The sequence below is a fragment of the Glycine soja genome, chromosome 2 (genome assembly GCF_004193775.1).
Source record: "Glycine soja cultivar W05 chromosome 2, ASM419377v2, whole genome shotgun sequence".
Lineage (NCBI taxonomy): Eukaryota > Viridiplantae > Streptophyta > Magnoliopsida > Fabales > Fabaceae > Glycine > Glycine soja.
This window is the reverse complement of record NC_041003.1, coordinates 42,839,058-42,909,498: the sequence shown is the minus strand read 5'-3', so window position 1 is coordinate 42,909,498 and position 70,441 is coordinate 42,839,058. Positions and strand designations below refer to the sequence as shown.

At 34.3% G+C, this 70,441-nt stretch overlaps 8 protein-coding genes and 1 pseudogene across 19 annotated transcripts in view; 3 read left to right on the top strand and 6 right to left on the bottom strand.

Moving 5' to 3' along the window:
* The first annotated feature begins 864 nt into the window (after positions 1–864).
* On the top strand, positions 865–6,557 carry LOC114395985. 6 transcript variants are annotated; one of them, XM_028357875.1, is made up of 4 exons: positions 865–1,339; positions 1,686–1,719; positions 2,412–2,678; positions 3,115–6,557. In XM_028357875.1, exons 3-4 carry the CDS (start codon positions 2,552–2,554, stop codon positions 6,153–6,155), a joined length of 3,168 nt encoding a protein of 1,055 aa, XP_028213676.1. In that variant the 5' UTR covers positions 865–1,339; positions 1,686–1,719; positions 2,412–2,551; the 3' UTR covers positions 6,156–6,557. The 6 variants fall into 6 exon arrangements, with proteins under 6 accessions (XP_028213676.1, XP_028213685.1, XP_028213694.1 ...); XM_028357884.1 differs by having other exon boundaries at positions 1,686–1,724; XM_028357893.1 differs by lacking the exon at positions 1,686–1,719 and having other exon boundaries at positions 865–1,317.
* Positions 6,558–11,900: 5,343 nt separating this feature from the next.
* On the bottom strand, positions 11,901–21,021 carry LOC114376544 (annotated as a pseudogene). The gene is made up of 12 exons (XR_003658989.1): positions 20,925–21,021; positions 20,685–20,827; positions 19,321–19,434; positions 15,476–15,508; positions 15,083–15,196; positions 14,739–14,996; positions 14,328–14,607; positions 13,623–13,756; positions 13,375–13,530; positions 12,810–13,075; positions 12,625–12,722; positions 11,901–12,524 (listed from the first exon to the last, which is right to left on the bottom strand). The product of XR_003658989.1 is annotated as an uncharacterized aarF domain-containing protein kinase At5g05200, chloroplastic-like (transcript).
* A 2,437-nt stretch (positions 21,022–23,458) lies between these two features.
* On the top strand, positions 23,459–37,797 carry LOC114395956 (E3 ubiquitin-protein ligase SHPRH). 5 transcript variants are annotated; one of them, XM_028357825.1, is made up of 20 exons: positions 23,459–23,713; positions 24,478–25,315; positions 25,493–25,708; positions 25,856–25,917; positions 26,373–26,829; positions 27,111–27,311; positions 27,604–27,859; positions 28,251–28,491; positions 28,589–28,758; positions 28,847–29,416; positions 30,297–30,466; positions 31,081–31,297; positions 31,382–31,582; positions 31,990–32,106; positions 32,318–32,560; positions 33,368–33,572; positions 34,224–34,435; positions 34,901–35,052; positions 35,638–35,887; positions 37,104–37,797. In XM_028357825.1, exons 2-20 carry the CDS (start codon positions 24,498–24,500, stop codon positions 37,359–37,361), a joined length of 5,016 nt encoding a protein of 1,671 aa, XP_028213626.1. In that variant the 5' UTR covers positions 23,459–23,713; positions 24,478–24,497; the 3' UTR covers positions 37,362–37,797. The 5 variants fall into 5 exon arrangements, with proteins under 5 accessions (XP_028213626.1, XP_028213652.1, XP_028213644.1 ...); XM_028357851.1 differs by having other exon boundaries at positions 24,462–25,315; XM_028357843.1 differs by having other exon boundaries at positions 24,457–25,315.
* Positions 37,798–38,436: 639 nt separating this feature from the next.
* On the top strand, positions 38,437–39,209 carry LOC114395945. The gene has a single exon (XM_028357817.1). It carries the CDS (start codon positions 38,472–38,474, stop codon positions 38,973–38,975), a length of 504 nt encoding a protein of 167 aa, XP_028213618.1. The 5' UTR covers positions 38,437–38,471; the 3' UTR covers positions 38,976–39,209.
* Positions 39,210–39,646: 437 nt separating this feature from the next.
* On the bottom strand, positions 39,647–43,554 carry LOC114395929 (putative pentatricopeptide repeat-containing protein At5g37570). 2 transcript variants are annotated; one of them, XM_028357808.1, is made up of 3 exons: positions 41,517–43,554; positions 40,528–41,129; positions 39,647–40,221 (listed from the first exon to the last, which is right to left on the bottom strand). In XM_028357808.1, exons 1-2 carry the CDS (start codon positions 42,529–42,531, stop codon positions 40,615–40,617), a joined length of 1,530 nt encoding a protein of 509 aa, XP_028213609.1. In that variant the 5' UTR covers positions 42,532–43,554; the 3' UTR covers positions 39,647–40,221; positions 40,528–40,614. The 2 variants fall into 2 exon arrangements, with proteins under 2 accessions (XP_028213609.1, XP_028213602.1); XM_028357801.1 differs by having other exon boundaries at positions 40,528–41,258; positions 41,517–43,553.
* Positions 43,555–44,159: 605 nt separating this feature from the next.
* On the bottom strand, positions 44,160–47,716 carry LOC114395918 (rhodanese-like domain-containing protein 7). Its single transcript, XM_028357792.1, has 5 exons — positions 47,309–47,716; positions 46,081–46,332; positions 45,887–45,985; positions 45,370–45,660; positions 44,160–44,807 (listed from the first exon to the last, which is right to left on the bottom strand). The coding sequence occupies exons 1-5, from the start codon at positions 47,678–47,680 to the stop codon at positions 44,430–44,432; spliced, it is 1,392 nt and encodes a 463-aa protein (XP_028213593.1). The 5' UTR covers positions 47,681–47,716; the 3' UTR covers positions 44,160–44,429.
* Positions 47,717–55,271: 7,555 nt separating this feature from the next.
* Positions 55,272–56,439, bottom strand: LOC114371757 (cation/H(+) antiporter 3-like). Its single transcript, XM_028329102.1, has one exon. The coding sequence runs from the start codon at positions 56,390–56,392 to the stop codon at positions 55,283–55,285; it is 1,110 nt and encodes a 369-aa protein (XP_028184903.1). The 5' UTR covers positions 56,393–56,439; the 3' UTR covers positions 55,272–55,282.
* LOC114376536 (cation/H(+) antiporter 3-like) lies at positions 56,431–61,904 on the bottom strand. Its single transcript, XM_028334705.1, has 3 exons — positions 61,863–61,904; positions 56,785–57,783; positions 56,431–56,454 (listed from the first exon to the last, which is right to left on the bottom strand). Exons 1-3 carry the CDS (start codon positions 61,902–61,904, stop codon positions 56,431–56,433), a joined length of 1,065 nt encoding a protein of 354 aa, XP_028190506.1.
* Positions 61,905–68,495: 6,591 nt separating this feature from the next.
* LOC114395910 (glycerol-3-phosphate dehydrogenase [NAD(+)] 2, chloroplastic-like) overlaps positions 68,496–70,441 on the bottom strand; it is a 3,788-nt gene continuing 1,842 nt past the window's right edge. The window contains exons 4-9 of the mRNA XM_028357783.1: positions 70,360–70,441; positions 70,168–70,255; positions 69,784–69,931; positions 69,203–69,352; positions 68,965–69,114; positions 68,496–68,885 (exon numbers count right to left, since the gene is read on the bottom strand). The exon at positions 70,360–70,441 is cut by the window's right edge and continues 120 nt beyond it. Of these exons, the coding sequence (XP_028213584.1) occupies positions 68,871–68,885; positions 68,965–69,114; positions 69,203–69,352; positions 69,784–69,931; positions 70,168–70,255; positions 70,360–70,441 (633 nt within the window). The 3' untranslated portion in view covers positions 68,496–68,870. The remainder of the gene's footprint in view (positions 68,886–68,964; positions 69,115–69,202; positions 69,353–69,783; positions 69,932–70,167; positions 70,256–70,359) is intronic.

Here is a 70,441-nt window from a genome sequence, read left to right as displayed (position 1 = left end):
TAGATAAATCTAAAGGCTGAAAAGAGTTACGCACGGTGCAACACCTATTTAAACCCACGCACACTAGAAGCGGTCTTTAAAGAAAAGTTCTCAAGATTTTACAAAAAGTAGAAACTTGCAAGAAAACATTAAGCAATTTCCTTTGCCAAAATAAAATAGGAAAACATCAAAATATCTTTAAGACACTGATCGAGAAGAGGTATTGCAAATAAAAAAAATTACTACAAAATATTATTAAAATATTCAACTGTAATTTTTAATGTAACTATTATAATTTAATATAAGAAAATTTCCTCATTCATTAATTTCTTAATAAATAATAAATAATAAATATCATTAAGTTACTAATTAAAAAAACTTAATAAAATAAAATCATCATCAGCTTCCAAACAAGCAAGCAATTCCCTTGATTGAAAGTTAGAAAATTACTTTTTTTTTTCAAACAACCACCTCCGCAAATATTTTTTAAACCTTAAGATCCATCCTAATTTTAATAAAACTTTGACTTTAGCTTATCTAATTTTTTTTATTTTCAAAAAATAAATATTGTAGTTGTAAGACGTAGTATTAAAATATTTTCATAACTTATTTTTAGAACTTTTGATTCCTTGATTAGTAAATGTGTATGGATTAGCATTCTGGAGAGAAATTTTGTAGTATTAAATTCTAGCAAATCCTTATGAATGAATGCGCAAGGGATTACCTCAGCTGGCAAGGTGATATGAAAAACCTAATCCGCAAGCATTAGATGAAAAAAGTCAAAAGTGGGACCCAGTGAGAGAGTGCCACGTAAACAGTTGGAGGTTGGTTGGTTGGTTTGGTACCGCTTTAAATGGGAATAGCGCCGACTCTGAAACATTCAAGAATTTTCCTCACACCATAACACATTAACTAACACCAACACACACGCGATCAGAAGAAGAAGAAGATAAAAGAAAAACACCAGACACAGACACAAACCAGACACACAAGACCATGAAACTGTGTTACATCCATTCCTTGTTTCTGGGTCGCAAGTGTTGACCAAACTAACACACAGACAAAAATAATACACAATTCATTCATTCTTCCTTTCTCTCTCTCTCTTATTCTTCTGTGCCAAAGTTTTTTTGTGGAAAAGAAAAGAAAAGGTTTCTCGTTTTGTCTCCCACCCCTCTTTCCCGCCACCTTCGCTTCATTCACCCTTTTCCATTTTCATTTAATTTCTCGCTCCTCTCTTTTCTTTTCTTCTCTTTTTCTTTTTTCCTTTCCTCTATCTACCTTCTGATCCGATCTAAGCTACGAACCTGGTGTTGTTTGTTGTGACTGTGCTGCGTGGTGGGTACCTTGATTCTCCCCGGTGACTCTCTCTCTCTCTCTCTCTCTCTCTCCCTCTTGATGTTTTTCTTAAAAAACGTTTTTTGGAGAAAAAAATGAATCTTGCTTTTGTTTTTTCTTTGTGGGTTTGTGTATTTTGAAACGATATTTCCTATTAAGTTTTTTTATTTTATTTTATTTCACGTAATGGGTGCGAATAGCTTGATTCTTCCGGTGAATATCTCTGCTCTTTTCCTTTTGCTGGTTTTCTTAAATATCGTTTTTTGGAGAAAAAAATGAAAATTGATTTTGTTTTTTTTTCTATTTGTGGGTTTGTATATTGTTAAACACTGTTTCTTTTTAATGTTTTTTTTTTTTTTGCGTGATAGGTGCGAAGGTTGGTTTTATCGTTGGTTGGTAATGGTGGGGTTGGACTTCTCTTTTGTTTTGTTAACTTTGATACATGCCGCAAATTTCGCTATACATTCAGCTTATTTTGTGAAAAAATTTAACATATTATGGTTCGTGATTCTCTTTGTGTGAGTGATAATGTAAATTTTAACTTTCTGTTCTATGAAATTTAACTCCATCTTATGTGTTTTGTTTTTTGTGTGTGTCACTTTTAGACCTAAAGGGTTAATTGGTCTTACGTCATAACCGTGTGCCGATATTATAATATAGGAAAAATGGTAAAGAATTTCTCAAATTGCTACTTAAAAATGAATTTTTAAGAAGCTGAATACTATGAGCTTTGAAACTACCGTAGAAGAGCATGTAGTGGATAGATAGATTCTGAGAATTATAGATTTGTTTCCAAAAATTGGAGCATGTTCCTTTCGAAGAGGATTTCCTATTCTGGAAAACATTTATTACGGTAGTTGATTTTTGTTGATGCTAGTAGTGTCATGTCTGGTAATTGCTAAGTTCGAGTTAGTAGAGTTAGCTGATTCAAGATCCATAATGTCACTTTGGCAAAATTTACGAAATATGAACAAAATGCTTTTATTATCTATATTTCTTGTTGATTTTCTGCATCTATAGTATATTTTTTTCCATAATTAAGGAGCCATTTATTTTTGAGCATGCAACCTAAACTTCAATCTTATTCGATACAGGCAATGAAATCTTCGGAGAGCATTTTTTTCCAGCCAGAATGTTGTGAGTGGATTTGGTGTTGAACTTTGAGACCTGCTGTGCAAAATCTGTTGCCAAAATCCAATATTGGAACAGTAATTTATTATAAATTTGGAGTAAGATGTCTGGTGAATCGGCTCCCAAACCCAAACCGAGACTAGTGTTATGTCCTAAATGCTGGCAACTTCTTCCAGAGTCTCCAGATTATGATGTGTACAAGTGTGGTGGATGTGGCACCACTCTTCAAGGTTAAAAATCTCATTGTTGTTTTTCGTGTTTTATTCAGTAGCGAAACATGATGGAGTATAAATTTTGAGCTGTGAAGTTTGTGAACTGTGTCTGTTGCACTTGCTGTTTACTGAGCTCTTACCTACATTTTGTGTTTGGGTTGTTACTTTCTTGTGAACTTTTTTTTTTTTTTTGAACTTTCTTGTGAACTTATGCTAACCAAATTGATTTTTCTGATATGATTTATTCTCTTTGATTGATTGATATAAATGTCTTGCTAGAATAAATTATTCCTTACTCTAGGAAGCAAATATTGCTGCTCCAATCTATTGCCTGCCTCTAGTATGTGTACTAATTTTTTAATTTTAGTTTTACAAATGAAGTTACTGATTATATGCATATACATTCTATAATTCTTAATATTTAACTGAAATCATTTCACTGCTCACCATACAGCTAAGAAACGAAGAAATAGGGCTGTGAACTCAGAATCCAATACACATGAAACTGATGCAGCTCCTAGAAATGCATTGAACAGAGAATCCAGTACACGTGAAACTGATGCAGCTCCTGGAAATGCATTGAACTCAGAATCCAGAATGCATGAAACTGGTGCAGCTCCCACAAATGCATTGGATACTAAAGCTCATGATAAAAAATACAGCAATGGAGAGCAGCTAGTTAGTTATCAGGAGAATGGTTTCAAGGAAAATGCAACTAATTCTTCCTCAGGTGAATGTTCTTTGAATGGAAGTGGTGGAAGCGATCAAATTGAAGATGGTGAATGCAATGGAGAGCAGCTAGTCACTTCTCAGGAGAATGGTTTTGGGGAAAAATCAACTAGTTCTTCCTCAAGAGAAGGTTCTATGAATGGAAATGATGGAAGGGATCAAATTGAAGATGGTGAATGCAATGCAGAGCAGCCACTTATTTCTCGTGAGAATGGTTTGATGGCAAAAGCATCTAGTTCATCCTCAGAAGAATGTTCTTTGAATGGAAATGATGGAAGGGATCAAATTGAAAATGGTGAATGCAATGGAGAGCATATAGAACAGTTAAATTTACCAGATGAAGAACTGGGAAATGAGATGGATAGCCATAAATTATCTGATATGAGAAGACATACAGTGTCCTACAATGGTTGTTCAGATGAGGTAACTTACTTTGAGATTGAGGCCTTGGCAGAATTGATAGCAGAGAGTTCAGTAGAAAATGCAAAGAACACAAACTTGCAACTACAAGGAGAAGAGCTAAGTAATGGAAATGTGCCATTAGAAGGAGCAGTGAAGCACTTAATAAGTACATTCGATAAAGATGGCAATGATGAGAAATTGGCTCCAGGGCTGCAAAAGTCTGAAGTGGACATTGCTGGAAATGATTTTGAAGCAGCAGAAGAGTTAAATAATGGAAACTTGTTACTGGAAGGAGCGGAAAAAGATTTATTTTCTGGATTGGATAGAGAAGAAGTCAATAATGACAACTCGGCTCTAGTTGGTGCAAATCCTGAAGTGGACATTAATGGAAGCAATGAAGCAGGATCAGAAGAATTAAATAACCGAAACTTGTTATTAGAGGTAACAGAAGAGGAGTTGAATGGGTGTGCATCGGATGGTGGAGATCCTAAACATGACCAATCAGGTCTAGTGGGTGCAAAATCTGAAGTGGATAATACCAGAAATGCATCTATTCCCCAAAGGTTAAGTACTGAAGAAGGAAGAATTTCACGTGCTTACCCTCGTGAACTTGAAGAAGGTACATCTGGTTATCATGCTTCTTCCAAAGCCGTTCACCATAGCTTTGACTGTGTAAGATCTGTTGATACATTTGATAACACAGAAGTAATTAATCCTGGTTTTGAGACTAGTGGTACACTGGGAGGATTGTCTAAGTCCTCAACCATTCAAAGCTATCATGCTTATGATGGCAGCATCTCTTCAAACGATGGGGTGGACGAGCAGTTCCCTAATCAGTATTTAGATTCTTTTGAGAACACTTACACTGTTGCTAATGGTGTTTCTGAGGGAGGGTCCAGAAAGGGAAAAGGCCTTGTTAATAGCATGTTACGCGGTGATCTTGAAACACAACGCCAATCATATTTTCGCGAGGGAAGGCCTCGTATCCCAAGAGACAACAGGAGGAATCTAAATGAAGTGTCAGAGACTACAAGGCACGGCCATGCACATTGGATGAGAACAAAGAAAGATGAGTTTCCACTCAGAGTGCCTCACCATCGAAGTGGTTCACTATCTGGCTATGAAAGTGGCAGCACATCAAATCAAATGCACGATGAGTTATACTGCAGCTCTAGCTATCGATCACCCGACTCCTTTGATGACCCTGACCAGGAGAAGATGAAACTGTTGAGAATGGTTTATAAATTGCAGGAACAACTCAACAGAACTAGCTATCTAAATGGGGAAACAAATGGAAGACTGTCCATGGGAAGTCATGTTTCTTCATATCAAAGCCATGATCTTCATGAAAGAAGACTTTATCACAGTTCGGATTATCCTAGGTGTGATGGAATATGTAGTCATGGAACCAACAGGTGCCAAAAGCATAATTTTTCACATGTTGTACCTTATTTAACCGAGCCAACGAGCAGCATACACCATGTGGATCATTCCTTTTTTCCTTGCTGTCCGCAACAGTGGCAATGCTCCGCAGAGTTGCCTCCACGTGATCTTTATCAGCATGAAGAGTTATGTAGGCCTAATCAAGGTCACAGTTGTTGCTCACCTTGCCATTCTTATCCCTCAAGTCCACAATGGCTAATGACCTCTAACCTCCCAGCACATGCCCATGAAACAAATTCTTATGATCAGAGGCATAGGCCCGAGGTGAAGAAATATTTTTGGGAGAAACCGAGCTTGACTAGGCGACATTACCGGCCAGTAGCAGGTGGAGCACCGTTTGTCACTTGTCATAAATGCTTGAAGCTGCTGCAACTGCCTGCTGATTTCCTCCTCTTCAAAAGGGTATACCACCAGCTCAAATGTGGTGCATGTCAAGAGGTACTCAAGTTTTCTCTGCAGAACAGAAGTCATATAGTCTCGTATGCACCAAATGCTCTCGAGCCCCCATCATCATCTAGTAACCTTGATGACCGAAACGAGGTGATTGATGGAAGCAATCCACATTCAGTGTCTCACGCAGACCACATTTCATATTCTGATGATTATGGTCATTCTGTTGGTAAAAGCTACTCTTCAGAAGGTGATCCTGTGTCTGCGGCACCATTACATCCCTTGCATGACAGTGCATATGATAAGCAAACTGTCTCTTCCGGCACCTTGGAGCCTATAACAGAGAAGGACAAAAATGCTTCAAGAAGTCCTACCACAAGTAAAGCTCCAGTGGAAACAGACGAACAAGCCGTGAACTCCTCCAATAATGTGTCATCTGAACTGGAGGCACATTCACAGCCAAAAAGCTCACCCCTTCATCGACTGATGGGTTATACCTCGCCGAGTCAAGTGATAAGAGGGATTCCGTAATCTGTTGAAGGAATAGAGCACATACTCAATGCAGAAAATGATTGATTCATAACCCTCAAGAGAGAGCTCAAATGCCATGCACTGGCTCAGATGACAATTCAGTTTATTCTATTTGTGGTGAATTTAAAGTGAAGCTTGGAAGATCAAGAATTAAGGGGAATTCTTTTATCCAAATTTGGGATGTATGTAGTGATGATGCATCTATACAAAGAAATTATTGTGTTTAGTTCCCTTGAACAAGGGCAATAAGATTGACTTGTTGCTCTACATGGTCTATTAGAAGCAGATTAGCTCCAGCATTCAATTTTTCTGTGCAACAACAGATTGGCAACAGATGCTGAAAATACATTCCTTGTAAAAATGTGATTTTGGTGTGTATATAATTAATTATTATTGTGTGTATTTTAAGTTTTTATTTTCTTAAAGTCATGGTTAATTTTTTTTATAAACAATGTGCGTCACCTCGTATCTCCTAATAGCGATCTGCATAGTAACTCCTTTTCTTTAGACAACTCTCTTAAAACTAAGAATGTGTTCTGTCATAGGTTCCCAAAAAAAATTATAATAACGTAGTTTTAAAGATTAAATGAATTCTAAAAGAAATGGTTAAGTATGTAGATTCAGACATTTAAGAATAGTTTGAAGTAAACTGAAATCTCAGATGATGTTATATCTCAAACATCATCAGAAGACTGTCTGGAATCTGGAATCTGTTCTCTTAGAACTTGTGTCACATTGTTCAAAATTAAATCTTAAGACAACCTTATTCAAGGTGAAAAAAGTAGCAAGAAGAAAAAAAGAGAATCTAATGCTGAAGTATTAATCTGGTAGAAGAAGAAGAAAAGTATTGACGTGAAGTACAATGCATAATCTGAAAAGCAGGTTGTCATGCAGTTAAAGCTAGTATATAATACTCCTTTGGGATTTAATTTAAAATATTAAATCTACGCTACAAAAAATTTATGTTTGGTAGATTAAAATATAAATAAATCTTAATTAACTTTATCATATTCAATTATATTATTTTTAATATATTTTTTGATTTAATTGAGATTATATTTTTAATATTTTTTTATTCTTGATATCAACCTTAATAAAGAGTAGTTTAAGAAGAAAAAAAACTTACTTTTTTAATAAGATAAATAAAATTAAATGATATTAACTAATTTTTTTAATATTAAGGGAGTCTAGTTTAATTGGTTAAATATGATGTGTGAGTGTTATAAATTTCTTGATATCGTATTCAATTCTTACGGATAAAAAAAATTAATTTTCTTACTCAAAATGAATTTTTTCAATGAAAGAATTATATATGAAGGGAGTATACTAATATGGATTGGTTCTAGTGAAAGACATCTTCTTACCGTGATAAATCAAAGTTCAAATTTTTATTAAAAGAGGTATATTTAATGTCCAACAATATTTTAAGAAGAATTGTTTTCTAAAAAGAATACTCGTTGAAAACCAAAAAAAGCTAATATATAAAATGGCAACTAGCGCACAAATGTGAATGTAGAACATTCATCTTAATTACCCGAGAGACATTAGTTACAAAGTTCAATTATTCTTGATGCTCTATGAAAAAAGTCATTTATGAAGAAAAAAATTTCATAGTTGAGTATTAACTTTCAAAAACATTCTCTGGTTTTCATTCATTTCTCTATGTTTATTGCCATAGTTTTGAACCTTTTATTTAGTCTTGGAGAACATTCATTGCCTAACATTATTGTAAATCTCTCAAATAGTATATATCTTAAATATGGGGAGTTGACACCTAAAAAGTATATGGGAAACGTGGTTATAGATAAAGAATACTTAAGAATAGAGTTTGAAGAAATTTGTCTAAAGAATATTTGGGTATTGATTGTATTTTGTTACTGGTTTTGGAACAAAAATCTTTATCATTGTGTCGAGGATTAAACGTAACTCTTGGTAATTTGTAAGTAAATCAAAATAAATCTTTTGTGTGCTATATATGTACTTAATCTCCTTATTTTCTTTTTCTTGTAAATGGATTAATTTCGTGAACAATTTTTTCAGATTGTTTTTATGCATTTTTTTATTATTAAACTCATATTTAAGAGCACTCAAAACTAGTTATTATCTTCTTTTCAAAGAGTTTTTCAACGTTTTCCTAATCGACAAAACGTTAGCTCTTCTTATATTTCTCTAAAATGGAAAAAAGTTATTCAAAATAAAAAAAAAACTTATATTTGTTTATTGATAGAATTTTAAGGCCCATGAGGAGAGCAACAGTGAAGGAATATTTTAGGAGTGAATTCATCCTGCATGTTCAATAACTAAATTTAATTTTTTTTATCTTTCACAAACAATTAGTCACCTCATTATATTTTTTTTAAACAAATTTAACTATTTATATTAAGATGTTGAATTCCATTCCGAGAACTTGCAAAAAAAATGTCCCAACCAAATGAGCTTGGCTCTCACATGACAACTATGGATCTTTTTATTTATATACCAAAATAATCATACAAATAAAATATTTTTGAACTAAGATGGGGTACATACATCTAGATTTTGTGTACCAACTCCTAAAAAATTGTCTCTATACCCTGCTTCTTCTATTGGAAGCAATGGAAATCCTCTAATCCTGAAGCATGTTCAAGTTGGGAGCCAACAACCGTGTGTACCGGTCAAAGTACAAGAGCTGTTTCAGGAGAAGAGCAAATTCTATGATTCGCTAACCCGAACCTGTAGAGCATCACAAAGAAAACCATTAGCAGAACACAAAATTCAAATACCAGAAGCTAACAATGAGATTTTGAACTTTTTTATATTGACATACAAGTTGTCTTTGGGTTCGAGTAGGTTCAATCTAAAATAGCTTACCACACCAAGAAAGAGTGCATTCATCTGCCTCTCATCAACAACTACATTAGCAGCGACAGCGGTTGCATTTGTGGCTGTTCCAGTTGTGGTTGCTACGACTATTTCAGTGTCCAATTCCTGCGGTTGCATAGTAGGCACAAGTGCAAAAATGTAAGCAACAATGTCAACTGGAATTAGGCTAAGTTATATGCATAAAGTTGAAAAATCAATCACTCAATGATGGGATAACATGTCCAGAACCATAAGTGTAACACCATATTTTTCGTAAATAAATTAATTTTATTTATTTATAAATAAATAAAATTTTAAAAAAATAATTTATAATTAAATAAATAAGAAAAAATAACTTTATTAATTAAAATAATAATTTGAAAGAAAATAAAAAAATATTTTATTTATTAATTTGATAGAAAATAAAATAGAGTTCCTTTTTATAAAATAATAAAAAAATAGACTAAATAACAGGCTGAGAATATCCTAATTATAAATAGAGACATATTAGACCAGTTTCTAAATCTCTATGCTTTCCCTTTCTCTTAAATTCATTTTTCCTTCTTTTTTCAAAACCCTCTCTTTTTCCCGCATACACTCAAACCTATCTCAGTAAAACGATGATCCAGACTCGTTAACCGTTGGATCGTTGTGAAATTCGAACGCATGGTTCATAACTTATTTTCGCACAGACTCACTATTGAGATTTTTGAGATAATGTCTGTGGTGAAAGAAATGTCTTTCACATTGAGCTTTCTCTTTTCCCGTGGACACCCAAAATTTGTCCTAGTAAAACTATGATCCCGGACTCGTCAATTGTTGGATTGTTGTGAAATTTGGACACTACCTTTGAAATCCATTTTCGACACATTCTCACCGTTGGGATTTGCAAAATAATATTTTTGTAAAGAGAAATTAGTCTCGCATGTTGACAGTAAAATAGAGGTTACAATCTCTTCTCATTCTCTTTAACGCTTGAAAATCCTATCAGAGCAAACAGAGGAAAAACTTGAGAAATCTTAGGGAACTGCTAGAGACGCTGCTATCATTGGCGGACTACACATGTGAGCCCGCTTAGAGGTAAGGGACGAATTTATCGTAATTCGGGTTAAAATGAACATGTGTAGGGATTCTTAGGAAATTAAATTGTGGTTTATTTTAAAATATTTATTGTATTGTAATTCTTCATGTATGATTATAATTGCGAGATTGTTATATTGGGATCATGAAATTGTGTGTAAGTAATAAATTGAATATATGATGAATTGTGAGATAACATATTACAGTAAGATCATAATATTACTAGAGACGTTGATATTATTGTCGGACTACACATGTGAGCTCGCTTAAAGGTAAGGGATAAGTTTATCGCAATTGGTGTTAGAATGAACATGCGTAGGGATCCTTAGAGAATTGAGTTGTGGTTTATTTTGGTATGTTTATTGTATTGTAATTCTTCGTGTATGATTATAATTGCGAGATTGTTATATTGGGATCGTGAAATTGTGATTGAAATTGTATGTAAGTAATAAATTGAATATGTGATTAATTATGAGATAACATGTTGCATTGATATCATAATATTGTTATTGAGATTGAGTATAAGTGCAAAGTTGAACATGTGTTAATTTGTGAGATACACGTAAACATGTGATGGTAGATTGTGACATTATGAAATGTTAAATTGTGGACATGAGTGTGGTTAACATTAGATGTGACAATACTTGTGTTATGAGTTATAAATTATACAATAATCTGATTGCTATTTTCCTTGAGAAAAATGTTTATGCGAAATGTTAAAGAAAAAATGTAGGTTTCCTAGTTAGGAACCTAAAGTGTTAAATTGCAGCATAATGTATTAAATGTGTTTGAAATACGAGTGTGAGGTCGTGAGTATTGTATAATTCATGAGCAGTGTTTGCGTGCAAAAATTATTTTAAGGGTTGGACCTGAATCAGGAAGGTGATACCTTAACAAATCCTTCGGAGTCTAGGCCTTGGAGGGTAAAGACACTCGGTTTGAGTGCTCCTTTAAGTCTATGTTGATCTCATATGGTTGGAACATTCTCGCAAAACAGAGTGATCCTGACTAGTCACCTTATGATTTTACTTAGTGAAAGTGACCTAACATACTCATTGTTTGGTGTGTCTTGTTATCTACTCTTAAGCGTTCCAGTGTAATTTTTCACTGACATGGTATCACATTACATATAGACTTGAATCTTAGTATAATTGTTGCATAACATCTACTAATTGTTTATTATGAAATTGATAAGTGTTATTACGTCTTGACCCAAGTGTGTGATTTATGTGTAATGTGATTGATGATTGAAAAATGAATTTTAAATGATAAAGTAATGAAATGAGGTAAATTATATTAAGTTGAATTATGTTATGAATACTTTTATAATTTATTTTGATTATGTCTTTATTTATTTGTATTTTTTTTAAAAATGTGATAATTTACCCCCTGGGTGTTATTTGTGTTTAAATTTTGTGATGATTTCGAACCTTATGTTTGTTAAAATAAATGACTAAGTGGATGACTTTAAAAAAATCTCATGCCAAATGACTGAACATAATGCTCTGATAAGATATGACATTGAGAATGAATTTTTATTTTAATTGCATGAAATTATTTTATTTTATTTTACCTCACTTATTTAACAAAATTTCTTTTGTAAACTTTGAGTGCCTTGTTATGAACCGGATATGCTTTTAATAAGTTTTATTTGATAATAGCGAAGTGAATGAGAACATTTTACTCACATGAATTTGTTAATCTGTATTTTTATATGTTTTATTTATTGATATATATGTCGAGATAGAAGGTGTCACAATCACCGGAAAAATACTTTTTTTCTAGTCCTAGATGACACTCTTTGCCCACTAGATAAGATAACTATTATAATAAGACCACTTTATATTAATCCAACCTAACCCCATTATTTCGAAGAGGCACAAATATACACCACCTAATAAATGATAGATCTTAATTTTTCTTAACTAAATATCGAACATTGCTTACAATTAAATCTCCAATAAATTCATGCACACACAGATTCATATATACATACATAATCAATTACTCATCAATTTTCTCATGACCATATGTGCAGGGAGTGATAGATATACGAAGACACTGCATAGGTCTCTACACATTTATCGCATGTATGGTCTGTGCGTCTCTCTCCACACGTCCTGTGATGTTAAACACTAGAACGAGAGGATCAAAATCCATAGGGGATGCGTTAAGTGAGAGCACTGGAATATCCTATTGTGAGTGAGCAGAGAAAATCCCAAACATTGGATTTTGCATGACAGATCAAGATTGAAAGACATAGACAAACACACTATAGTGTGGATGCCACTAGTATAAAAAGTAAAAACTGATATGTGCTCTTCAAATCTGCATTCACCTCCGTAGTCACACATGATTGACAAGTGAGTATATGTGAGTTACAATACTTGCCTTAATTGATGAGAATACTTTTTCCAAATCTCTGGCAAAGGTCTTAGCATCAACATCCTGGTTTGAAACATTAGAACATTAACAGATGGCAAATGCACAACAAAAGGTTAAAATCATATTTATAAATATGCACAAAGAAGATAAAGCTCAAGCATACCGAAGTTAAGAAACCCAATATGACCATCATGTAGAAGCCACAGATTTCCTGCATGTACATCTGCATGAAACAATTTACATGCAAGCAAACTTCCAAACCTGCAACATTTTATACCGAGATAGACAAAGTTCTAGTTAAAAGAAGTATAGGATTGCTAACTGCAAAATAGAATTTCAGAGTCATACCACACATTGAGAGCAGTTATAAGGCTGGTTTCTGGATTAGAAACTAATGAACTTATGGAGTCTAGGTCAGTAAGAGGAACTCCATATAGTCTTTGCATAGTTAAAACTTTCTTTGTACTGCAGTATTGATACACTTTTGGAGCTGTTGCATTCCCTGTGAGTCCCATTGTTTCTAAATATCTCCTGAAAGCCTCAATATTTGCAGCCTCCTTGTAAAAATCAACTTCTTCAAGCATAGACTAACATATATCTTTGACAATACCAACCTACTAAAAAATTGCTCACATTACAAGAAAATTCTGCCCACGACCATTTATTTACAATGAAGAAAATAAGAACAGATAAATGTGAAAAAAGAAGTTCTAAGTTTTCTTTTCTATACAAGAAACTAAAAAGAACAATGAATTAAGTACAATGGATGAGATTAAAGGATGATAAAAAAAATAGGCCACATAGTTAAGAATTTTATTCAGTGTTTGGGAACAGATACTTCAGAAGGAAAAATGCTATTTTCATGCTGTAGCAAAAATATCCATGTAGAGGTATAAGTGCACATACTGCTTACTAGTGATGTTCGGCTTATTTCAGGACTCAAGAACTCCAATATCCTAGCAACAACATAAACAAAATTAAGATCTGCCACTTATATGTCCTCTATTCCAGGTTTTAAGACCTTTATAACCACATCCTCCCAGGAGCCTTTTAGCCTTGCACCATGAACCTAGATGTAATATATACCAAATGCATTAGCAGCCACATAGTAATCCGAATAAAAAAGTTTGGGAAAGATAAATATAGGTGTACAAGATATACCTGTGGTATAGAAGCAGAAGCAACTGGTGTTGGGTCAATGTATTCATAAACGCTTTCTAATGGCTTTCCTAATTCCTTGCGCAATATAGATTCAATTTCCTCAAAAGGAACAGCATTGGTGCTGATGCTATGAACTACCACACAGAAAACCAAATATAATGTTAGGAACCAAGAATTGAAATGAGGAAAAAAGAAAGGAGTTTATTGACTAGGATGAGAACAGAAAATACAAGAAAAAACTCTCTCCGTCAAGGGTTTTCCCTTCACAAAGGATTTCTCCTTTCTCAAAGAGCTAATGCTCAAGTTACAATGACAACAAATCTCCCTCTCTCCTATCCTTCTTCCCTTATTTATATCTAATAAACCCCACTAACTAACTCATTAATAGTCTAACTATCTTAACTAACTCTCCCTTCTCCTTATATTCTAACAATACACTCCTCCTAGAAATCAGCCTTGTTCTCAAGGTTGAAAACAACCAATTGATAACATATAGATTTCATGTAACTGTTTCCCCAAAATCTACTTGCACAGTACCCCCCCCCCCCCCCCCCATCTTCATCCCAATTTGCATATTTTGACAAAAGACTTTCATTGGCCTTCACGGTCAACTGAATCACATTGCAGCCACTCATTGATTTTTCCTTGTTTGCATTATATGTTGGGCCAAAAATGTGCTCTTGGCAGGGATCAGCGCAGTTTGACCTTGACTTGTGTTGGGTGAATGTCGTATGAAGCACACTATTGGGGTTCGAAACAAAGATGCAATTCGAGCCCATGGGAGTTTCCCAACTTGAGAGATTGGGTGGTCTTTGACTGGGGACTCTTCAACAACTAGCTCTGCATCTCCAGTGCCTTTGATAGAAATGTCTACCCCTGATGATTTTCTGTTTGCTGGTTCCAAGGATGATGATGGGCTGACTGACTCTTCCTCAAAGAAAACAAGCTCCTTCTCTGGCTTCAAGGATTCTGCTGATCTCCCTAACTTGCTCTCATTATTGTATTTATTGTTTCCAATGCTTGATGTAACACACAAACAAGGTGATCCTCTTTTGCTTCTCCCTTTGTGCAACCCCCAAAGGTGGCTAACTGCACCTTTCTTGTCCAAGAATGAACCTCTGTATTATCGCCGCATTCTGACCCACTCCCTTCCATGGTCTTATTGACATGATTGGGTGAATGGGCATTGATCTCCTCTTGAATGCTTTGCTTATTCGTAATCTTGTCCTCTAACATGATGTCTTGTTCCTGCATCCACCTCTCCAGCCACATCTTGATCTCTTTTATTCCCTCAGTCTTCTTGATGTGAGAGGGATGCGTCTCCATCCTTTCCTCATCTTTCACCCTTTTCTCTTCAAGAATGATTTCTTGACTCTTCAGTATCTTGTGCAGTTTATGCTTTAACTGTGAAATGCTGGCCTTGCAAGAATGATGTCTTGTTTGACTTCTTGATTCTTCACCAACAGCTGCAACATTTGCTTATGCTCGGATTCCTTGCTTGTCCTCTCTTTCAAGAACACTGTGGAAGTCTCCTTTTCTTCAATGTGGATTTCCATCTCAGTTTGCTCTTCTTGCTTCAAGATACTCAATCTTTCAAAAGATGTGGTTACCATAGCGATCTCCGAATCTTTTGATCAAAGCTGTGGAAAATGACTCCCAATTTGAATCTGGGTTCTTCTGGCTCCAAATGTAGAACCAATGTGTCGCAGTACCCTCCATGCTCATGAATGCATATTGCTGCTTATAGAATGAAGGAATTTCTTGTATCTCAGAATTTTTCAGCCCTAGCAATCCAACCAATTGGGTCTGTACCCATGAACGCTGGCAGTTCCACCTTCTTAGCCCAAATTTGCGCTTCCTCCATCCATCTCTAACACTGGCTCTCCCTTAAAGATCCAGCAAGTCAAACCAATTTGTTAGGAACCAAGAATTGAAATGAGGAAGAAAAGAAAGGATTTTATTGACTAGGATGAGAAGAATAGAAAATAGGAGAAAAAACTCTCCTCCAAGATTTCCCCTTCACAAAGGATTTCTCCTTTCACAAAGAGCTAAGGCTCAATCTACAAAATGAACAGATCTCCCCCTCTCCTAACCTTCTTCCCCTATTTATATCTAATAAATCCCTCTAACTCATTAACAAACTAACTATCTTAACTAACTCTCCCTTCTCCTTATATCCTACATATAACCATCAATATATTTTATATAAAGGTGTGTGCCATAAGAATATCAAGTATCAACTATCAAATTAGGAAATAACTTCTGTGTTGATAAAAACATCATATATTTTTTTTTTTTTGATCAGCAAAGATAATTGTATATATATAAGAAGTACCAGAGGTACAAACATTACAAGTAATGATCGATAAGCTAATGGTTCCAAATCAGACTAAAGACAGTCTGAAAGGGAACCAAGCTGAGTATATCCTAACCAAAGCCATCTCTAAGGTTAGAGGACCAATGATTATAATGTATTACAAAATGTGGCTCGAAATTTTTGAGCCAAGACCACAACATAAACAGTGCGTCGTCCAGCAGTTTGTTGGCATTAAGTGTGCCATTAGAGAAAAGTAAGTTGTTCCTCTGCTTCCAAATTGTCCATGTCAAAGCCAGCCACCAACACCTCCATCTAGTTGCCCCAATACCAGCAGGCTTGCCAAGTGTATGTTGGAGGAAGTGCATCTTGGGGTTTTCTGGTAGTGCTGTAATGGTGTCAACCCAAGATAAAGACTCCCACCAGATATGAATAATTTTATTGCACTGGAAGAATAAGTGCCCTGCAGATTCCTCGCTGGTCATGCAGAAAGGGCACAAGCAGTCACTCATTTCAACCTGTCGTCTTCTCAGATTTGTCTTTGTTGGCAATCTATCTCGAATTAGTCTCCAAGCAAAAACTGAAACTTTCTTTGGAACCTTTAATTTCCAAAGTTCCGCAAAAACTCCATCAGCACTGGCCTCTATGATTTCCCCCTGCAGCAGATTGTATGCACTTTTTGTCGAATAGATGCTGCTTGGCTCCGCTTTCCAAACCCACTCATCTCTTCTGCATGGGTGAACTGTCTTGCCCTCAATATCATTTAAAAAACTGTCAGCCATGGTAACCTCACTATCAAATAATGATCTCCTCCATCTAAAATCCCATTCCCACCCCGAGTCCGATTGCGCTCCCAATTGCTGTATAACATGGTTTTGCTGGTTGGAAATGGAATATAGTCTTGGATACTTTGCTACAAGAGAGATGTCATCGTTAATCCATGTGTCCTCCCAAAATTTTATCCTATCACCGCAGCCAACCCTCCACGACAATCCATTCTGAAAAGCGCTTGCGAGCTGTTGGTGGTGGAGGGCCTGTTTCAGGTCCCGCCACCAAATGGATTCAGTATGGTCCGAAGATGCTACATCTAGGCTCCTCCATCCTCCATATTTTGATTCTAACACCTTTGCCCATAGATCTCCGTCGTTGTGGAATAGGCTCCATTTCCATTTTCCCAACAACGCAAGATTGAAGTTTTTTATATCTTTGATGCCCAGTCCCCCTTCCTCCTTTGAACGGCACACCGTTTCCCACTTGATCCAGGCAATCTTATTATGATCAGCTCCACCACCCCATAAGAATCGCCTTTGTAATCTAACCAGCTTGTCCACCACTTTGCTAGGAACCCTGAAAAAAGAGAAAAAATAAATAGGAATAGATGTTAAGATAGACTGTATCAGTGTGACCCTCCCCCCAAATGACAAGTGTTTTTGTTTCCACTTTGATAACTTTCTCTCACACTTGCTGATAATAGGATCCCATAGCTGACATCGTCTTGGGTTTGCCCCAATTGGAATACCCAAGTAAACAAAGGGAATAGACATCAAGCTACAATTCAAGAGGGAAGCAGCCTGTTGGCTCCATTGGTCAGGCATACGGATTGCAGTAACACTACTCTTCGCAAAATTTATTTTGAGACCCGCAACAAGTTCAAAGCTCCTTAGAATAACCTTGATTGCCCTGACATTCTCCATTGTCGCCTCACCAAAAAAGATCGTGTCATCAGCATATTGTAAAATGCTGATTTCCACACTATTGGCACCCACCTGGACACCTCTGAACAGATTTTTCTGAGTAGCTGCTCGCATCAGGCCATTCAAACCTTCAGCCACAATATTATACAAGAGAGGGGTCAGTGGGTCCCCCTGTCTGAGCCCTCTCTGAGGAGTGAACTCCGCCGTGGGGCTACCATTCACTAACACTGATACAGAGGAAGATCTTAAGCACCCCTCTATCCATTGTATCCATCTGGAGCAAAATCCCATGCGCCTCAACATGTATAGCAGAAAGTTCCACGATACTGAATCATAAGCCTTCTCATAATCCACTTTGAAAATCATACATGGCTTCTGATTTCTGTGAGCCTCTTCAACCACCTCATTAGCTATGATTACACTGTGCATCATATGTCTGCCCGGTATGAAAGCAGATTGTCTCTCATCAATAATGAATGGCATCACCTTCTTCAATCTCTTAGCCAGCAACTTGGACACTATCTTGTACATAATACCTATTAGGGAAATAGGTCTATAGTCATTCAGCATCTGTGGATCATCCCTCTTCGGAATCAAAGTTAAAAACGATGCATTGCTGCCCCTTGGAAGAATTCCATTTACATAGAATTCGTCTAAGAATCGAAGGATATCTGGTTTGAGTAGGTGCCAAAATTCCTTAACAAACTTGAAGTTTAGTCCGTTTGGGTCCGGACTTTTATCGCTTCCACAGTCCCACACAGCCTGCTTAACTTCATCCTCTAGGAAGCAGCCCACCAACATCTCATTTTGTGAATTATCTATGGTCTGGAACTGGATTCCATCCAAACAAGGTCTGATTTGGTCAGGTTCATGAAATCTGGACATGAAGAACTGTCGTACTGCTTCTTTGACTTGTCCCGGGTTATCAATCCAGGCCCTATCCACCATGATTCCTTGCAACGAGTTATGTTTGCGATTTGCATTCAGCAATAAATGGAAATAACGTGAATTACAGTCCCCCTCTCTGATCCACCTTGATCGCGCCTTTTGCCGAAGAATTGATTCATGTGATTGCGCTGCTACCCATAGATCTTCTTGTAATTGCTTCCTTCTTAATGCTTCTTGGGGATCTAATTGTCTGTCATTAGTCTCCTCCTCCAATTTGTTTAGCTCAGCCTCGATCTTCTTAACCTTCTTAAGAGTGTGCCCGAAATGTTCCTTGTTCCATACTTTCAGCCGCTGTTTTAAGCGTTTCATCTTCTCTTTTAACACATATCCACCCCAGCCACTCAGCTGGATGGAAGACCAGCACTCCTTGACAATTGATCTGAAAGAACTATCCGAAAACCAGCAATCTAGGACCCTAAAAGGTTTAGGGCCCCAGTCTACCCACTTGGATCTAAGCAGGATTTTTTTTTTTGGAAAGGTATGCAAAAGTATCACTATAGGAAGATAGATCCCAACTATGTTGGCACCTAACAACCTATCAATCATATGCAGCAAAACATCATATTATGCGGCTATAAAAGAAATTGGATCTGCAACTTGCACTACTCTTCTCTGACTAAAAGTAATTAAATATGGATCATATAGTCATTTTACAACAAAATAAGCATCATCATTTTTAACTCATAACATTATGAAATATAAACTAGGAGGAGGTGGAGTAAGAAGGGGAATCCACTCATACCTGACCCAATTTGATATAGGTTGCACCCATGCGCTCAAACAGCCTCCTCAAATAAAAGGGGAAGAGTAAACCAAGCTTCAGTTCAGTCGGTAACCCAGTAGATGAATTTGCTGACTACAAATGAAAATGATGCAAGAGAATTAATAACTCTGTCCAAACTTTTTAATAAAAACACAAAAAAAAATTGAAAGAAGTAGAGGAAATGAAGAATATTAACTATTTTTAAGAAGAGAGAAGATGCACAATTTACAAAGAAAAAAAAAGTGTTGGCAATGTAAACTGCAGCAAGATATTGCAGACCTCACCTTATACATCCATAGTAAAATTACATTTCTGTTTCCAACAGTATATGATTCAAAGAAATATCCTCCTTTAATTTACAAGTATGGACAGGGGAGATAACTTGTAAAATCAATTCCATAGTCCATACCAGACTAGTAGTTGACAAATGGCCTCAGCCTACTCTAATTCTCTCGCTAAGAAGACAGATGCATTTGCCTGTGGCTTGGATACAAATTCTAAACATATAAGGAGCATTTGGAAGAGTTTATATATAACTTATTTAGACTTAGGCCCAATTTAGATAAACTAGTCAACAAATACTTATAAGAGAAGAAACTGAGAAGGTAAAATAAATAAAACTTCTCTCATAAATTATAATCAACTTAAGCAGCGCACAAAAGATGATTCTATTTTACTGGAAAAGCTTGATTCACTTTACCTCTTTATTTTCTTCTCCAAACAGTGTTTGTTGAGAAGTTAATCCAAATTGACTCGTATTTTGATATAAAAGCAATTAAATGGGTATTGATTAACATTAGAAAGTGACACTTTCTTACTACTTACAAGTTTTGCTTAATTCAGGGTCTTTTTAGATAAACTTCTCCATAAGAACTTAAAAAAGATAAAAGAAATAAGAAAAAATGAAATATGTTTCTCCCTAAGCTAAAATTAGCTTATGCATAAGTTAAAAATCAGCTTTTGAAGAAGCCAACATGATAGAGCTTCTATGAATTAGCTTATCCATAAGTTAATTTGAAGTGTCTTTTTGAGAAATTTATCCAAACAGGTCTGAATGACGCACTCATGAGTCATGCACAAGCTCTTATTGAATCAAGCTGTTGACCAATCCCTGTCATAAAGCACTTATGGTTTGTAAAAACTTTAAAAAAAAATTAAAATAAGTGCTTCTTAAAAAAAATGTTTTTTAATAAGCAGATAAGATTTGCTTATCAAAATAAGCAGAAAACAACATTTTCTTGTAAGTAGAAGCAGTTCAAACAAAATAAGTTTAAACAAACTCAATTTTATTAAACTGTTGACAAAAAAAAAAGAAAAAACATGTGATGAAGTGTTGCGGTTACCTTAGAGACATCAGTTAACCACTCCTGACCAACGCCAAGGAAGGCCTGAACACCTTGAGCCAACCTAAGGACACCCCTGGGACCAGTGTTTAAGGACGTCTGCACAATGTCCGCCACCAGGTTCGGCAGCTTCTCCATGCTATCTGACACAACAACAACAACAAGAACACCCATTTCGTTAAAATTGAAAAGCGAGTGAGTGAGTATATGAAAAGTGAAACGAAGGGAAAAAGAAGGAACCTTGGAATCGACGAGAGGAGAATAGGTCTCGCACTTGCGCATAGCGAGAGAACACAGTGAACTCCTTCTTCGACGACTTGGAGCGGAGAAAATTATATAAATCAAGTCATGTTTAAAACAAAAAAAAAATCATAAATGCAATAAAAATTGCTTAAAAAATGAATATCATAAATAATAAGAAAAGAATATGACATTAATGTTTAGAGTACAGGCCCAAAACCTTCGACCCTTCTTTCTAAATGTGTTGTTGCTCATTCCCGTTAGGCTTAGGCCGAAGTGTTTGGCGTTTCCTTCTCCGCGCCCGCTCACGCTTTGCTGACCTATCGCGTGGTAAAGAGAATTTCAGGTAATCATAGACTTACTTTTCATATATTTTTTCATCTTGTTTACATAATTTGTTTGTTCGAACATAATTGATTTTTATAATTTTTATAAATCAGACAAATTTTACATCTTAAATTAATAAAAAAATTCAAAATTATGTTCAAAAGTAAAAAAATATCAATTTTTTGAAATAACTAATTTATCATCAATTAAATATTTAATTATATAATTTATCTTTTACTTATAATTAAAAGTTAAATTGGGTCTTTCAATAATTAAAATATTCAATAAGATCTTTTCATTATTTAAAAACGTTCAATAGGGTCCTTCATTTGTTAAAAATTCAATCAAATACTTTAATTGTTTAAAAAAAAATAAGAAGACTATTTCAAAACTTTTAAAAATTACGAACCAATTTAAAACAAAAAATAAGTTAAGAGATTATTTGTAAATTTTAACTATTTAAAAATTACTAAACTAAAAAGTAAAAAATGGGGATAAATAATTAAATTTATTCATAAAAATATGTTACGACAACAAATTAATCACTTGAAGATAAAAAAAAATACAAATTTAATTTATAAATGTGAAAAAATATGACAAATTAATGTTACCCTTCATGAGACAATTTTATTATTTAAGTTAATAAAATGCTTTTCATACTCAGCATCAGCTTAATCTTGCTACGAGATGATCATTTTCATGTTAATTAACACCAAACCAATCCTCCTAAAATTGAAGTACTCACAAATATTATTACTTTTTCTTTTTTATTACTTGTAAGAAACTTGATGATCAATTAAGTCAGATGGTGTTGTTGAGAACCTAAAAACCAATGTTTGTCAGATTACTTACGAGAAAAGAAAGAAATTGAACAAAAACAATATACTTGTACACTTTGAAAACCAATTAGCAATAACAAATACATGATCACATTAGCATCATCCTTCACTAGTGCAATTTCAAATTCTTGAACAATAGTTACTAACTTTCTTGATGCATTCGGATTGCAGCGGTGCCGCCAAAGAGGAATGCTTCTGCTGCAAGTCATCATCATAAGGACATCAAGAATCGGGAAGGCTCGCTCGCGAAAATGGCCACTGACGAAGGCTTTGAAGTTCCGCGGCGGAGAGTGTCGATCGATGAACACATCCTCGACGCGTTGGCTGCCGGTTTTCAATAGACTTAAGACATGCCTGAGTACCTCAGTAACAGGGTTGTTAAAACATGGCGGCTTCTCCGACAACGTTTGATATGCCACCAACCAGTCCGTCGGCGACGTGCTCTTCAGAACCGCATGACGCGTTGCAGTTGCATTCTTCGTTCCCTTCTATGTCTGCTTCAGATCGCAAGCTTTGTCACTGTCTGGAACGCCGGCGAGCCGCGATGGAGATGATGACTACTACATGTTGGTGGCGTTGGTGATAGGATCAATGGCAGTGAAAAAGAGAACTATAGTAATAGTGATAGAGATAATTTGGTGACACTTGCAATAACACAAGGATATGATAATAGGAAATATTAATATAATAATAGTAGTGGCCAAAGTACCAATATTAACAATGATAAATGATGTTTTTTTAATTGTTAAATTACAATTTTAATCTCTTTTAATTTTTTATTTGTGATTTTAGTGCATCAATTTTTTTAAATTTAGTTCTCTTATTATCAAGTGCATGTTTTATTCATGGAAAAGTCAAAATTCAATCAATATTATTAATTCATATTTTAAATAAAAATTGAATATATCCTCCTTACTATTCTCTTAGCCGATAAGAATATTTAAATAATTATAATTATAATATATATTTTTAGAAAAAGTAAATAAACCAAACACATATTTTAATTATTCTTGAAAATATAAAAAGATTTCCAATCAATTATAATAGTTAATCAACATATTTTTTTTCTTCAAAATATCAATAAATATTAAACGTGTAAGTATTGAAATCAAGTTTAAGTCTTATTTCTTATCGATAAAAAATATTAAAAAAATAACTTTTTCATGTTATATTCTCATGAATGATAAATAATAGTTCATGAAACAAACACAATATATATTATATTATGTAAAATTCAATATAAGATAAATTTAGTTGAATTAATTAAATATGATATACATAAAAAAACTATGGTAACTAGCTTAACACTAGTGCTTTTTATTCCCACGAATGAAAATAAAATATAGGATGCGGGTATAATGGTCATAGGCAAAATCAAAGTCATTCCAAGACCGGTGGATTCGTAGCAAACAACGTGTGCGGCTGCAACAATAGCACTGATCCAACACTCAGACTCCGAACTCCTCCCAACAGAAACAGAAGCAAACAACACTCTTGTTGTTTTCGTATTCTGTCTATCTAGCTATCTGTTTCTCTTTCCCATTTTCGCAAAGTCGCGCGTGCGGCTCACTCTCCAGCTGCATGCTCTTGCTCTCACGCTTCCTCAATTCATGCTCTCTTCAGGTTCCAATTCCAAACCCCCCCTTTTATTTTTCCCATGCAAAAATTCACGTACAGCACTCATTGCTGTATTGGGTCTCTGAAAATTAATTCAAAGTTTTTGACTTTGGGTATCATTAGGCTATGGCGGTGTAATTGATCCCTAGCTCTTACCCATTCAATTGTGTTCAATTTCACTCAAGGCCTTGTTCTTTTCAACCCCTTGTTGCATACTTGCATCCACCAACTCCTGAATGTTTCTCATTCAATCTACTTTTCCTTATGAGCTTATGTTTAATTATTGTTTAGTTTTTTTTTTATATGTGGGAATCGAAAAGGAGTTTACAATAACTCATGCGCCCATCTCAAGCAACCGAGCTAGACCACTTGACGATTATTGTTTAGTTTAGAAATGTTAGGAACACACTCTTTTGAACACACATTCTCCTATTGGTTGAAATTGATTGAAAATCAATAAATTTTGTTGGTTCCTCGTTATATTAAATGTTTCTCTCACCTGGTGTTGTAGTTTACAATAAATTTCAACCAAAAAAGTGTGCCAGAAAGTGTGTTCCTGTCATTTCTTTTGTTTAGTTAGTTCTTAACTTTCTATTATGGATTTATGATAGTATAAGAATGGTGTTTCATCTGATTTTTGTTCTTATGTTATTTTGAAACCGAAGTTCTTGTGCCTCCATGTTGAGCTTCAATTTCAATTCTGTAAAATCATAAGTAATTTTTCTATTGTAATATTTTATGAAATATAGCTTAGCATTTTTTTTGGCCAGTGGTGAATTGGTGATAAGTGATGGGTAGGCAAAAAAGTAAACCACAGCGAGCAGGCGGGATAATACTAGAGACAAATGCTGCTGCTGAGACAGAATTGGATAAACAAAATGTTATAGAAGGAGGGAAAGAAACAAAGGGTGATTCTAGTGGCATTGATAAACCTTATTTTGTTGAGGTTGATCGGTGTGGTTGGTTATCGAGTGAACACCTTGATATTTCTGAGGTTGTTTTGAGTGATTTAAATTTGAGAGAAGGTTTTTCTGGTTTTGAACTGTCTGAGGATTTTTATCGGGATCAGCAGTACTTGTTAAGATTTCAGGTTTGTAATGTCAGTAATGTTCTTGGTCGAATTAAATTAGGGCATTGGCCTGTGATACCCTATACTGATATTCATCTGGAGTTTGTAAGAAGAGTTACCATTGACCATGTGGAAACATATACAGTGTTGTTATCTGGTATTTTTGATGGACCTGATGAAGGTGTTACTGGTCTTCTTCACTTGGCAAGTTTGAAGTTTGTTACATTGAGGCCAGTTCTTGGGGCTAGGCTTTCTGAGGAAATTTCCTCCCTCCGGATAAGGGTTGAGGTATTAAAGAGTGCCTTTGATGCATGCGAGTCGCTTCTTGATAGTTCTAGACAACTATGGAAAAAGAGTATGGTGAATGTAATGTCTTGGCTACGTCCAGAAATAATGACTTCGGAAGTTAGGTATGGGTTTGGTACCTGTATGAAAATGGAAGTTGATCCGCAGATAGAGATGGCAGATGACACTTGCAAGGCAAGGAAACATGCAAGGTTCGATCCTGCAGGTTTCTGTGAAGCCATTAAGCCTTCAAAGTAAGTTAAACATTCTCTTTGGCCTTGATTTCTGATTTAAGGGTAACAATAATTGGTATGATTGTCAATTGATCGTATGATAACATACTTCAAACTTTACCTAAGTCTAACAATAATCAATCTCATGTAAAAAAATTGTTTAGCTTTTGGTTTATCTTATGTATATCTTGTGTACAGATCAGAGCCAATGCTCAAAGATGACATACCAGAGTTACTTCCTAAATTGAGGCCATATCAACGGCGTGCAGCTTTCTGGATGGTAGAACGGGAGAAAGCAGTGGAAGAAAGTCGGGGTGAAAGAGAAAGGAATCTGTTTCATTCTCCATTATGTATACCTGTGGATTTTCTGGACACCAGTTCTCAAATCAGTCAAATGTTTTTCAATCCATTCAGGTAAGTTTTATTGACCAGTTTTCAAAATATAATATCTGTGTTCTTATTTATTGCATAATTCATGTCCGGGTGGTCTCTTTGTCTCCCCCAACTATTATGAATTCATTCTTTCTTCCCTTATGCTTATTTGAACTACAATGGCTTCAGTGGAAGTATTTCATTGTGCCCAGAGACTTCTTCACCTTATGTATTTGGAGGCATTCTTGCTGGTAGGTTCCAAGCTATGTTGCAGATTTCATTTTTTTTCCTCATATAATCATGTGGATCTTTGCTACATTCTAGTTTTGAAAGATTCTAGATATTTACCATGTTAGTAACTAATGTTTTATACTTTTATATGTCAAAAGAGTCTTTTTGCTAGTTGGACTCTCTTGACATATCAATGAATTGACCATTTTGAATAACCCATTGAATCTGGTGGCTTCAAGATCAATATGAGTCTGGTGATAGCATCCTGCTGTTGAAATCATATCTATTATTTAATTGAACCATTCTTTACCATCCACCAAATAGCTTAGGTTTTATGTAGAGGTTGGTCTTTGACTTAGTATTAGAGTTGGTCTATTTTGATATTATTGACAAACTGTGTAGGTGTTGTAGTTTTCCTTTTTTCAGTACAAGTGAAAATTCTGTCTTCTATGACTAATTTTTTTTAATGCAACAGATGAGATGGGGTTGGGAAAAACTGTTGAATTGCTTGCTTGCGTCTTTGCTCACCGTAGACAAGCATCTGGAAGTGACATATTAATTGATTTAGAACCCCAAGCTAATGGGGACCAAAAAGTCACTCTGAAAAGACTTAAAAGAGAGCGTGTGGAATGCATATGTGGAGCTGTGAGCGAAAGTCTTAAATATGAAGGACTATGGGTTCAGTGTGACATTTGTGATGCTTGGCAACATGCGGATTGTGTTGGTTATTCACCTAAAGGAAAATCTTTGAAATCAAAACAAGGATGTGAAAGCAAGACATTTAAAACCACCATAGCTGTGAGGGACGGAGAATATGTATGTCAGATGTGCTCTGAACTAATACAAGCTACTGAATCTCCTATTGCCTCTGGTGCCACTCTCATCATCTGCCCAGCTCCTATTTTGCCCCAGTGGCATGACGAAATTATACGGTATAAGTTTTTCTTAATGAAAATTATCAATTCTGTTTTTATTTTATTTTATTTTATTTTTGTGTGTGTTGCCTCTAGGAGGACTTGGTCCTCCCACTCTGTATAATGCTGGATAAGGTCCTATTTTTAGTCTTATCTTGTGTGGACTGCAAAGTAATGTGCTTGCAGCCATGCTTTAATAATGTTTGTGAATTATGATCACAGAGTGCAATTCCTTTTTAGTTTTTAAATTTAATTAATTATACTCACAACTGTCTCATTAACTTTATTTGTCATTGTAGCCATACACATCAGGGCTCCTTGAAAACTTGTATTTATGAAGGTGTGCGAGACACATCTTTTTCCAATACGTCTCTGATGGATATCGGTGATCTTGCCAGTGCTGACATTGTATTAACTACATATGATGTGCTTAAAGAAGATTTGTCCCATGATTCTGATAGGCATGAAGGTGATCGGCACTTTCTGAGGTTTCAGAAAAGGTTTGCTCCAAAGAGTGCCATATTCCTCCTTTGTCAATATATATTTATATCATATGTAGGATATTTTACCTATACATTTCTAGATGAGTTTGAAATTCACCGTTCTTTTCATTCATCAGGTTTTCATTTTGTGTCTTTGAGGTGTTATATTTTCTTTATGATTTCTAATTTTTTAAAACCTTTACAACAAACCAAGAATATGGATACTCATGTTGTATATTAGAAAAAAAAAATAGATCTCAGTATGTTCATTATGGTCCCAAGTATTCTAGTAGCCTCTTTTTCCTTGTAGGTACCCAGTTATCCCAACTCTTCTTACAAGAATATACTGGTGGAGGGTTTGCTTGGATGAGGCACAGATGGTGGAGAGTAATACTACTGCTGCAACTGAAATGGCTCTAAGACTCCATTCAAAGTATCGTTGGTGCATTACTGGTACCCCAATTCAGCGAAAGCTTGATGACTTGTATGGACTTCTAAGATTCCTTAAAGCTAGTCCTTTTGATAGATACAGGTGGTGGACTGATGTTATTCGAGATCCTTATGAGGTATTTTATCTGTAATATAAACTTTTATCTTTTATGTACTTGTTGCTTATTGACTTTCCTCATTACAATTTTTTTTTTCTTTTAAAAAATTTAATATTTACTAGGAATTTCAGTTATATTCCCTTATGGTCGTCTAACAGCAAAAAACAACATAATAGTCTTAACCGGTATAACTAATATGGAAATCTAAGTCCTATTTGTATTCTCATTTGACATGCTATAAGCTTTGTGTGTTTAGAGACAATCAGTTGCCTTTCTGCAATATTGTTTTTGTTTAAATATCTCTAATTTTGTCATGTCCTAGATCTAAATAATCACTTCTACTTTCTGCAGAGTTCAAAAAGGTTTGTATATTTCATCTATTCTTAGTGATTACTCCATACTTATGCAGAAGGAAGATGTGGGAGCTATGGAATTTACGCACAAAATTTTCAAACAAATCATGTGGCGTTCTTCTAAAGAACATGTTGCTGATGAATTGGAACTTCCCTCCCAAGAGGAGTGCCTCTCTTGGCTTACACTCTCACCAGTCGAGGAGCACTTTTACCAGAGGCAACATGAAACTTGTGTTAGAGATGCCCATGAAGTTATTGAAAGTTTGAGAAGTGATATTCTTAATAGAAAAGGCCCAGGTTTTTGCCCAGTCTTATGTAATTTAATTTAAGTCATTTGAAAGTAATGTGCATCCAGGGTAATGATTGAACTTGCAATATTTGATGTGGATTCCAGATTCTGTCTCTTTGAATGGTTCTTCTGATCCTTTAATCACTCACACCGAGGCAGGGAAGCTACTGAATGCTTTGCTGAAGCTTCGCCAAGCTTGTTGTCATCCCCAGGTTGGAAGTTCTGGGTTGCGCTCGCTGCAGCAGTCACCTATGACCATGGAGGAAATACTAATGGTATGTTACTTGGAAGGATTTTTGAATTTTTTTTTTTTTACATACAATATACATATGTCTCTCAATTGTTATGGAACTTAATCTGTAGGTTCTTATAAGCAAGACAAAGATAGAAGGTGAGGAAGCTCTCAGGAAGTTAGTTATTGCTCTGAATGCACTTGCAGCTATTGCCGCAATACAAAATGATTTTTCTCAAGCTACATTACTGTACAGTGAAGCTCTTTCTTTGGCTGAAGAGCAGTCTGAAGATTTCCGCCTGGACCCATTGTTAAATATACACATTCATCATAATCTTGCTGAAATACTCCCACTGGTTCCAAACTTTGCTCTAATATCGCCATCCAAAGGAAAGCAGTTCTCTGGAACTTCTAAATTTAAGATGACCAAAAGGCATTTAAGTGTGAAGGTTGAGCATTGTCATGAGAAGAGGCAAAAAATAAGTGGTTGTGATGACGTAAATGTAACAGTGCTGTCAGAACCATCAGATGTTGCATTTAGCCATTCAGAAAATGACTTAAATGAGGATCAGGAATTTGATAGTTTATCAGCCATCAATTCTCTGATAGCAGAATGTGAAGATTCAAAACAGAAATACTTATCTGTCTTCAGTTCGAAGCTATCTACATCCCAACAGGAGTTTCAAAATTCTTACACGCAGGTAAATATCTTCATTGCTCTGAAGAAAGAATTTATTCATTTATATTGAACTTTGAGAGTTGCTAATGAGAGCCCAGTCTAGATTCTTGTAAACATAAGTTGATTTTTTCCCATGGAATGCAAAGAGATCTAAGAAGTCTGTGTATGTTGTATCATAAATACCCAAAATTGGATATAACCAAACTATTTCATACTACATTGATTCCTAATGCACAGTTTGTCCATCATTCATTTAAGCCACAGCAACCATTTCTATGACCATTTAAGTGACATTTGAATGGCACAACCTAACACCTTCTTACGAGATTCTTCTAACAACTAACATTCTATTGTAAAGACGGATAGACATAGTGATGCTGGTATACAGACTCGGGACTGTCCTTTTACAGACGTAGATTTTAGGCTAAACTAAGAATTAGTTAGAGAGAGAAGATACGGGGAGGATATAATGGGAATTCCTTTCAGCTTTCTTAGCTCATAGCTGGGCCAAAGGTATTATCCTTGGTGCATACACTGCCCTTATATTTCTGTAATAATCTTTTTCCTTTCCAAAGTCAAATAATCAATACAGACCTCCCTCTTTTTAGATAGGAAGTTGATTCCTATCAAGGACTAACCATTCACCTTGGTTCACTCAGTTCAATTTCATACAAAATGAATCACTGTACTTGTGCCTGCCTTCTGTTTGCATAGTTAAAAAAGAAAAAGGGAAAGAATGCAATATCTGTTGCTTATACAGGCCAAAAGAAGAAAGTATGTCACTGATCTCGTTTCCTTTTTATTATATTCCTTATATAGTGGGATAAGGCTTGGTTGTTGTAGTATCCCTCCCTCCCTCTCCTGGTTCTATTTTCTGTAAATGACATTTGTACTTTTGGTAGGTCTGTAATGCATATCATGACAGCAGAACAGATCAAGATACATTTTGGTGGTTAGAAGCACTCCATCATGCTGAGCAGAACAAAGATTTCTCCACTGAGTTGATTAGGAAGATTGAAGAAGCCATCTCAGGAACTTCAAACAATTCAAAGTCATCAAGAGTAACTGCTCGGTCAGTGATGCTATGATTGTGTAACACAATTGTCAAGTACTGCAATTTTGTCATAATCCATATCCTTAACTTTCCAAGTTATGCTTGATCAAATATGTAGGATCACCATAAAAAAAGTTGCTGAACAATGTAATACAGTTAGAACTGATATCAACAACATACTATATCTTGTTATGAACAATGTTCTAGTATGTAGGTATTAAGTTACTACTGGTCATTTTCAATTATATGGTGTCAATGACCAACTTTTCTGATTGCTAAAGTTGTTAGGCAAAAAGTACATTAACAGTTTTATATACAATGCAAAAACACATTTTAGCTTGTGCTGAAATTCAACTTAATTATTAAGAGAGGGTGCAGCAATAATTGAACTTCTAGGTCTAACCACTTGGTCAGAGAGGCTTTTGTACCATGTCATAGACCAATACTTAATAGCTTAAGCTATCAGTGAAGGTTTATGAATGATTTTAAACCTCTAATACATGGTTTTGGGGGAATCTGCTATTGTGCTACAAGATTTCAAAATTCCTTGCTAATAGATTTTGATAAATAGCCGCTAGTAGTAAATTGACTATGGCATGCACTATTACTAATGTGTGTAACTTCTAATCCAGTTTCCGAAGCATAAGCTCTCTGAAGTATCAAATTCAGACAGCTTTGGACCAGTTAGAGGCCTCTAGAAAAATGCTACTAGATCGACTGTTAGAAATTGATCAGACAATGGAAAAACCAAAAGAAGAAGATATTGAACGTGTGGGTAAATGTCGGAATTGTCAGCCTAATTGTGATGGTCCCCCTTGCATTTTGTGTGAACTAGATGAATTGTTTCAGGTTTACCACTGAATTTATCTATCAATTTTATTCATCCTGTATCTAATGAATGTAATATGGTCTCATGGTTTATTTTTTCCTCAGGATTATGAAGCAAGACTCTTTGTTCTTAAGAATGAACGTGGAGGGATAATTTCATCTGCTGAGGAGGCTGTAGATTTTCAGAAGAAAAACTTTGCATTGAATCATTTCCTCTCAAAGCTATCACAATCTAATCACAGTTCTACAGTATCTGATATTGGTCATGAAGAATCAAAGAAAAGGAATGTTGGACAAAGAGTTGTGGTTAGTTACTTTATTTGATTGACTTTTGCTTTAGGTCATAGACAAGTGCAAATTGTTTATACCTCCTGTCTCTCTTGGTTTTCTGTAAGGATAATACTTCTCTTTTGTTGATATAAAAGATTCAGTGTCTATTTAAACAGAGTCTGGAATTGTAATATGCCAAAAAATGAAATGAAAATGGAAAAAAAAGACTCCTGAATTTCTCAATTCTTGTGAATTGTTGTATTAAATTGCGCTGTTGCCAATGATCCTCACTATTGTATTAAAGGCACCCTATGGCAAATAGATTTGGAGGCTGACCATCGATGATGATAGACTCATTTTTCATTTAAGAAAATTTGGCTAGTATTTAAAGTGTGTAGCATGTGTTTTTTAATCTTCCAAATTGATTGTGTTGAGTTTTTTAGGTTTCAAAATCAGCATCTGAGTTGGAGCTAATTCTTGGAGTTTTAAAGAACTACTGCAAGTCTCGATTAGGAAGAGACAGAGTCTCAGCTGCCACCAAGCATTTACATGTTTTTGAGGTATAGTCTGATGAAATATTTTCTACAGATGGTATTCCTCTAGGAGGTATTAATCTAGAGTGTTTAGTTTTTCAATATTAACCTTCTCTCCTTCCAAAAAAATAAGTAAACTTTTTCAGGATAGGTTATTGTGCTTTGGAATCTTTTTAAAAGCTAAGATTATCTGTATTTTGATTGACTTGATTCTGATTCTGTGTTGTTGAATTGTAAGGGAATGCGAAAGGAGTTTGGCCACGCAAGGTCTTTGGCATTAGCTCAAGCTATGTATCTGCGTGCACATGATGAAATAAAGATGGCAGTTTCTCGTTTGCACCTAAGGGCGAATGAAGATGATAAATCTCTTGATGCTTTAGGTGAAAATGAATTAGCTGCAGCTAGCTCAAACTTTTCCCATGATAAGTTTATGTCATTGACCATGTTGTCACAGATAAAAGGAAAACTCCGCTACTTAAAGGTATAGAGAAATAACCCTTAGAAATCTGTATATATTGAAATTGTTTTCTCTTTATATATATTTTGTTAAATTTCTAAATAAAATTAAAAAAATGGTCACCATCGAACAATTAATGACGGCTATTAAGTTTGCTGAAGTTGATGGGGGATTAGATTGTAACTGAAATCTTCAATAACTTTATATATATATATACACACACATTAATGATTGAGAGGTATAAAATTACTCATGGGCCTTCATATAACTATTTTAGGAGAGGTAGAGGTTTATGACAAAGTGGTTAGTTTAATCCTTATTGTTCTCATTCTTCATAATTAATTTAAAAATTTCAGCACTAGTTGGGCTTGTTTTTTGTCCATGCTTCAGTCTCGTAGGGCACTTGCATGAGGGGATATGTAACATGTTTGAGATATAAAACCATTTGAGAATTGGTTCTTGACAGTAATTCAAGTGGCCAAGCTTGTTAACTTCAAATTTTTTGGGGGGAGGGAGGGGGGGAATATCATCCAATTTCATATATTATTTTGAGTAAATTGGCTAGATTGGAAAAATTCATTGTTTTGGTTTTTTTAAAGGTATTTCCTTTTTCATTTTATTGTTTTGGGAAGCAAAGCAAAAAATACCTAGTTTAAGTTCATGATCCACCTGCGGTTATTTCCTTCCTTGGTGATTGTCATTTGCCAATCCAACTATAATATAAACATGTTATTTTTAAATTGAACTGAGTTTCCTCACTAAGATTTTGTGGAATCTATGATATTTTTTCTTCTGATATGGATACCTAACCTAAGCTGAACCATTTTTCAGGGTTTGGTTCAATCTAAGCAAAAACTGCAATTCGAAAGTCCAACTAGTTCTTCATTCACACGAGAGACAACTGCAACGCCAAACTCTACAGAAGAGAAGGATGCACTTTTATCTAAAAGTGACGACGAAACATGCCCAATTTGCCAAGAAAAGCTGGGCAAACAGAAAATGGTTTTTCAATGTGGGCATGTTACATGCTGTAAATGTAAGAATTATATGAGGAAACTTTATATTATCATTCTTTAGTTGTGGTTATAGATTTAATAAAAGTCATTTGTCTTCACCTAGCAACTTAAGCTGTTAGGAGAATTAGTTCTTGACATTGTTTTAGAGCCTCAATGATCAAGTAACGTAGAGTTTGATCCTTGTTCATTCTTCTAAACAAAACTTTGAATTTTACATGCTAAATGAGTCCGTGTGCTATCCACACTTTAAGCTCAAATTAAAGGATGGTTGTGTGTGAAAGGGCATGTTAGAGATGTAATGAAGCCACTCAATTGTCATTATCTAATAGCTTAAGATTTTAAGAGTTAGTCCTTGATAAGCTGTTTTGAGTCCTGGACATGCTTCAGTTTGTGTTACCAGACATATAGTTGCTGCTGATAGAAGATATTTTATGTTTCTTTTGTCTTTTCTGCATTTCTACAAAAATACTGGGATATAGAAATAGCATTGATCATATGCGTTCCTCCATGTCCACATAAAACAAGAAATAAAGCAAATAGTATCAGGATGTGCAGTGTGCGCTCTTCTAGTGTTACTGTCATGTATCTGTGTTCAACAGACAAATGGTTAAGCATTTATTGACTTTGAAATAAATTTCATATGAAAAATAACCATTCATCTATTTGTACAGGTTTATTTGCTATGACTGAGAAAAGACTTCAAAATAGCAAGCTTCATAATTGGGTGATGTGCCCTACATGTCGACAGCATACTGATTTTGGAAACATTGCTTATGCTGTTGATGCACAGCATGAATCTTCCGATCCTTCAGTGCTGCATCCAATTGACAGCAGTGAAAAATTTGAAGCATCCATTAGTGTTAAAGGTTCATATGGAACCAAGGTTTCTTTCTATACAACAACTTAAATTCTATTGATACCCTCAAGATAAATGAGCATACTTCTTTTCTACATGTTCTCCTGCCACTACCCTGGGATACACTTTTTTGTCTTAATTCTGAACTGGCATTGGTTTTTACTTAATTTTTTACTGCCTTACTGGAGATTTTACTTGTAATTCAATGGAAAAACCTTGTATGGTGTCTGAAAACTATTCCAATGTTTGTCTGCAAACCTTTTTAAGATTATTTACAAAAGAAGACTTTTAAGGTTTTTCAAAATTTAAATAACCATTATAAATGTCTAACATTGCTCATAATATATGGTTGCTCCATCTCAAATTCCACATTGTAAATTGCTTGTTTCAGCGAGTAAGACATTCTTTGGCTTATTTGATTTATATATTACATCCCTTATGCTCTCTAACTCTTGTATTCCTCATCTTTTTCTTTATTTGGATGTTTTGTAGATTGAAGCAGTCACAAGAAGAATCTTGTGGGTAAAGGCTAATGATCATAGAGCAAAAGTTCTTGTATTTTCAAGTTGGAATGATGTACTTGATGTATTGGAGCATGCCTTCGCTGCCAATAACATTACCTATATTCGGATGAAGGGAGGCAGGTATGATAATCTACGCAGTTACTTTTTCTCCATTTATTTGTGTATTTATACTGGACTACTAGACATTCATTTGGAAAAAGAAAAAAAAAAGGATACTGGATAGGCAAAGAATAAATTATGACTAAGATCCTATTGTGGTCCCACACATTTAATTTCTTTATCAATACATTCCTAACTTTATACCTTTTCTCACTTTGGTCTCTCAAGTTAATAATTTGAATCAATTTGATCCCCCTGTCTATATTTCCATTAATCACCTAACTAATGATGTGAGTATAACGTGGCATCTAACATTACATTTAGATCATGATATGGCATTTAAAATTTTGAATCCCTAATTTAGCATATTTTGTGGGATTTAACTAATTTCTTGATATTACCCTTTGTTAATATACTCCAAGTCCAATCTCTCATCTCAAAATCACAGATTGCTCTTGTTACTTATCACACTTTGTTAAAATTTCTTATGGAACCATGTAGGTTTTTGTGTCAGTTAAGAAGAATGATTCAACTACATTTTAGACAATTTGCCAATTTCAACTTCATTATACTGATGTTATTTTGGTTATGAATTTTTGAGATCAGAAAAGCACATGTTGCTATCAGTCAATTTAGAGGAAAACAAAATGGCACAAAAAAATGTGAGGGGTCAACACCAAAATCTATTCAGGTGTTGTTGCTTTTAATTCAACATGGAGCCAATGGACTCAATCTATTGGAAGCACAGCATGTAGTCCTTGTAGAACCATTACTCAATCCAGCTGCCGAAGCACAAGCAATCAGTCGTGTACATCGGATTGGACAAAAAAATAAGACCCTCATTCATCGTTTCATTGTAAGTTTCATAGCAGCTGGTAGTTTATTAAGTAAGCATTGTTACCTCTCTCTCTTGTTAGATTTCAACTTAAAACCAATTTGTTCTAAGTGAAGTTGTCCAACAGATATATAAGTTGCACCCCAAGAATTAAGGTAGGCGATGTGGAACTTCCTAACACCCCCCTCCATAGATGCCTGCCAATACAGGCGAGCCTACTAGAATAGGCAAGAACTAAGATGGGATATAGGCTCTGATACTATGTTAGATTTTAACTTAAAACCAATTGGCTCTAAGTGAAGTTGCTCAACAAATATATAAGTTGCACCCCAAGAACTGAGGCAGGCGATGTGGAACTTCCTAACATCTCTCTCCTTCATGCGTGCCACAACTCAATTGAAACTAATATCCTTTTATGTGCCCTTGACTTAAATAAACTGTAGATCATTCTTATTTCTTAAGAGACTGTTTGCCATGGGCCCATGGCCTTTGAAGATTCTCAAAGGGTCTTGTTTTATTAAAAAACACCTTTTCCATCCTTTCATTCAGTAAAAATTAATTTAGTTAATAGTTTTCCAAACACCCATGAATATCCCAGTTCTCAAAAGTCATCTCTCTATCCACTATCAATCAGACAACCTGCAGAGGAGAGCAGACCATGGATTTAATATTTGTGAGCTTCATTGTTCAAAAACCTTAAATCCAATTCTTAGTTCATCTTAAAGTACCAGCCTTTGGAATTTGGAAACTGATTATATGTCTTGCAGGTGTCAATATCTGTGTACTTATTGTCTTAAGTAACATAACTGCTTAATATTCCTGAAATAGGAGTGAAAGTTATATATACATTTTGCATGACATATATATAGCAAGTTACACCTTTGAGGATGCTTCAACAAATTTAAAGTTATTAGCTTTCTAAATTCGTCCTTCTAAAACATAAGTAAAAGTAAGTAGAGTATATCAGCATTCGTGAATACTACTAACATACCCTACTTATTTTTTAAGAGTATTTTAGCAAGATATATCTTTGAAAGTATAATTTAACAAACCTATTGCATCTTCTAATATACTCCTTGTTCTGTTGCTTCCAATGTTCTGAATTTTTAGTTGTCATTGTATCTTCTATTCTATCCCATGTATCTCTGCATTACTTGAATTGTGACATTTGTGTGAGTGCTTATGAATTTCGAAGTCTGTTCTTATAAATTTATAATCTTGTTCTTGCTTGTGTTAGGTAAAAGACACGGTTGAAGAGAGCATATATAAATTGAACAGAAGCAGGAGCAATCATTCGTTCATCAGTGGGAACACTAAAAATCAAGATCAACCTGTTCTAACCCTGAAGGATGTGGAAGCCTTGCTTTCTAGAGCACCACTAACAATGCCAGAAAGTGATGAAAATCCTAACAGGGACACGAATCTTAGACACTTGCCACCATCAGTGGCAGCTGCTGTAGCTGCTGAGAGGAGACTTAATGAACAAAGGACATGATTTTGCTTGCTTCTCTCTTAGTTCAATAGATGGAGTTGCATTGCATTGCAAAGATTCCACTAAACACAAGTGCAGTAATTTCAAGAGGCTAGAGGAGATGCAATGCAATAATAACCTTTCAGCCGTAGATCCTTCTAACCAAAATTCTATGGTATAATATCCATAAATTTATTTACTCTTGTACATATAATTAGATATATTTTAGTTGAGTAGAGATCTGTATAATATTAATCCTTTAGGTGAGCTTTGTTACTCTATTTGTAAACCTCTTGCACGGTATAATGGCTTATACTACAGGCATTTTAATTAAACAATGAAAAAAAAATCCATAGCAGTTAAAAGTTAACTGCTAACCAAAGAAGGTGCAGTTCCTCCATCAAATTCCAATGTTCCCTTTTTTTTTTTTATAAATATATTTATGATAAAATTGTCTCAAATCTTATGGTTGGGATTGTGCACCTGTTTTACAAATGTAGATACGCATTCAACGTAATGGTATTCCCATTTTTACTAGGGCTGAACGTAATGTATCATGCTATTAACTAATTAACAAACTGAGCTATTTACTTTTTAATTAACTATTTAACTAACTTAATTGCTATAAAAAATAATAAGTTATCAATTAACTAACTATCATTTACGCCATATTGTTTGAGATATCACGCGTTAAAGATAAAAAAAAAAGGTTATTTGAAGTAAATCTTTTTAGATAACTATATATTTTTGTAATTCTGTCATTTTTGTAAATTTAATTTAAAGTACGTTACGATTTGTGGATTTGAATTAGACCTATCTTTAATGTTAAAAACACTCCCACTTAAAAAAAGAATTAGACCAAACTTTTGGCAGGAAAATCAGCACACTTTTGGTAGTAGATATGCATCACTCTTTTTAACACGTGGCCTCTTTCTTTGTTCCAGAGGACATCCTCCAATGATCTCGAAAGCCCTGTCACTATGCTAGAAAGATGGCACGTGTATATCTTAACCTGGTACTGACACGTGGACACGTTGGTCACCATCACTCTGCTCAAACCTCGTATATATATAACATCTCAACACAAACATTCATACATAATCATAATCCTTCCAAGTTCCAAAGTCCTCAGACATGAAAGGGTCTTTATATGTTGCTGATGCCCACATGTTAGCCACTTCTTCTCTTTCTATGAGTAATAAAGCCAACAACCCTTTTGTTCTTCCTTGTCAAACCCTTGTCTCTCATAGTAGTGTGAGAGATTTGAGCTTCAAGGTCAGCATTTCTTGGCCTTACCATGCTTCTTGTATTGTGCAACGACAAAAGAATAGTAATAACAGTGGTTTTGTTGTGGTAGGGTGTGCAAAATGGGGTTTGGAAGCTGAGATGAAACCACAAGAAGATGATGAGGAAAAGGGTAGGAGTAGAATGGCAAGGTTTAGACACAAGTGTGGAGAAAGAAAGGGGGTTGTGGCGCTGTTGGAGTGTTTGGAAAGGGAAGCTATAATGGGTGAAGATGTAGGAAAAGAGCCTACTGATTACAACCGAAGGGCTCAGATATTTGATAGAAGTTCTCAAGTGTTCCAAGCACTCAAGGAACTCAACAATGATGTTTTCCCACAAGAGTATTCAAAGTAAAAGGAAGTAGCTTTGGATTGATTTTGATGCCATCTTTGTATTTGAAATAAACAAATAGTGGCATACTGTATCATAGAATTAGGATGCTTTGATGCATTACCAAGTAGCTTATTATAGTACTCAGAATCCTCTCTCTTGTACATGCTGTGTCTTTTTTTGCTTTTTGATTGTTGAGAAACCAACCTATATATCCAAAACACTTTGTTGACCTTCATAATCAAATGAAGAATCTAATCTAGCTTTCTTGAAACACAAAAAGAATCATGCCAAACAAAATAGAGTTTGCATTAGACAAATTGGTTACAGCATACAAGATAACTAGAAGCACTATTCGTACCCCTTTTCTCATACCATATTATTTTTATTAGGTGAAACTCGGTGTGAGTTCCATTAAGTAACTTGGGCCAATATATTTCCATTAGTAGGCTTCACTACATTTTACTCCAATAGCATCAAAGATTGTCAAAGAACAAAATTTCAAGAATTCCTCTTGGTTACAATACACATTGAATGTCAAATAGTTGTGACTGTGACCTTTCTCATGAGACTACACACCAAATGGTTCGTTTGACAAGAAATCATATTTAAAGAGTCAAACGTAAATCTATAGTTTCAACTTTCATGCACTCCGAATATAAGAGGGGGTAGAAGAGGAGGTCAAACTCCGAATATAAGAGGGGGTAGAAGAGGAGGTCAAACATTAGTTTTTTTTATCCATAGAAATCGGAAATAATTACAAGAAATTACAGCAATTCATATTCATTTTCAATCAATTGAGCTAGCCTCAATCGAGTTAGCCTCTCCCTCGATGAAACAATCAATATGAAACATGTTCCATGAAACATGTTCTCTGATTTGAACCAAACATGTTTTAAATAGAATGATATGTTCTATGAAACGTGTTAAAAACGTGAATCAAACATGTGTTAAATAGAATGGTTTGGTTCCCTATTAGTACTTTCTGGCGAGTTGACCAGCGAGATTCCCCATTCCCCATCTCTCAAGTTGTCTTTGTAGTGCTCAAGCTCTCTCCTTCTCTTCATCTGATTTCAGTGATAAACAGTGAGGACAAGAGACTCCATATTCAAATTCCGGGGCTTACAACCATAGCAGAGCTTGAAATTTCCTGGCACCAAACCATGCTCTCCACAGAGACTCTTCTGTCGAAAACAAAGCACTCTCCTTCCCAGAGGCTCTCTGTCTCTGGAGTCTGGAATCTCCTCAAGACATTTTAGAACTCATAAACCTACGAAGATTTTAAATAGAAATGTGACAAGCATATTGCATGTCGGTAAATAAATTGAAATTTGAAACTATAACTAGTAAAGCTCACATACATGGCAGCCGTAATATTACTATTGGCTTGTTATGAGTTTATTAAATATCAACAAGAATGTACATGTTAAGAAGGTGGATATTTGGATCGCATAACACTTTAAATAATAATAATAATAATAATAATAATAATAATAATAATAATAATAAAAACGTGGTTTTTGCAGAAGAACTAGCATACAGCAAAATAAACATAGTCATAATTTAAAGCTCATACCACGATTACTGAAAACCTTCAACAATGTTGGCCAGTACACAAGTGATCAGAAGAACATCATTACATGATTAAGTGCTTCTTGATCGCTCACTGAATTGAACTATACCCTGAAGGTTTTTTCTTCATTCCCTTTTCACTAATCAACTTCTTAACCTCTTGTGCATGCTCCCATTTATCCTTTGACGCGTAAGTGTTAGCTAGAAGCACATAATTTCCAGAATCCTCAGGGTCAATCTCAAAGAGATGTCTGGCTGCAATCTCACCAAGTTCCACATTACCATAAAGCCTGCAAGTTGCCAATAAAGAACCCCAAGTTGTAGCATCAGCACTGGATGCATTCTGCTTTATTAGATCATATGCTCTTTCTAGTTGCCCAGCCTTCCCAAGGAGATCAACTATGCAAGTATAGTGCTCGGGTAAGGGCTCAATACCAAATACCCCAGTCATAATCTGAAAAAACCTACAACCTTCTTCGATATAACCAGAAGAGCCACATGCATTGAGGACACCAATGAATGTGACTTGGTTTGGCTTTAATCCTTCCTTTTGCATCTTTAAGAAAAGGTCTATAGCATCTTGTGATTTCCCATGCTCAGCAAAGGCTGCAATCATTGCACTGTAAGTATACACATCCCTGTATCTCATTGTAGTGAATTCGCTCAATGCTAAGTTTATATTTCCACATTTTGAGTGCATATGGATCAATGCAGTTGAAACAATATGTGTCCTATCTGAAATAAAAGAACAATGAGTTCCAATCAAGCTAAAGGACAAAGGCTAGTGTGAAACATTTTGATCTAAATGGATTGAATTGACAAAAATAATTTTTTCTTTTTTATCGGAAAATGTAGTTTTTAATTGTTAGTTTTTGTTAGCATGGGTAATCGAACCAGCGACCTTTTTCTTTCTCCCTTCTCCTTTTACCACCCAACCAACCTTATAACTCCTGAATTGACAAAATAATAACAACAAATAACAGAAGGACTTACCACAGCAACCCTCCTCAAGATGGCCTGTTAGTGTGTTTGACATTCTAATGTCCCTAAGTTGTGCACAAGCTGAAATAGCACCCACCATTGCCACCTCAGTGATTTTGATCTTTGCTTCTCTCATTTTCTCATACATGTCAATAGCTTCTTTTGCGTATCCATGTTGTGCATAGCAAGCAAGCATTGCTGCACAAGCTGATGCACCTTGTGGCACAGGTATGCCATCAAATACTCTTCTGGCTTCTCTCACATTACCTAACTTACCATAACCTGCTATCATTGCAACCCAAGTGACCTCATTCTTGTCATTCATGACATCATACAATTTCTTGGCAGTTTTCATGTCTTCACAATTTGCATATCCAGCAACCATAGCAGTCCAAGTAAAAGAATTCCGTTCTCCCATTTTATCAAAGAGCCATTGTGCATCAACCATCATTCCTACTTTGGCATACCCGCAAACCATCGCTGTCCACGCAACAACATCCCTGTCATCCATCCCATCAAACACAGCGCGCGCATCACTTATACAGCCGGATTTTGCATACATGTCAAGGAGTGCAGTTTGCACAATCTTGTTTCCATGAAACCCTGACTGCATCACCCTGGCATGCACTTGTTTTCCTTCAAACAAGGCGGGAACTCGCCCACACGCGCTAAGTATCGAAGAAAAGGTGAACCCAGATGGTAAAACGCCATTTTGATGCATTCTAGAATAAGTGGAAATGCAATGGTGAAGATGAGCCTGATGGGATAGGAGTGCACGAATAAGGGAGGTCCAAAGGAAGCTACTGGGGCAGTTTGGCATTGTATCAAACAGTTGGTGGGTATAGCAAAGATTGGTTTTCTCACCAGTGCAACGGAGAACCTGGTGTAACAAACGACCCATGAAGTAATGGTAATGATGGGGTGGTTGTTGCCTGAGGAGTTTGAGAAAAAGAGCATGGGTTTGTTTTAGATGATCAATGGTTTTGGCAGCGTTGAGCAATTGCATTAAGTAATGTTTTGACTCCATACTTGTATTTGAAATAAACAAATAGTGTCCAATTGTATTGTGGACGACGTCTACGGTGGATCGGTTTATTAAGTGATTTTCGGTGGAACACTTTTATCTGTCATTGGATTAATCTGATCTCATGATCATAACATACATCCTCTCACACAGGATTACAACATCCTCCGTGAAGCTTGTCGCGCCTCCTCCGACGAAGCTCACCGCCAATACCTTTGGCAACCCCTTCTCTGTCACCACCAATAAGGCTAATCGACTGTGTTGCTTTCTCGGTGTCGATGACAACGGCGAGATTCGTGCTCGGAGGTGCGACGGGCTTCGAGAAGGACATTAGCTTTCTCCCCAGCGTCATCGTCGGCGTTGGTCTCAATCGCAAGCTCGATTTGACCATCAAAACTTGAACCCACGTTGATTAATTGTGTTTTGATTTGCGAATTGAAGGTTACGGACGGAGAAGTGGTCTATTTTCCAGTTTCTTTTTCTCCGACATCCCCTCCCTCCTCCATTTCATGACGCCAAACAGCCTCGTTGGTTTGCGGCGGCGGAGGTGGCTGAAGGTGGCTGAAGGTGGCGGTTGTAGATTATTGGTGAAATGGTGATGTTGAGGAGGATGGTGGGGTTCGTCGGCGACGGCAAAGGATTTTGCCGGCAATGTCGGCGACAAAGGTGTAGATAACAGAGGGAGAGTATATGGAAGGGAATGATTCGATGTTGTAATCCTGTGTGAGAGGATGTATGTTATGATCATGAGACCAGATTAATCAATGGCAGATTAAAGGGTTGGTCCACCGTAGACGTCGTCTTGTATTGTATCATAGAATCCCGATGTTTTGGTGCATAGATGAATATCATAGCACTGAAAACTCCTCTTTTCAATACGTTGTGTCTTTATTTGCTTGTTGAATGTTGAGAAACCAAGCTATGCATCCAAAACAAAACAATATGTTGAGTAGTAATCAGCATCGAGAAACAAAGCTTGAATATTGAAACTGAAATATGAGAAAATTGATGGAGTTTTTGTCTCTACTATTAAGAGTTTTTTTCTCTTCTTTTCAGAATCAATAGTAAGTGCTGAAATTCCTATTAGAATTCCTTTTGGTTAATTGAAAGAGCCAACGAGAACAATGACGCGAAAGCATCAGAATGTAAAGGTTAAAGACAAAATTCTAAAATTCTTCTGAACACAACTTCTATCCTAATGATTTACTCCCAGTAATTATTAAGTAAATTGTTCGATTAAGAATATCCTAATGATTTTTTTTTTGGTGAATTAAGACGCATGTATCTTCTCGTACGCCAAAGACAGGTATCACAAATGAGTGCGAAAAGTTATGAATTGGAAGCAGTCTTATCGTCATACTTGACTTTGATTATTTGATTTTATAATCAAATAAAGAATCTAGCCTTCCTTTAACACATACATTCAACCATGCCAAGCAAATGGTGTTTGCATTAGACAAATTGTTTACAATATACATTAGATTACTAGAAACACATTATTCGCTCCCTTTTTCCAAAAACTCTATTTTATGATCAGTGGGTGAAATTCAATGTGAGTTCATTTAAATAACTTGGGTCAATTTCTTAAACGGGTTTCACGATATTTTACTCGATAACAAAGAGTAAAAAAGTGTCAGAAGAACAAAATTTCTAGCATTCTTTGTTACATTACACATTTGAATGTCAAAAAGTGGTGACCATTCTCAAGAGACTAGAAACCAAAAATGGATCGTAAGACTGGAAATCATATGTAAGAAACAAACGTACATCTATAGTTTTTGTGCACTCCGAACACATTCAAGAGAAGAGACTAACACATTCAAGTATTTTAGCACAAGAGGACAAACATTTGTTCAAAACAAACATGGAAGATGTTATCTCATCATTCCATATCTGACTAGTTAAATAGAACGTGAAAGCTGGTTTGGTTTCCTATTAGTACTTTCCTGTTCACAAGTTGGCCGGCGACCCTTATCTGGACCTCCTATGATTCCCCATCTCTCAAATTGTCTTTGTCGAGCTCGAGCCCTTTCCTTCTCTTCATCTGATTTCTGTGCAAAACAGTGAGGACAAGAGACTCCATATTCATATTCCGGGGCTTCCATGTCAGCATCACTCACAGGTTGTTTGCAACCATAGCAGAGCTTGAAATTTCCGGGCACCAAACCATGCTCCACAGAGACTCGTTTGTCAAAAACAAAGCACTCCCCTTCCCAGAGGCTCTCTGTCTCTGGAACCTCCTCAAGATATTTTAGAATTCCACCTTCTAGGTGAAAAACCTACAAAGTTTTTAAACATATGACAAAATCATGTAGTATATCAGTAAAAAAAATAAAAATTGAACCAACAACTAGCAAAGATCACATTCATAGCAGCAGTAATATTACTATTGACTCGTTTATCAAATATCAACAAGAATCTGTGTATGTTAAGAAGGTGGATATCTGGAATGCATAGCACTTTAAATAAGAAACATAGTGGTTTAACAGAAGACTAGCAAACAGCAAAATAAAGTAATTCCTAGGAAAATAATGCAGCATATATGCATATTGAATGAAAGACTAAAACATATTAGTGTTATTAGTATATTTGACAAGACTTCAACATAAATAAGACTAACATCTGTTCTTTCCTATACCTATTTGATAGGTTTTGGCATTGACAACAAGTTCCAAACCAAACCAGAATTCCCCTTGAGATATTAATATATCATGACCAAGAATTATCAAAAGAAAATTATGTCTATTTTTCTTCAATAAAAAAAAAAAAGAGATCAAATGACTTTTCAAAAACTCAACAATTTTGTTTGAACCAAACAATAACATTTAAGGGAAGAATCACCTCTTTGAAACCTTTGCTGAGAAGTAGACTTGTAGCTTTCTCACATCGAATACCTCCAGTGCAATACATTGCAACACGTGGCATATGTTGTCTTTTATTATCCATTTCTTTTTCAGCAGGTTGGACTGAGTTTACCTCAACTTTTGGATGCTCCCTATCATCTGTTTCAGTAAGCTGGAAATGCTCATCCACCCAAGATGGGAATTCACGAAATGATGTGGTACAAGGATCAACTGCTCCTTTAAATTTTCCTATTCTGGTTTCATAGTTATTCCGCACATCAATTACCACCTGCACATGAGAATGTCAATAACAACGAAACTTCAGCATTTCTGGCATATACAATACCAATACCATGTCTTCCACTTCCCAACTTGCTATACATGAAATTCACTACTGTACTTCTCCATATATATGTTTTAATATATTAGGTCCTCATAGCTTGTAAGATTACACAAAAGACAGAGCCTCACAACAGAGATAAGAAAAGATTGATAATAAAAAGTTAGCTACTCACTGTATCTGGATTGCTAATCAAAGCATTCCACTCTTCTGGGCCAATATACTTTCCAACCCTTTCAATAGGCGACACAGTAGGCATCCCAAGAGTGACAATCTGCAACAAAAACAAACATCTGTAACTTATTTGCATACATTATCGATATTAAATTCAACAAAAGCAGTCCATTCTTTCGGCATTGCAAACTCTACCTCTTTCTTCAACTTGACCCTCACATGATCCCATCGGAAGGGCGCATCTTCCCCTGCAGCAAGAGGAGAAGTGGCACTGTGCCCATGATGGATGGCCTCCTCCTCAGGACTAACAGGTGATTCCACTCGCCTTAGCCCCTTTAATCGATCATCGCTCTCCACAAACGTAAGAACTTCCTCCACTGACTCCCGAGTCCCACATATGCTGCCATTGATCCCTTCCGGTGCAAGAATAATTCCACCTGAAACACGCTGAGTGGCATCAGATGGGTAAGACACCACACCTCAACAAACCAAGTGAATAATTCACATAAAATTCATTCTAATTAGATCATTACACCACTACAATACATAAATACAATAGGGGTCAAGATTTTGTACCATTAACTAACTAATTATAACAAACTCTAACTAAAGCTATCTAATTCTGTTATCAAGTTGACCTGGCACTTGGATGGACATATCAAGTATGTAGCATTGTCACTTCATCATGTTAAATCTACTCCACATTGTTAAATTACTCTTATGCTATAAATTAGAAAGTCTCTCAATTAAACATTCTTAGTCTTCTCTCCTTTGGCAGTGCAATGCACAAACTGTTCACATAACTAGTCAAAAAATACCTTCCAAAAAAAAAACTAGTCAAAAAATTTCTCTAATCATTTCAAACTAACATCTTTTTATCTTTATCAGTATCATTGATATCATTAACCGTCAATTCCTTTTAATCTATCATTTAAAATTTAATACTTTTTTTAAATGTCAAAAATTATAAACATGTAAATCCGAGGAGATATAAGGTTGGTCTAGTGGTGAAGGAAGAAGGAAAGGAGGAGAGGTCATGGGTTCAAATCCTCCCCTAACAAAAACTAAGAATACTAACAACTGACATTTGCCAATAAAAAAAAATTATGTAAATCCCAATTCAAAAATAGTTAAAAATAACCTTATAATCTTGTTTGGATAAACTTCTCCATAGGTACTAAAATTATCCAAACCTATTGCATAAGCTAAAATCAACTACTTAAGCATTTAACTTTTGTAGAAACTCTTTTCATTCAACTTCCTCTCAAGTGCTTATAGATATATACTAAACACAATTGTTTTACTAAGAACTTAAGTAGAAAGCAAAAAAAAAAAAAAGGCTATCAATCAGATACTAATATTATGAACTGTCGTACATATTTTTCACCCTAATGTGTTAAAAGTGAATAGAGAAAGTGAGTACCAGGCGTTGGCACAGTTGCTTCAAGGGATTTCGCAAGAGGGCGTGGTCGGGGAAATCCGCGAACTTGTAGAATGAAACCACAACGAGAGTGTGAGGTGAATCGGGTTCCGGTTCGGGTTCGGATTCGGGTTTGGGCCCGGAGTGAGAGAAACACTTGGAGAGCGTCATGGTTCGAAGAGTGTGAGGATTCGAGAACAGAGGAAACCGGTGGAACGAGGGTTTCACGGGTTCGGAGAGGATAACGGACGGTGACAGTAACGGTAACGGTGATGGTGACGGTGACGGCAGCCTCTTACTCAGGGCGAGTGATGGTGGAGGAGAAGGTATTATAGTTCGGGTTCTCAGCATGGCCGCGTTTGGATGCGCTTCCATTTCGTTTTTTTTTTTTTAATGGAAAGCAAAGCCTTTTCAACCCAGAGGTTAGTTTTGATTACGTTTTCTATGGGAAATTACTATTTGCAATCCGCTTTTACTTCTACGCCCTCTTTCCGTTTTTTTAAGAAAAATACTTTTAATAGAAATCATAGGAGCGCATGTTAAAGATTATAGGATAACACATTTTTACGCATCTCAATAATAATATTTTTCCTTTCATTTCCTTAATCAGTGCCCCATTGGTTAACCTTGGCCATACTTTTAATTCCTGAAATGCTTAAATATGTTTTTAGTTGTCATAAGTTAGTGTTTTTTTTATTTTATTTTTGGTCCATGCACGTTTATTTTTCTAATTTTAGATCCTATAAATTTGAGTTTTTTCAATTTTGATGCATGTATGTAATTTTACTCATTTTTATTAGTCTATGTAAGTTTGTATTTTTCTAAGTTTGGTTCTTGTAAGCTTGGGTTTGTGGGGAATATAATTGAAAAAGTTAGAACATTAAAGGAACTAAAATTGAAAAAAATACGATTGAAAAAATATCAATTCATACGAACTAAAATTACAGTAAAATTGGAAAAATATCAACTCATACGAGCTAAAATTAGAAAAAATGAACTTACTGGAACGAAAAATGAAAAAACGCTAACTTTCAAAGACCAAAAACATATTTATGGGGGTGTTTGATTTGGTTGTTTTTTGTTTTCATTTTCACTAGAAATAGAAAATGGTGATGGAAATGTGTTTGGTTGGATTTTTGAAAACATTTTCAGTGAAAATATTTTCCCAAACGAACCAAAAACTGGAAACAATAAAATCTTGTTTTCAGTTGAAAAACCAAGAACCTCATTTTGGGTAAAATGAAAACGCGACGACAAGGAATGTAATTTTAATCAAATCTAAAAATACATTTCCTTTTGAAAACGCATTTTCAGTGTTTTTATTTCTTGAAAGCAAAAAACAAAAAGTCAAACCAAACATGTTTTCAGAATTCTAATCTTTTGAAAATGAAACATTTTTCAGAAAATGAAAACAAAAATTGAAAATGCAAACCAAACACACCATAAGCCTTCCTGAAATTGAATTCTTATCATTTCACAAAATGTTTTGGAATTTATTAGTTGTCTTACGATTTAGGTTTAGATCTAACTCAATCCTATTAAATTGGATTATAAGATTATAGAGTCCCCTACTTAATATACATTATTTTGGTCATATCATTTATTGATGTAAAATTTTCAACACATCTCCTCATGTCAAACTCAAACGTGAAGTTTGCAAGACAAATATCTACGTGTGATCTCATAACGGGTGACACAATAAGCCTAACAACAATTTCTAAAATATATTTTAATATCATCTTATAATTTGGATAAGATTGAATTTAGGAGAAAGAATTAGTTATTTATAACTTAGTGAGCTATGGACTTCCCACTTTGAGTATTTAACATTAATTATATACTTAAACTCAAAATTTGAACTTAACACTTGTGGTTAAGTTATAAGAACTCCACACTAATTGATTTATGTGAGCTCAGTAATTATTATTTGTTATTTATTTTATTCTTATCATATTTTATTTTTTATCCCAGTTTTTACTCATTGAAATCAATCCATCTTTGAAAAAGTCCTACCCTAACACAATATAAACCATGTTCACATTAGTATGTTATCGGGAGATAAAAGATAGGTTTAATGGTTAAGAAAAAAAAACAAAATTATGGATTTGATTTTCATTGTTAACATTTTAACAATTAACATTTATTTATAAAGAAACATTAACATATTATCAATATTATCAGTTAAGGATGATACTCCAATAACACATCACAATTTACAAAAATAGATTCTCTCATGCAAGTGTGCCTCCAATTCTTTCTAGCACTGATTTGGACCGTTAATGTAAGTGAATAGTTTAGATGAAAACTTGAAAAAAAAGTTATAACTAAATTAAATGTTATCTGTTGGATGAATGTAGTGTTGAATTCTTTAATTTTAATCCATTAGTGTTGAAGAGGTATCCATTAATTTCTTCTGCAAGTTTGCACTTAATTTTGTTAAAGCGTGCATATTTTTGAACAAATATATATAGGTCGTTTACTTTCTAAGCAATCATCAGGGCGTGAAAACCACTGAAAATCCAATTCGTAAAATTATTTTTTCTTTAGCAAATAATAGGCAATGACAAAAGAAGAGATTACAAAATAAAAGGATTAACAAAATGAAAACTAATGGCTCTTTTACCAATAGCTTCAGTTAGGGGTATTATGCATGTGGGTACGTAGGTCAAAGGGAAACAAGGTTTTCTTTTTTTGAAGGGAAACAAGTTTCATAAGTATAAATCAGAAATGGGGTTGAATATCAAATCTTGTCACTTTCCTGCATATACCTAGCTCCACTTTTTAATTATGCATTGATAACAGATCAGGAGGTCCAATAAACAAAGGAACAAACAAGGTTTTTTTTTCCTTGAATGCACTTTCTCTCTATTTTTTTTTTTAATCTATACCTCTTTTTTCTTTTATTCCCAAAGTGCACTGGTTTTGTAATGCTAGTTGGAAGTCGGGTTTGGCTACCCCGAGTTCCGTACTTAGCCTTTTTTTAAAAAAAAATTTAAAAAATTATAAAATATAAATATTATATTATATAATTTTTTTAATTAGTTTTAAATTTACATATTTATTAAATTAAATTTTATAATTTTGTGTTTAATTAATTTTTTAATAAGAAAATGATATTATTAAATATAATTATTTTTGTATTATTTAATTTACTTAACATATCTTTTAGGTGAATATTTTTTTTAAAAAAAATTGAATTTTGTAATATAATTATATTACTAAATATAATTAGTTTGTTATGTCATTAGATTTAATTAAAAATTATAGGACTTTTTGTTTAACAATTGATTTATAGAAAAATATTATACTGCATTATCAATAAAATACTTAAACAGACACATTTAGCTAAGGAAAAACTTAAGATGAAGATATGTTAGGACAATTGTTTCTGTTATGATCATGTTACCGGCAAATTCCACATTTTTTTTTTGTATTTTTTCGTTCATTTTCGTCCTCGTCCATCTCAGTAGGAATGCGAGTTGAAACGGGACGACCTTTTGCAGTTCTTTTTCTCCTTGGATCAGGACCCCACTGATCTCCTTCATATTTTTGCCACATTGATTCATGTGACAGTAAACCAAAGGAGTTATCGTAGACGTGCAAAATATGTTGAAAAGTGAATAGCGTCGGCACATAATTCATGGGATCAACATTGATAAATTTACAAGCAGTCATGACGTGAGAACACGGTAAGTGTTTAGCCTGATATTCACCACAATCAAACTTTTGGGATTGTAATATTACTCTAAACCTTCCGGTGGTCTGGGTGTTTGAAGTGGAGATTGGGTCTCTGTTATAATAAAAATGTGATTATGTCTGTCGAATTCATTTATAATGTGTGTCTTAGATTCTTGTTGACCGCTATTCATTGCATCAGAGACGACTTCAGAATACTGTGAGCCGGAGTTGATCATTGCCTGAGTCTGTCGACCTCTAATAGCAAAGAGTTGTGCGGTCTTGAAATACGTCTCCTTAACCAACGATGACACCGACAAATGTCTTGTGTTTTTGAACATGGAATTAACAGACTCAAACAAATTGATAGTCATATGTCTCCAATGTTTCCCCTCATCGAAGCATTGTACCCTGATCAAGCCATTCAGCTACACTTGGCTTATTCGCATCGATATCCCCAAGATGTCGCCAGTGCATCTTCTCTGTGTATGCGTAACTTGTAAATATTCAACCAATCTATTACGTTATAAAATTTGATTCCAAGTAAAGTTTAGCGAATACATAAAATAGATTCTCACCAGCCAGCATGAGTGGTTTCTTTAAAGGTTTGCAGTTTGAGTTACCACGAAGAAAGTTTTGTGCAATGTGTCGCAAGCAAAAGAAATGGGATGTGTCCTGAACCCATTAGTTACTTGGGCTATTGTAGGCACTTATAATTGAGGAGTGTTGGTCTGAAATGAGAGAAATGTTAATTTGTGGAGTAACATGTCTTCTCAAATTCTTTAGAAAAACCCTTAAGCTAAAGTTATCTCCCCTTCTACAATGGCGTAGGCAATCAGGAAGATATGGTTAGCTTCATCTTGTGTGGTAGCTATCAACAGTGTGCCAATATACGTCTCGTAAAGCTATGTACCATCTACTTGTACTATGGGTTTGCAATATACAAAGACATTAATGCATGAACCAAATGCACAAAAGACACGTTTAAACATTCTTTTGCTCGGTACAATTTCTCATCCCTCATACACGGATTCTATTTGAGCAACGACCACAGTCTCGGGAATACAAGATTGCAAAGCTCCCAAAAGTTTTGGCAGTTTGGCATATGATTCTTCCCAGTTTCCATGAATCATCTTCATCGCTCTTTGCTTTGCTAACCATGTCTTCTTGTAGGATGGGGTATAATTCATAAACATTTTGATCTCTGTAATCAACGTCTTGATGGAGACGATTGGGTTTGTTTTGACAATTGGTTGGATGATTTGTGCTATGACGTGTTTGTCGAGTTGTCGATGATCTTGTCTGAGCGTTGGTGCGAGACAAGTGTAATGACCTCTGATACTCTTAATAATCCATTTGTTATACATCTTTGAATTACATGCGCCTAAACTCCATATACAACCATTTTCACATGAAGTTTAGCCTTCTCTGGCAATCAAAATGATTTCTGATGTTGTATTCTTTGACTGCTCAAATACATTGTGCTTTTTCATCGAATGCCAATTTCAAAAACTAAGTTCAAAACTGTTTCATGTCTAGCTCATTTCATAACTAAGTTCAAAACTGTTTACTAAATTTCTTTTGTCAATCTTTGTTGCTACATGTGCAATGAAGATAAATTTTGGCTTAAATTTCACAATAATTACAACTACAACTACTATCCTTGTTGTCTTTTTGGGTCATCTAATCAAAATGATAGCATACACAACATCTTCACTCTTTTTCAAGATACCGCTAAAGGATGCTATGTCTCTTGCCATTCTTCTAAACTACAAAGGTGTTGTGGAAGTAGCAATGTATAGCTCTACATTAGACAAAAATGTACGCTTCTTTTTCTCTCTACTTATTTATTTATTATTTACCGATCTATCTATTTTATGTGTGTATAAATCAAGAAATTATTAGTTGACATGTAATCGGATATTATTAATTGTTTTTCATTGACTAAAAAAATTAAATACATGACATATAGTAGTTAGTACCATCAACATGTGGTCATCTAAGACCACCTAATAATTTCTCGTATATATGTGTGTAAAAGAAACATACCATGTGAAAATTAGAAGAGTAAGAAGAATTAATCTTAACTATCTATTCATGTTTATGTGGACATAATTGACTCTTCTAATTAACATCTCATGATTTCATTAAATGTACCTTTATATGCATTGTTAATCAAATTTTAAATTTTACTTTCCATTAATTATTGACTAATGCTTATACAAGATCTTGAACCTGATATTTACACAGTGGTTATAACATCAATCATGACCACAAATAGTATTGTGCATTTGATGGTGAAACGTTTGTATGATCCTTCAAGGAAATATGTTGGATACCAAAAAAGGAACATTTTTAATTTAAAACCAGACTCGAATCTTCGGATACTAGTTTGCATTCATAAACAATATCACACAATCCCTATCATAAGAGCTCTTGATCTATGTACCCCTACACCAGAATACCCTACCACCGTGGATGTTTTGCATCTAATTGAACTAGTAGGTCGTTCCTCCCCTATTTCAAAAACTAAGTTCAAAATGATTTCTGATGTTGTATTCTTTGACTGCTCAAATACATTGTACTTTTTCATCGAAGGCCAATTTCAAAAACTAAGTTCAAAAGTGTTTCATGTCTAGCTCTTTGAACCGAACAAACAATACAAATATTTTAACATTGTACATCCAGGTATTTGTCAAAGCCAATTTTTTTTTTTTTAAAAGTATTTGTCAAAGCTTATATTTTACTAAACTTCGTTGTGAAGTTAAATATGAAAAGAGGATTTTGCTATCCCTAAAGGAAAGAAAAAAAAAATGAAAATAAGGTCCTTGAGTGTTGTCAGTAAATGACTATGAGTGCACATGTGAGAGAAAATTGGTTGTGTAATAAAAAAATTCACAAACAACCTTAAACAGTAAAACAAATCATCCAACACCGAGTGATAAAATATAAAGGTATAAAGTATATTATTTTATTACTTAATATATTTAATAAAATAAAATAATAAAAATATGTTTTTATCAAGTGTGGTGTATCACTGTTCTTTTGTCTTTTTGTGGGAATAACTTTGTTATTAATATACCTTCTTCTTTTATTGAAATTAAAAGAACGAAAAATAAAGGAAAGAAAAACGACTCCAAACTTTTTTTTTACCTCCCTTTCCTTTCTTAAAATTACCTGCAGGATTTCATTTGGCCAAAACAAGTCACATGTTGTCAATAATTGTCAAACTTTTTAGATAAACTTGTCGTTATTAATGAATATTTATTTGCGTAGTTATCATCACTATTGCCAACTGCCTTCAAAATAAGTCTTTTGCTTCCTTACCAACCATACAACTAATTCTCTCTCTAGAATGATGAAAATAAAGAAATTAGCCTTATCTTGGTGTGCACAATATGGATTATTTGATAAAAATGTTTTTAATGAACTACCATATGTTCATAAAAGATTGTAATTAAACAAAATTAAGGTAAAATTTTAATACTGTTTTATAGATAAAAGAGAAAATACAAAGGATTAAGAGAACAACGAAGATAGAGTGCAAAGAATACGGTTTATACTTTTTATATAAATAAAAGGGTATTTTGGTAATATTGATCTTTTAAAAGGGAAAAGGGAGTGCAAATAGCCATTAATGAGAGTGTAAATAGTAATATCCATTAGATAAATGAGAGAGAAAAAAAATCTAGAGTTCTGGTGAGAAATGTTGTTAACATGAAAAAAGAATGTGACAGAAATGTAAATGTATGTGGAACTGTGACCCAAATCCTTCAAATAAAATTTACTAAATTTCTCAAAATATTTTTTTGTTTTTTTATTTCATTTATAAACTTATAAATTCAATCATTTTTTTAATTGAATTATATTATAATTTTGAATTGAATTGCCAACAAGAACGGCAAAAAAAAAATTTGGATTTTGAATTTTGTTGTTATCATTATTTTATTTTTATTTTTCATTTTAACATTTTCTCAATATTTGTATTTTTTTAATTTTCTAGATGAAATTGGATTTTGGCATTATTGTATTTAATAACTATAATATATTATTAGCATTAATAATTTATTAAGTTTATTATCAAAATTAATTAATATAATATTTATTTATTTAATGTATGACTTTTTATTTCAAAATCTATGTATGTTAAAAATATATTATTAAGTAATTGTTACAAAATTTATTACCTAAATATATATGTTCAAATATAATATAGTCATGTACTACTTTCGCTACCACATAACTATGCTTTGAAACACAACAAATAAATTGATCTTTTTATGCAGCCAAAATACCTTTTCATTAATGGAACAATTGTTGTTGTTGCACTACCAAAACAGAAGATTTGCATTCTAGATCTGTAGAAGCAAGAAAATCACCTATGAGACCTAACTCTGAAAACTCACTCCATCCTTGAAGTCCTTTTGTTTGAGGACAGACAATGCCATGACGTCTCCCTACTATAAAAAAATCATGTTCATCTATCATTTGACGAAGAATAGAAGATATTTGGGCTCCATCCTCTACTATTATTTCCTTATGAATAACAGTTTTCAAATTAGAGCATTCTTTCTTAGCGTCTTTCAACATCGCATGATCAAGCATAGTGTCCACGTCTTGGATTTCATCCTTGTTATTGGTTGTAATGTGATATACCACAAGGTTAACACTAGAGTCTTTGGCTGCTCGGTTGGCTAAGCACAAAGCCTCTCTATCATCATTTCCACCCAAAAATATCATGGCTAATCGAAGTGGTGAATCTCTTTGATGAACAAAACGACTCACTAATATTCCAACTGAGCATGGAGCCTTTTCCATGACCTTACAATTTAATGACCTTATTGTCTTATCCTCATGCTCAATTTTACCATTAATGGACCATTTTCGATGAAAAGGAAGAATGATAATTGATGCAACTTTATCTAATGCAAGGAAACACACATCTTCATGCATCAACGTAGGTGGAGATATGGCTGTATAGGGGTTTATTGTTGTTGCACCCTTTTTTTCATCTTCATAGATTTTGAAAGAAAGGATGACATTCTCTGAGTAGGAGTTTCGTGTGTGAGAGAGAACACCTTTTTTCATCTTGTGAGAAACAAAAATAGGGGAAGAACGACCTACTAGTTCAATTAGATGCAAAACATCCACGGTGGTAGGATATTCTGGTGTAGGGGTACATAGATCAAGAGCCCTTATGATAGGGATTGTGTGATATTGTTTATGAATGCAAACTAGTATCCGAAGATTCGAGTCTGGTTTTAAATTAAAAATGTTCCTTTTTTGGTATCCAACATATTTCCTTGAAGGATCATACAAACGTTTCACCATCAAATGCACAATACTATTTGTGATCATGATTGTTGTTATAACCACTGTGTAAATATCAGGTTCAAGATCCTGTATAAGCATTAGTCAATAATTAATGGAAAGTAAAATTTAAAATTTGATTAACAATGCATATAAGGGTACATCTAATGAAATCATGAGATGTTAATTAGAAGAGTCAATTATGTCCACATAAACATGAATAGATAATTAAGATTAATTTTTCTTACTCTTCTAATTTTCACATGGTATGTTTCTTTTACACACATATATACGAGAAATTATTAGGTGGTCTTAGATGACTACATGTTGATGGTACTAACTATTATATGTTATGTATTTAATTTTTTTAGTCAATAAAAAACAATTAATAATATCGGATTATATGTCAACTAATAATTTCTTGATTTATACACACATAAAATAGATAGATCGGTAAATAATAAATAAATAAATAGAGAGAAAAAGAAGCGTACATTTTTGTCTAATGCAGAGCTATACATTGCTACTTCCACAACACCTTTGCAGTTTAGAAGAATGGCAAGAGACATAGCATCCTTTAGCGGTATCTTGAAAAAGAGTGAAGATGTTGTGTATGCTATCATTTTGATTAGATGACCCAAAAAGACAACAAGGATAGTAGTTGTAGTTGTAATTATCGTGAAATTTAAGCCAAAATTTATCTTCATTGCACATGTAGCAACAAAGATTGGCAAAAGAAATTCTATACCAAAAACATGAATCCTTTTAACTAATGAAGACCCTAATGGAGGTCCGTCTGGTGTAGCCAATCCTAAAAGGAAAGGTAAGAGAATGAATTCTTGTTTCAAGAGCATTGAACACCAAACCAAAGTAAAGAGAATCCCAACTATAATATTAATATAAATATCCTTCACTTCTTGTCTTTCTGGTGTGTGATCAATAACCCAAAACATTGTTGGACGATAGATAAAGAAAATGATGATAATTAGGACAAAAAAACACACCAAATTTACCCCAATCCCATCTACTTGTTGATTTACATCAAAGACCACAGTTGAAATTATAAGAATATTACTTAGTATGTCACCCACCAATGCAGAAGATAATGCCAGCCTTCCAAGTTCAGAGTTTAGGATTTGAAGGTCATTGAGGACGGAAGCAATCACTGGAAATGAAGTTATACTTTGTGTCATCAAAATAACAACACTTGAATGGTTATTTACTCCATTACCTTGGGTTAAAAGTGTAGAAATGATTTCTAGTTGTGTATAACCAATTAGCAGAGGTAATAACAATCCTACAAGGGCAATGACCCATTCTTTTTTTCCTATTCTGGTGGTAATGCTAAAATCCATTTTTACACCATTTTCAAAGACAAATAGCACATGACCAAGTGATGCTATCGTAGCAAGTGTATCTTGACTTCCATAAGGAAACAACATAATCTTGTCTTCCTCCAATATGTTCAATGATGGTCCTATAATTAGCCCGACCTTCAAAAAAAGATAAATTTGTTAGACATAGCACAATTCTTATTCAACACAATTCAATTTAAAAATTAAATTAGGACCAAGATCTATCTATAACCATGAAACTAATGTTCTTTTGAAGGAAATAACAACAACATAATAAATAGGTTAAGTACTCATGTTTATATATATATATATATATATATATATATATATATTAACTTTCCTATTTTTTGTATGATTTAAGATTCTTATAATAACTATCTTGATCCTAAAAAAAATAATAACCGTATTGATAACAAATCAATCCATCAAAAGTCTCCTTATTGTTCTTCAATTGCAACAATGAGAATAATGAAACCTATATTTTAGTTAAGCATACACTATGAGGAGAGAACGTACCATCATTTGTGAAATGATTGATGGTAAACCTAACTTCTTTATAGGAAAATGTAAAGCTCGTGTTACAGTATAGATTACAATGACTTGAAGTAGGAATAACGAGAAAGATGATCTTAAAGGTGGGGCTTCTGTGATATGTCCTCCCCATATGCCATCGGATACAATATGGGGAGGAGTATGAAGGCAAACATTAAAATTTGCATGATGTTCAGATATATTGAGTATATCAACTGATTCAAACAATTCATTGATATTCATTCCACAAACTCAGTTAAATCCTAAGAATAAATTCAATAGTTAACGATCGAAGAAGATAAATTGAATGAAGTGAATGAACAAAAGACAAACAAATATCAAGGATATATGTATCATATTTAGAACTACTAAATTTAGAATATGTTGTTAGGGACAAGAAAAAATGATTCTCTAGCTGATTGTTTTGTTGCAAGTCTAGTCAAATTTATGGTCATGAGGATGTACAACTATGATAACAAAGACAACATACATGAAAGATTAACTAATTTAAGTATGACCATTTTGAAAAAGGGAAGAGTCAATATTAGAAAAGACAAATAGAAACTAATTTATAGGAGAAAATTAGTTAACATCATGAAGAATAAACTAAAAGTGATCAAGTGAAATGTATTTATGGGAAGATATGACAAATGCTCTAATATTTATTTAGGAGATCATTAACCAATTGGCTTTTCCATTTGCTAATCCTATTATTAATAATTATAAGGGAAGAGTGAAATAAAAAAGGAAGAGAAAGAAAATAGTATATGTAATGTTAATAGAAAAAAGGTCAGAGGTAATGTAAAATAAATGTAAGAAATAGGAGCTAAAGCTATCAGAATTTTTTTTAACTATTAGGAAGCCTAATGTGTGTTGAAATAATTCATTTAAAAATATTATAAATATTTTTTAACAAATTGTTTTTAGACATAATTGTTTTAAAACATGTCATATATATTAATATCTCAGGAATAGCTAGTTGCATTTAGGATGTTCCCATCGCTCGCCGCTACTACAAGAATAATGATTGTTAATTTGCTATAAATGTATAAATATATCTGGATTCTCTTTATTTTTCTTTCTCTCCGTGAAACTTTCAAAAATTATCTTTCACCTTGCCTTTCACAGTATAATAAAGTGGAATGAAAAATAGAAGAAAAAGATGAGATATTTTTTCAGTTGTTTGATAAAAAAGAAAAAAAAAGTATAATTTTTTTGTCTTCTCTTATTTGTTTGAAAATAATGTGAGAGAAAGAAGATGTATATTTATAAATTGACACAAATACCCTTAAAAAATGAGATGCATGTACTAAAAATAATGTAAAATTTTAAGAAATATTAATTTAATTAAAAAAGTCATATTCTTTTAAATAGTTGTACATCTAAAAGTACTTTTATTAACATTATTGAAGCAATGTATTATGTTTAAAATTAATATTTCCAAATATAATTTTTTATTCAAACCAAACTTTTTAATTGACCACAATCTGCTTATAGATTTACACGAGTATGAGCGTTCCAGGAAAAACTAAGAATTGCATAAAGCATGCTTACCAAAAAAAAAATTGCATATAACATGCAAAACTATTTTTTTCTTCAAATTTGTATATTAAGGGTAATTGTGTTTTTTTAAAACAAATGCATCTCTTTTTTTTTCTTGAGTTTATTTTTTTTAGTTGTGCACATCTATTTAATAACACCTTTTACACGACTTTAAGCTTGTTTTTTTAATTTAGTTATGGACAAATATTAATTATTAATTTTTTTGTTAATAGGAGAATCAAACCAGCACCTCTCACCTCCTCTCTTCTCCCCTCAGACACTAGACAAACCTTATAACTAACTTTTTTCTTTAGAGGTCATTACTGCCTATTTTTGCCTCTCTGTTTAGTTTACCCTCCAATATATTTCGGTTGTAATTTGCTAGAGATATTCTAACAAACCTAAAATCATGATCAAGTTTAGAAGGCTCCAAAGCAACCTATGTTTTTCCATTTAGAAGCCTTTAAACAGGTAGATTTCTTGGTGCAATATTTGTCGGTTACTATTTTCTATATAATTCTCACTTTTTTATACCCAATTTTTTAATAACTTCTAATTTCAAAGGACATTTATTTTACAGTAGAATATTGTATTTTTAGGAATCACATTTCTAAGAATACGGAACATGTTTGGTTATTATTTGAAAATTTTAGAAAAAAAGTTAAAATTTATTTAATTAAAAAATCAAAAATAAAATTTAAAGACAAAGGTAGAAAAATGAAATGGAAATAAGTAGTTATTGCAGACCATAACTTCTAATTCTGTAAATTGTAAATTATAAAAAATAGAAGATAATAAATATCAATAAGATCATAGTTAAAAAAATTAAAATATTTTTTTCTAAAAAATATTATCAACACATTATCCTAATATTTCTGTATTTATTAATTTTCAAGTAGTCAAGTACCATTCATTCACATTTCTTTTTTTTTTTTTAAGAAAAAGACACAATCCTAAAGTCACCCTAAGCATCACAATCAAACCTCAGTCATTAGTATTGGATGACACACTCAACTAGTATATATATCTTTAGTGTTAAATCTCAAGTTAAAATTTTAGACATTTTTTGGTAGATCTCTCAAGATCTTTTTTTATTTTTTAATGATAAATATTATTTTAGAATCTTAGATAATTTTTAGTATATTTCATATAAATCTCACTTTTAAATATTTCCTCTTTCCACCTTCTCCTTTTCTTCTTTTTTTCTTTTCTCCTTCCCTTTTGCTCTCTCTCCCAAGGTTCTCCTTCTTCTTTCTTCTTGGCCCACCCCCTTCTCTTTCACTGAGACCCCCCTTCCCCCTTATGGACCTCCCTCCGCCCAGTAAGTCAATTTTAGGTTTATTTTTTTGTTGGTTTGTTTTTCTTTCTTCTTCTTCCGTTTGTTGAATAGAGAGTAGTTTTTTTTTTTTGCCACTGATGGTAATCATGCATGGAGGAAGTATGGGCAAAAGGGAATCCCGAATTCTGAATTTCCTAGGTATATATATATGTTAATCATTGCTTTTCCTTTTCTTTTAATTTCTATTTTCCATGGAAAGATTATAATTCTGAGAGAGTATACGTCATATAATAAAGTTGCAACACATGTAATGTCTTCTTTATTTGAGGCTTTTTTTCCTTATCTCCCAAGAAGGAAATTGTTGAAATAATAACCACTCATTTTAAAAATTTATGGATAAACGGAAGAAAGAGTCAAAAGTAAATAAATTTGATATGATAAATAATATGATGAAAAAATAAGAAAAAAATTATAACATCATTTAGAATCATTATGGTCTGATTGTAAAAAAAAATCATTATGGCCTGATTGCCAAAAACAATAATTATGGCCTTAACTAATACGCACATAAATTAAGGAGAAAAAAACTAATTAATATGCACTTCACATGTATTCAAATTCAAGGTTATCAATTTTTCTTCCATAAATAAATAAAAAAACTCTATTACTTATTCAAAAATTAGTTGGGATCATAAACACATAATAATTCGGAACTACTTAACATTTTCCGGAAATAAAGAGAAAAATTAAGGGGAAAGGGATACAAATGAAACGGCAAAACAAAAATATATTATTACTCCAAAATACTGATCAACAGAGTGGTCTGTATTTCACATTAGAAATTGACTTTAATATAGGCTACTACTGTAGAAGCCGTGAACAGTTCCTTTCCGAGCCTCTGATCCATACTGAGAAATAGAAAATAAACACAAGCAGTGCATGTGGAGGAACTAGTCGCAGAAACCAACTTAAAATTAGGAGATATATTGCTGCCTAGCTGAACGTTGAGAATACTATCAACAAAATAAAAGATATTGACACAATTAAAAAGAATTAACAAACAAGCTTTTGTATAACGAAAATTGATTCTCTTATTAATATAACAATAAAAACAGTAACTTTATTCTATTAGGTGATCAAATTCACTACATGTATCACACAATCTCATTAGTTAGTTAAATACCAAAATTTTAAAGATATCATTCCCCATGAGATTCTTTTTAGTAATTTTCTCTAATGTTTTTCTTCATCTCCTTCTACCCTCTTTTACAAGATTGAAATTATGCAAATCTATTCACCTCACCAGTGCCTTCAGCAGCCTTTTATGCATGCATGCAAATCATCTTAAATATAACCAATATTTTATAATATTTTCCTCCATTAATTAAGTGTCATAATATTTGCTCATTTAATTTTGTATCATGTCTAATTTCTTATGCAGTTACTCATCTATCTTGTATAGCATTTATATTTTACTTTTACTTTCTTATTGTCCCTTAAAAGCTTAACATCAACTATCGTTTTAGTTGGTCGCATACAAGTATGATAAGACTTTAGTACGAAAACTTCTCTTTAAACAGCTTGGTAGTTACTTTACAAACTTCCTATTAACATAAACTATAAGACAATGCTGACGATTTTACTATATAATTGATGATACATTTATATTTTTCTAAATGAACAAGTAAACATATATGATTACAAATTAACCTATAATTAATCTAGACTCATCATATCGTTCACATTCTACCAAACCAATTTCCCTTACAAGATTACTCATCTAACTCATTTCTTGCTAATAATAATTTGTAGGAGTTACTTTTCGAGTGCAGTCACAAGTATGATCAAGGTTGCCGAGCAACCAAGCAGGTGCAGGTGGATCAAGAGAATCCGAATATTACCAAACTACGTACATTGGAGTTCACACATGCAATGGGCTACAACACTTTCAGCCATAGGTTCTAGTTCTACTGCATGGGAATCATATCTTCTGAATTTTGATCATCATGACTCCAAGGTACCAAATGTACAAGATCACCACATTAGCTCACCAAGCATAACTATAAAACAAGAATTTCTCAAAAAGGACACACCTAGTGATGTTGCAGATCACAAGTACTTGGATCCTAACTTATGGTCAGATTTGAAGGATTTTCAACCATTCAAGCCAACCATTATGCCCTTAAAGATGGAATCTGATGATAACAATAATGCAGATAATGTGTATTCATGTACTGACTCTCAACGTCTGGATCCGGACGTCATAAATTTTAAGGTGCCATCTGTTCATTTTGGCACTGACTTCCACTTTGACGAAAGTCAGTTGTCTTAACACTTTTGATTGATTTCCTAATTAAGCTTTGTTGTTGGTGGGGAGATTCTTGTCATCTCATTTTTCTCAATTACATGATACTGGCGATTGTAACGTCATGAGATAAAAAATAAAATAAAATAAAACAATATTTGTTCTTCTCTTATTGGTAGTGGGACAGGACACCTTTAATGTTATTAGTGGGTACACACCTCAGGTTGGGTTAGCAGAACACTTTAAGGTAAAATTTTGGGAGGATCTAGAAGGGGTACTTCAGGATATACCCCAAGGAGAGAAAGTTTTCCTAGGAGGGGATCTCAATGGACATGTAGGTAGCGTGGCTAGAGGTTTTGAGGGGGTGCATGGGAGTTTTGGCCTAGGGGAGATGAATGGGGAGGGTAAATTCATCTTGGAGTTTTCGGAGGCTTTGGATCTTTCTATAGCCAATACATGGTTTAAGAAAAGAGAGGAACATCTTATCACTTACAAAAGTGGAGGGACATGTTCTCAGATAGATTTCTTCCTTATCAGGAAGTCTGATAGGAAGTATTGCTTGAACTGTAAAGTTATCCCGGGAGAGAGCTTGACTACCCAACATAGAGTTTTGGTTATGGATGTAAGAATTAGAGATAGGGCAAAGAGAAGAAGTCCTATGGTAGCACCAAGGATCAAATGGTGGCACTTGAAGGGTGAGAAACAAGGAATCTTCCAACAAAAGATATGGGAGGGTTGGTGTGGACAATCACAAGGAAGTGCAAATGATATGTGGAACAAGATGTCCCAAGAGATTATTAAAGTGGCTAAAGAGACGTTGGGTGAATCTAGAGGTTTTGGACCTAGGGGTAAAGAATCGTGGTGGTGGAATGAAAATGTTCAGAGCAAAGTTAGAGTAAAAAAGGAGTGTTTCAAGGAGTGGTCTAGGTGTAGAAATTCTGAAACTTGGGATAAGTATAAGATAGCTAGAAATGAAACCAAAAAGGCGGTGAGTGAGGCAAGAGCCCAAGCTTTTGACGGACTATACCAAGCTCTAGGAACCAGGGACGGAGAAAGATCTATATATAGGCTTGCTAAGGGTAGAGAGAGGAAGACTAGAGATTTGGATCAAGTAAAGTGTGTTAAGGATGAAGAAGGAAAAGTCTTAGTGCATGAAAAAGATATCAAGGAAAGGTGGAAGGTGTATTTCCACAACTTATTTAATGATGGATATGGATATGACTTTAGCAGTCTAGACACAAGAGAAGAGGACCGAAACTATAAGTACTACCGTCGGATTCAGAAACAGGAAGTAAAGGAAGCGTTGAAAAGAATGAGTAATGGTAAGGCGGTGGGGCCAGACAACATACCTATTGAAGTGTGGAAAACTCTTGGAGATAGAGGTCTTGAGTGGCTCACCGAACTCTTTAACGAAATTATGAGGTCAAAACGCATGCCGGAGGAATGGAGGAGAAGCACGTTAGTGCCAATCTATAAGAACAAGGGGGATATACAAAATTGTGCAAATTATAGGGGAATCAAGCTCATGAGTCATACCATGAAATTATGGGAAAGAGTGATCGAACGGAGATTAAGAAAGGAGACTCAAGTTACTGAGAATCAATTTGGTTTCATGCCGGGAAGGTCGACCATGGAAGCGATTTATTTATTACGGCGGGTGATGGAGCAATATCGCATGGCCCAACAAGACTTGCACTTGATTTTTATTGACTTGGAGAAAGCGTATGATAGAGTGCCTAGAGAGATTTTGTGGAAAGCTCTAGAGAAGAAAGGGGTTAGGGTTGCATATATTCGAGCTATCCAAGATATGTATGATAGGGTATCGACTAGTGTTAAGACACAGGGTGGAGAGTCAGACGATTTTCCCATCACAATTGGTTTACATCAAGGGTCAACCCTTAGCCCCTACCTTTTTACCTTAATTCTGGATGTCCTCACGGAACAAATCCAAGAGATAGCGCCGAGATGCATGCTTTTTGCAGATGACATAGTCCTCCTTGGAGAGTCGAGGGAGGAGTTGAATGAGAGGTTGGAAACTTGGAGACGAGCTCTAGAAACACATGGCTTTCGCCTAAGCAGAAGCAAATCGGAGTATATGGAATGTAAGTTCAACAAAAGAATGAGGGTTTCTAACTCAGAGGTGAAAATAGGAGACCATATTATCCCTCAAGTCACACGGTTTAAATATCTTGGGTCTGTAATACAGAATGATGGGGAAATTGAAGGGGATGTGAATCATCGCATTCAAGCAGGATGGATGAAATGGAGAAAAGCATCGGGGGTGTTATGTGATGCAAAGGTACCGATCAAGCTAAAGGGAAAGTTTTATCGGACTGCGGTAAGATCGGCGATTTTGTACGGAACAGAATGTTGGGCGGTCAAGAGCCAACATGAGAATAAAGTAGGTGTAGCGGAGATGAGGATGTTGCGGTGGATGTGTGGTAAGACTCGACAGGATAAAATCAGAAACGAAGCTATTAGAGAGAGGGTTGGAGTAGCGCCTATTGTAGAGAAGATGGTGGAAAATAGACTTAGGTGGTTTGGACATGTAGAGAGAAGACCGGTAGACTCTGTAGTGAGGAGAGTAGACCAGATGGAGAGAAGACAAACTATTCGAGGCAGAGGAAGACCCAAAAAGACTATAAGAGAGGTTATCAAAAAGGATCTCGAATTTAATGATTTGGATAGAAGTATGGTACTTGATAGAACATTATGGCGGAAGTTGATCCATGTAGCCGACCCCACCTAGTGGGATAAGGCGTTGTTGTTGTTGTTGTAATATTTGTTCTTCTCTTCTTCAACCAATTAATGTGATCAATGACGAATTTTATAAGTTACAATGATATATATGTATCATTTTTGTTTACTTTGTGTAATTGGTGTAAAATATTAACTACATCGATAATTAATATATCTGTCTAGATATATGACTAATCACTTTTAATAAAATTTATTTTCTTAATTATATTTTTTTAACTTAAACTTTATATCAAACTTAAGGGATCCAATTTCACTTATAACAATAATATGTTGATACGATATGTGCAATTAATTATGACATGTCTATATTGCACAAATTAAACAAAAAACAATTTAAAATATATATGTGTATATCTTGGAAGGATCGACAATTAATCCATGTCCACAATCTTGATTAAGAGGAACCTTGATTCTATATGACTGTTACCTCAATTCAAAATGGGGAGCAAAGAAATGAAGGAGAGTTTCCCTCTATTAAATTGATGGCTAAGATTTCTCATACAATGTGTCTCACAAAATTATGTAATAGGATAATAATTTTGTTTGGGACTTTGGACACCAAGAGTCCAACCCATCAATTCATCATAGTCTCATTTTATAAAATTACAATGATATGTATTTATATTTTTGTTGTCTTTGTGTAGTTGGTCTGAAATATTAACTACATCGATAATTAACATATCTGTCCAAACATTTGATTAGTCATTTTTAATGAAATTTATTTTCTTAATTATATTTTTTTATTTACAAGACTTTTGGTATCAAACTTAAGGGATCCAATTTCACTTATGACAATAACATATATGACATGTTTATATAACACAAATTAATAAAAAAAACAAATATATATATATATATATATATATATATATATATATATATATATATATATATATATCTTGGAAGGACCATTAATCCATGTCCACAATCTTGATTCAGAGGAACCTTGATTGTATATGATTGTTACCTCAATTCAAAATGGGGAGCAAAGAAATGCAGAGTTTCCTCTATTAATTTGATGGCTAAGATTTCTCAAATGTGTGCCTCACAAAATTATGTAATAGGATAATAATTTTAATTTGTTTGGAACTTTGGACACCAAGTAAGAGTCCAACCCATCAATACATCATAGTCTCACTTGTTATATATATATATATATAGTTAACCAGTAAGGTAATCAACTGGAAATATCCATGTGACCTTGTTGCCCAATACTAAGAAAGACCTTGGAAAATTCTTTTCTGCTTTTGAGTCCTATCTCTTTCCGCTGCATGCCAATAATCGTGTAGGAATGAAGTGTACTGTAAACCAATCTACAATTAATTCTAATATTGCAGTGGACACAAGGATAAGGTCTAATGTATTGTGTAAAGTGGTTACCCAGTGAACAAGGCAATGTTATATACTCATAACTAGTTACATAAGGAGCAAGGCAAATATACCCCCTTAATCCTTAACTATTAGTAACTCATACAAGAAATTAATGCATTGATGACAAATTTTGTTACTATTTTTGTTTTACTATTTTTGTCTACAAAATAGTAACAGAATATTATTCAACCAATCTCAATCTCAATCATATAAACTTTGTCTACAAAATATTTTAAAATGTTAGTATTTTAAATTAGAAAAGATTTGTATTGCTGCAAGTGCTATAATTTAAAAGTCGGTCATTGTCAATCAAATATTATTCAACGATGTCTATCCACAACATTTTGAACAGAACCATGGACTTGGCCGCTTGAATAATCATTGCGACAAAATAGTGTATACTGTATAGAATTCAAAAAAGAGAGAAGTTTCTTTTATCATTGGCATGTGAAAAGCAAAAAACAATTAGCAATAAGATGTGCTCTAGGTCCAAAATTAAATGGTCTAAGAAATATATAGGATAGAATTAAATATGTAATTTATAAATTATAATTTTATTTTATTTGTGTTTGAATATTATGATAATTATTATGCATTGATTGACATTTTTAAAGACTACATAAGTATACTCATGTTCACCTATTATCATCAATGATTCAGCCAAAAAAAACCTATTATCATCAATGAATCTAATATTTGAGTTTTACCTATTTTCTTTAGTCATTTATAGCTTTAGCAGTAATCTTTAGGTTATTTGAAGTATATAGACAATTGCTATCTATCAACAACACACTCTTTATACATTCTTTATAATTCATTAAAATTTATTAAAAACTGCAAAATCACTAATAGAACTCAATAAGAAATAAGACCCCAAAAAAAATTTCTAATATGTTAAAAAAAATGTGTTGAAGCATAAAGCTACCAATAAGATAGTCTACCGGTTGGAGAAATTATTGAATTATCGAATGTTATGCAGATATCGCTCATAATATAGATGATACAAGTATATATGTTTTTGCTACATACAAAGTTTAGATTAGAGAATAGCTTCCCTTCATGTAAAGTCAAGAAAAAATCACCAACTTTGGCAACGATGCTAGATTTTTTAACGTCATTAGTTCTCATATAAACCAAAACATTCATATTAAAGAGCACAGATGCCAGGTATTTGCACAAACAAATGGCATTCATTAGAATGATGTACATTTGTGACTCCAGGTAAAGAAGTTTATATTGACGTGAGATTATGCATTTGCCTAGAATCTACACATTTTTCAAATTCTATTAACTGTATGGGGCAACCCCAACTGTGCAAAATTTTGCTCACCAAGCCTTCAGCACTATAAGCACAATGGTGAAAAGAATAGAGTACCCGAATGTCTTACAAGCAGCAGTTAAAAAGCAGCTAGTAAATAAGGGATGTGCTGGTAGGTTTCATACTTCTTCAACCTATCATGAGAAATTGTCATCAATCAAATTCATAAACTCGATATAACACCAATATAGTTCTTAGGAGGGTCAGAATAACCTGAGGGAGGCTCATTAACTCAAAAACAGCTTTCTTAGGGGTAAGTTCATTGTCGATAATACGAGCAACTGCTGTCAAGACTGGCAGCTTTACATTATATTTCTGCGCCAAAGCAATCACAGCCCCGGCGGTGGAGACACCTTCTGCTACCTGCACAGAAGGTATAAACACTTCAGTAACTCTGCCACTTGCGAGAATTTCAGGAATGATCAGGCACACTTGGAAACTTTTTAGATACCTGATTCATGGAACTAAGTATGTTCTCAAGCTTCTCGCCTGATCCTAGTCGCACACCAACTGTTCTGTTTCTTGAAAGATTCACGAAACATGTAAGCATTATGTCTCCAGTTCCTGACAGCCCTGTTATAGTAGTCGGCTTTGCACCCATCTTCAAAAGATAATTGGGGGAAAGAGAAACAAGATAGGCAGAATACACTTTATATGTTAAATGGAGCCACTAATAGAAAGTGAATGTGCATGTGTACACCAATAGAGGGTGTCTACTATTATGTATTAAAGTAAAATAAACATATACAGCATCATCAAAACCAAGACCTCCAACCATTGAAATAGCTATAAAGCATCAGAACTCTATTCTTCATATTGTGTTAGTCATTATATGAATATTCTATGCATTCTGCAAATTAGATTTTGCATACAGCATAGCACCTACAGTTAGTCAGATTGTTGATAGTAGACAGCCATTCAAGAGGAAACTGATTTAGTCCTCAATGGAATGATTACTCAGAATAGGAAAAGGAAGGGGACAGTGTCTAGCATTGCAAAGAATTCTAACAATTGATTTAAGAGTTCAATTACCTTTGTTGCAAGCCACCGTATCTCTGAACAGCCTTGCGAGACAAGAGCAGCCATTGAGTTGTTACCAAGATTCATACCTTCTACTATCCCAGCTGCTATTGCAAGCACGTTCTTGAGTGCACCTGCTATTTCAACTCCTGTAACATCACTGGAGTTATCAGAGATTACAAGCTGAACATCTGCATCAATATCTGTACACATTCAACATACCATACATAAAACAGAAACAGAAGCCAGGGTACAATAAAAATAAGTGAGAAGGAGTAAGCTAGCCAGAAAGACACACTAGTTCAGAAGGGTGAATAGAAATCCAGACAGAAATGCAAGCAAATCGTTTACATATGAAATTCAATTTCATGTATGAATCCACAGATGGTCATCTACCTTGATGTGCTGATTCTTAAATGACTTGAAGCAAGTAGTTGCTGAACAGTATTAGCCAATTTTTTGTCTTTTGATGCCACCACCATTGCTGTTATTAGAAAATGGAACCAAAAGACAAAATTGACTAACTTTCATCATAGATATATTTAATGGAACAAAAACCACGCGTGCATGTAGCAACATCATTGTCACCTGTGGGTAGCTTATCCATCAATTCCAGAGCAAAAGAAGGCCCTGATAGTGCAACAAAAGGCTGGCGAGGATTCCGTAGTGC

Bases quoted from the DNA above. Each gene is read 5' to 3' on its own strand.
- LOC114395945 (XM_028357817.1), top strand. From the start codon at position 38,472: ATGAAAGGGTCTTTATATGTTGCTGATGCCCACATGTTAGCCACTTCT.
- LOC114376536 (XM_028334705.1), bottom strand. From the start codon at position 61,904: ATGGATCAGAGGCTCGGAAAGGAACTGTTCACGGCTTCTACA. The intron at 57,784-61,862 runs GTAGTAGCCTAT...CTTTTTTTGAAG, and splicing joins AACTGTTCACGGCTTCTACA to GTCGGGCTAATTATAGGACC. The intron at 56,455-56,784 runs GTACGCTTCTTT...TGATTTCATTAG, and splicing joins GCTCTGCATTAGACAAAAAT to ATGTACCCTTATATGCATTG.
- LOC114395929 (XM_028357801.1), bottom strand. From the start codon at position 42,531: ATGGAGTCAAAACATTACTTAATGCAATTGCTCAACGCTGCCAAAACC. The intron at 41,259-41,516 runs GTAAGTCCTTCT...CTTTTATTTCAG, and splicing joins TCTTGAGGAGGGTTGCTGTG to ATAGGACACATATTGTTTCA.
- LOC114395956 (XM_028357825.1), top strand. From the start codon at position 24,498: ATGGGTAGGCAAAAAAGTAAACCACAGCGAGCAGGCGGGATAATACTA. The intron at 28,759-28,846 runs GTATGTTACTTG...CTTAATCTGTAG, and splicing joins CCATGGAGGAAATACTAATG to GTTCTTATAAGCAAGACAAA. The intron at 30,467-31,080 runs GTCAGTGATGCT...CTTCTAATCCAG, and splicing joins TCATCAAGAGTAACTGCTCG to TTTCCGAAGCATAAGCTCTC.
- LOC114371757 (XM_028329102.1), bottom strand. From the start codon at position 56,392: ATGCTTATACAGGATCTTGAACCTGATATTTACACAGTGGTTATAACA.
- LOC114395918 (XM_028357792.1), bottom strand. From the start codon at position 47,680: ATGGAAGCGCATCCAAACGCGGCCATGCTGAGAACCCGAACTATAATA. The intron at 45,986-46,080 runs GTAGAGTTTGCA...TTTTTGTTGCAG, and splicing joins GGGTCAAGTTGAAGAAAGAG to ATTGTCACTCTTGGGATGCC. The intron at 45,661-45,886 runs GTGAGTAGCTAA...TCTCATGTGCAG, and splicing joins TGATTAGCAATCCAGATACA to GTGGTAATTGATGTGCGGAA.
- LOC114395985 (XM_028357893.1), top strand. From the start codon at position 2,552: ATGTCTGGTGAATCGGCTCCCAAACCCAAACCGAGACTAGTGTTATGT. The intron at 2,679-3,114 runs GTTAAAAATCTC...CTCACCATACAG, and splicing joins ATGTGGCACCACTCTTCAAG to CTAAGAAACGAAGAAATAGG.